This window comes from Rhipicephalus microplus, chromosome 9, assembly GCF_043290135.1.
Source record: "Rhipicephalus microplus isolate Deutch F79 chromosome 9, USDA_Rmic, whole genome shotgun sequence".
Taxonomy (NCBI): Eukaryota; Metazoa; Arthropoda; class Arachnida; order Ixodida; family Ixodidae; genus Rhipicephalus; species Rhipicephalus microplus.
In genome coordinates this window covers 89790001-89862089 of record NC_134708.1, presented here as the reverse complement: position 1 = coordinate 89862089, position 72089 = coordinate 89790001, and the positions used below count along the sequence as shown (strand labels likewise).

The window sequence follows — 72089 nt, the reverse complement described above, 5'->3', positions numbered from 1 at the left end:
GTTCTTGAGAGGAGAAAAGCCACCACGCAAGCAGCAACCTTGCATTGCGGGACGCTGTGGAAAGTGACGGTGAGGTACGAAATAAGTTTACCATTCCCGCAAGGGAGTGCACTTCCAAAACACGTAATTTAAAAAGTGCAACAAAATTACCGTCAGCATGCATGGAAGCACAAGAACAGAATACCATTCTATGTGTGAAATGTTCGCTAAACAACTTCCCAAATAACTCCTATATTCATAAGTAGTCGTACTTACTCAGGAGTTCACTTAATTATATTCGCACAGACTCATATTGGTCGTGAGTCTGAGTTTCAAGGAGTTTATTATGGTGAATTTGAGTTCGATTGAGCCTTGTTAAAGAAAATTTCGCTACTGTGTGTCGGAGAGTCCGGCTGTGGAAAATTTTGGCGAGTATGAGTCTGACTTTGTTCTAAGCGGAACATATCCTTAACGCTAAACAATTCTTCGCGCACGGCAGTTACATCACCTATCTATCTATCTATCTATCTATCTATCTATCTATCTATCTATCTATCTATCTATCTATCTATCGATCTATCTATCTATCTATCTATCTATCTATTTATTTATTTATCCACCCATCTAGGTCTGAATTCTCTCGTGACCACGCGTAAAGCATGGGGAAAACCAAAAGTAGTATAGTAGGGTAAGACAGTTTGACGAATATCACTCCCTGTTCAGTACATCAATACTGTAACAATTCCATCGAGTACACCACCAAATCCCTTACCGTCAGACGTCTGACACTAACGCGAAGATGGATAAGCGCCCGAGATATGCGGGCATGTGCCACGGTTGATTGTAACCCCAACGCGAGGGCGCGCACCAGGGCAAGAAGCAGGCGAGAGTCCCGTCAGCTGCTCGCCGAGTACAGGACGAGACGCCGAGTTGACGGGTGGCTTTATCACGATCACCTTTTCTCGCGGGGCGGGGATAGTCGTCCACCAGATAACACAATAAAGTATTTCCACATTTTATGGAATAGTGAGCACAGACAAACAAATAGTTAACGCGTGACGGTTAACAAAAAAGGGTAGCATATCCACGCGCTGAATGATGGAGAGTGGGGCGAAGCCTTCGTCTGTTCATTCGCTCTCGCATCCGTTCGTTCATGCGCCCGTCTGTGTGACCGTCCGTGCATCCATTCACCCGTCCGCACGTGCGTCTGTTCATGCGTCCGCACGGCCATGTGTTCGTCCGTCCCTGCATTCTTCCAGGCATCCACCTTTGCATCCGTCCATGCGTCAATCCGTCCATGCAGCCATCCGTGCGTCCGTCCATCCATCTTTCTGTGTGTCCGTTCATCCGTCTAGTGAACGCTCGAAGTACCACCTTATCGCATGTTTTCATCACATATTTCGCATATAGAAGCGCCGCCATCCACCGGATATTCTAAGGACTAAATGAGAGTTGGCACACATACACTATATTACGGCTTGCGCTTCGTGTCTACCTCCCACCTTTAACCACCTCGAGTTCGTGGTAAATACAAGTGCACTGTATTCATGGCACTGTGGCCCAACGCTCGCTAAACCTCTTTATAACCAAGGAGCATACGCTTAGCGAGTATAACGTAGCAAATCTTTCTTGTCAGATAGTGTTCAATGTACATGCCAGTGGCTGCTAATGGGGAATGAAAGACAGGAGAATTCGGCTTTTAGCTAACGCGCACGCTGCGAAGTTTTTATTGTTCAACAATGCACAGGAAAAACCTCCCACTGGCACCACCTAGCAGGTCAAAGCGTAAGACATGTCACGTACTACGATGAGGGACGAACGGGTGCCAGTTTAAGGAGCTTCGCCCCTTAAAAGTGAGATTGGCCACAGTGACCCAACAAACGCAAAGAATAATTGTCAGGGTCCCAGCAGGAATCCTACTCCGCAATTTCGGGGTTATATCAAGTATTCCACCACAGATCCACGCCAGCTTTCACAAATACTTTGGAAATTGAACCGAATGTTCGTGAAACGTCATTTGTGGTCACAGTTCTGGCTAGCTAGTTTTACAAATATTGCATATCTGCTCAAATAATACATCCATGCATGCTAACGGGAAATTTGTTGCACTTTTTAAATTACGTGTTTTGGAAGTGCATTCGCTCGCGGGAATGGTAAGTTTATTCCGTACCTCACCGTCACTTCCCACAGCGTCCCGCAATGCAAAGTTGCTGTTTGCGTGGTGGCTTTTCTACTCTCAAGAACCATTGTGTGCATTTATTGTACGCCATTTAAATGCAAAATCCAGCCTTCGTTCAGCTTTGCGTCATTATTTGCCATCGCTACAGCGTTTAGCGACGGCAGCGGGTGGCAGAGGACCCTAATGTTGGGCAAAACGTCTTTGTTTATGATCGAACATGTCGAGAGGTGTAAATCTATATCGCTATGTTACACAATTATCTATACACATCCTGTCCATTGTATGGGCCAATTGAACAATGAATCAATGCACTTTTACAAGTTACAACCTAAAGGTTACGATGCACATTGCGATGTTTTTACTTTTTAAATTACTTGCAACCCTCACTGCATCTACGTGATAATAAAATTAAGAAAACATCAAGATTGAACTTTCGGAAGAATCACGCAACTAATCGATGAAAACTCACAGACAGTGGGGCTGAGAAAGTATTTGATATGGTATAAAAAGTAAGTGTAATGCGATTGAAATGAAATGCTTGAAACAAAAAGATTATGAGCTTCCAGCAGGGACCGCACCTGCAACCTTAAAATAACGCGTCCGTTGCTCTACCGCTGAGCTACGGTGGCGCTCATTCCTCCGTCCAATTAACAAAGTGCATTTAAACATTGGAGCATCCATCAATGCTGCCAGTAGCTAATGCGACATGCATGGAATACTATTTTTGGCTTGTTGACATCTTAGCGCATGTTATGCTATTAGAAGCTTGCCGCTGAACAATAATACCTCGCATAATACTTTAAGGACAGTCTGCCAGAACGAGAATTTTGCTGTGATATAAAGAAAGCAGTGTGTGTTTAGGGGCTCGTTTCCACCAGCCGGTGAAATAACCTGTTGGAGGTGAGTTAACTATTCGCTAACTTTTTTTTCTCCTCCTATGTATTACAACTATTCCTGATAACATATCCTATACTTTTTGTTGGCATTGCTGTCTCTTAGTTTTCAGTACTTATAGGTTAAAAAAAACGAGCGCCTAAGTTAAGAGTTCTCTCGTTCAGCCTCCTAAATATTTGATCGTGTTATTTGATATAGTGTGTCTTCAGCACCACCATCATCAGAGTGCTGCCGAATATGTGTGGACGGCCAATCCCCTAAAATTTATTATCGATCTCAAACAGTATGATTATTTCTACAAAAACACCAAGCTTGCGCACTGCACCCAGGACGTAGACTTTTGAGTAGCAGCATTAACATGGCCCGTCGTAAACTGGCTTATTCTGCCTACTACGAATTCGGCAGCGATGTTGGCGCTCACCATAATTCATCATTGTTTCGCGTATACTTTTAAGGCTTCGGGTAAATAAAGGTACTAAAAATGCTCGTGCCAAGTTGTGCTCCTGCGTGCTTAATCAGAAGAAAAAAACTTGTTGTTCGGCTAGTTATATAACAAGTTAACAAAACATGTTAGCATAACAATATGCTAGTTCATATAACAATTCAAAAAAATATTTTCCGCGCAAACACAAGTCACCATCACGCACACCCATACCTATTTTTCAAAAACGCACTTTGCGTGTTTATTGCTTGCGTGTGTGTGTGTGTGCGTGTGTGTGTGTGTGTGTGTGTGTGTGTGTGTGTGTGTGAGTGTGTGTGTGTGTGTTTGCGCTAGAATTCTTTTTTGAAGTCAATCAGATGTGCAGCGCTGAACGTAATATACCGGGTCACTTGATAACCTTCTAAAATTTATCTGTCAATCGTGTAAATCAGACTACATTTTGTAATTTCAATGAAACTGCGATGTTAAGTTTCGGCAAACAATTGAAGGTAACAGAAAGGTAAATGATTGTATTGCTGTAATTAAACGATTATTTCTAATAAGTCACAACTATATTAAGCTACATTGAAATTGTGCAATTGTATTTGTATTAGGTTACTGTTTTTCTAATACGCGTAAAATTAGACGTACGCACAGATGCAACATGGCTTCAACACATCAGTTCTCACAAGTTGACGTGCCACCATCTGCAAAAGAGTAATCAATATTGAAAAGTGAGGTGAAATTCGTCAAGAGGAAGTTATTTTACAACGCGTGCATCGTTGCAAAACGTTTCCTATAATATTAGTGAGTTCTGAACAACGCTTCAATGTGTCAGTAGGGTTATGAATATTGTACCTTCCAACCAAAGGTTGGCAGATAAAATGCAAAAAGAATAAAAGCCCATTTGAAACATGCAAAAGCTTTCTAAGTGAAGAAAATTTGCTCTTGTTCATTAATAGAAGCCGGAACCAATAACTCTTTCTGGCAGTATCAGAATTTTTCTTGTTTTCCAGAAATTCATATATCTTTGATATTTTTGCTAAAAGCAGCTTGTGCTAATTTTTCCGGTGTTAAGTTTTCTGTGCTGCATTCATAAAACTTAGACAACATGTCAAGCATTATGCAGCTGAGTCATTGTAAAACAATTGATCAGTTGCACATATATGACATTCTGTGAGTGAAAGATTCCTATTCATCTACGTCGAAATGTTTTATAAAAGGCAGGAAAGTGGTATGAACTCGTTTAAAACAGAGTAAGCTGCAGATCGGACGAAGCTTCGCATTGGGAGTTTGCAAGCATCGCGAACCGTGAAAGAAAACGACATGTCTAGAGGGGCACTCACAGCCATACTTCTCTTCATTTTCTCTGACCTTATGATTCATACAGCTGGATTAGATATCAAGCAGGTCTGTTAATATTTGCGGGGCATTTGAATATATCTCTACTAGACCTCATACGGCTCGTTTGGATGTAAAACACGCAAGTAAACTTACCTGAGTGTTTCGAAGCCTTCTGAAATTTTGATGCGCGAAACGTTATAACCGATACTATAAGCATGCTCTTCAGTTGTTGTTTTTTACTAGTTATTGTCAGTGATAGGCTGAAACTTGTAGGCTTCGATAGCGAGAAATGATAGACACGAATTTGAATTCATGACACCATTCAGCTCATAGACGTTCACACTGGACCTAATATTACGTGTGCTTGATGATTCGTTCTGTCCGTGTTTTATCCATCTACCCATGATCAGACTTTTTAAAAATCTTACAGAAACACATTGCCGTGAAAAGTACCGCTTAACAATACCTATTTATTTTTGAAAAATGAATGAAGAAATAACTAAGAACAGTCACTTCATCCTGCACAGTTAACTAGTGTTTTTCATTCACTTCAAAAATAAAAATATCAGTGTACGTGGTCTAAATACTTCACATGTTTCACTCCATCACACTATTATGGCTGTCATTAGCTTTTGGAAAATTTGCACCTTCCTTAATCTTGTACGGCATGACAACGCAGAAAATGAAAATTTCCTCAGAATACACGTGGCTACTACTTTAATTTTGATGGATACGATTGGCTTTGAGCCTGTTTTTTATATCAATTTTGAAAATTGGTGGTGAAGGCTGCTCTTCTGCGGACTACAATTGCATACATCGAGTGTCGTCGTCCAGCGAGGCCTGTTTGCTTCCACTGAATTCTCGCAATACACATACTACATTCTTACAGCGCCACTTTATTAGAGCACTGGCTTACCGCATATGATTGCACCAACAGAGCCCTCTTACGAGGGAACGTTTGTCCATTAGAGTCATGCACAGTTCAATTGAGATCTGACCTCAAGCACGAGTGCAAATTTTCTAAAATATTAAAAAGGCATGACTGCAGTTAAAATGTGTGGTAGGTCTGTGTCAGCACACTGGCACTCAGTTTCTTGTGCCCTCCCCCCTAAAAAGATAGTAAATTTCATAAAAAATGGCGGGCGGAAGTAAATGAAACATTGCTTTGGCTTACGCAGTTGAGCCTGAGTGGGATTACCAAGAGAGACGGTTAATCCTGTTGATTACGTAGGTTTTCTGTGTCACTACATTACTCGAGGCATGCGGCTTGTTCTTGCTTCATAGCCTTGGCTCAGTTCTTCCTTCTTATTTCGTTTTGACAAATAAACCTAAATTAACCCTCTTGGACTGACTTTTGTTGATGCCGACGCATCCCACTAAGTTACTCCTATGTTGTCGCAGCGCGGTTTTACCAGTTCTTCCTTTCAGGTCATGCCTAATGTTGTGGTAAGCGGCGTCGCTAGCAGCGGGGGTCGCTAGGCAATAGTCCAGCTGGAGGTTCAGCCAACAGTCACAGCGAAACGGTGATAAAAAACGAACCTAGCTCTCTCTACAAAACCTATGTCCAATCTCCCTGAAAAGAACGATAATGGAATACGAATACAATATTAGAACTGACTGATGGGCTAGATGGTGCATGTCTTGAATAAACATTCAACATCGCGCCGAAAGAACAACCACGCACAGAAAGAAACAAATACATACACCACAGACACTCACTTACAGCTGTTTATACCTCGAGAAAACAGGATAATATAAACCCACTCTTCGTCGACACATGCGCAACATGATCAGCCCTTCACGCCCTTAATCACGCTATTGCACACATCCTCTCCTGACAACGTGTTTCTGACTAATACAGGTTCAGTGCCGTTTCGCTAACACACTTATCACCCCGTTTTCTCATGTGATATGCCTCCAAAACTTTCCGTGCTAACTCGTTTTTACTTCTTCCCAGAATCCTAATATGTGTGAAGTTTGGTGGGCACTCACAAGCTGTAACATAAGAGCTCAGATGCGCACCGTCCTTATTCTTTACTCTGAGACCATGTTCCCTCACTCGATCATTGACGCAGCATTCCGTGTGGCCAACATAGCTATTTCCGTGCAATAGGGAAATACATACGACGCACATGCAAGAAATTTGGACTAAAGGCTTGCTACCCAGCCAGTGGAAGTCGGCAACCGTAGTTCTAATACTAATGCCAGGTTAACCAGCCACAATAGAAAATCTAAGACACAAATCTCTAAACTCATGCTAATGATAACTGAGGAACACGTAGCTCAGACCCGACTTATGTGTTCTACATAAAACAATGACTTGAGGCCACTGAATATGGTTGTCTTCCGACTGAGCTCGGGCCCGCGGGACGTGTTGCTTCAAGTCAAACATAATATAATCAATTCCCGCTCCATAGATGCTAAAGTATTTCTTAGCCAGGACTTGACAAGAGCCTTCGATATTGTTACTCACCAAGCTATCCTGCACGGTCTTCCGGAAATCAGGATAGGAACGCTAACATAGCGTTAGATTAAGGAGTTCTTGTCAGACAAAACTGTCTGCTTGAAGTTTCAAAACATTGAATCACCCCCAATGTATTTATGTTTTAAGGGTACGCCACAGGGCTCAATTCTCGGTCTCTTCATATTCCATGTGGCGATGCAGGGCCTCCCTGATCCTTTGAGAAACATAAAGGGTGCGGAAATTCAGTATATAGGCGAACGACATCACTTTAAGGACTAAGAAGAGGAGTGATGCGAAGATTGAGGAATGCCTATAGGTGGCCGCGGATATTGTGGTGCCTAGTGGGGGTAATGTAAGCTGACGGCCAAAACACATGGCATATATCGCGTACCTGGAAATCAACGTTAAGCGAAGCATGCAGAGGGAAGGTGACCGTTTTGAAATTTTTTTATTGAGCAACACGTCTTGAAATGGCGCTAAATATACGCACAAAAATGTTTGCACGCACAGACGTATGTTGAAGATTTGCAGATGTTCATACAACCAGTTGTTTGCTCTTGCGCAATGATGTCAACTGGAACATGCGTATTAGCAACACCAAAAGCGGACATGAAGCACTGATGCTTGTGAGCGTACACTGCAAATCATTTCACACCCTTAAGGATGAATTTTTCAATAAATCACCCATCTTACACCTATTATTTCTGCCAAACTTATCCGCACGGGTGTAATTTCTGCAATTCCACCTTTTGTACACCCATTTGTCAGTTTTAGGTGTACTGTAAGTGTATATTCGCAAATTACACCCAAGGGTGTTTCCTTGAACGTTACACCTATCATATATGTATATAGTTTAGAGCATCAATAGACTCGCTTGCTGGATTTCGGGCCGACCGGTCGTGCGCTCGCGTGCTTGCGATCTCCGGCGTCAGCGTGGCTCTGGCCGACTGGGCTCGCCCTACGTCACCTCCTGCCGCCGACGACCTTCGACGACAGTGTAGCTCTGACCGACTGGACTTGCTCTACGCCTTTTACCGACGCCGAAAGCAGCTCTCGCAGGTGTGCCCCGTCCTCGGACTCCAGTGACCGTGCTCCCATCTTTCCTATCTCTTCTATCCCCTCAGTTTGTCCTCGCTCGCTCTGGCTTACCACCTCACGTCTCTTTCTCTCTTCTCCTTCTTCCGCTTTCCTACATCTTTACTCCTATCCTTTTTATCCTTCCTCACCCCCATCCCTCGTGAGCTACTGTGGCGGTGTCACTCATTGAAGCAGACAATAACGGGGCTCACTTTTTTTTTCTTTTCTCTTTTAAGAATCACTTCTAGAGCATCAATACATATCACATCTCAACGGATGCAATGAAACCGCATGTTAAAGTCTGGTGAAAAGATCGATGTTTCGGCATTCGTTTTCATTTCCTGTTTCATTCGCCAAAATATATAGTACTATGTATTATATTTCTTAAACCACCCCCTCTTTACATTATTCAGAAGATTCCTCACATGTTCAACGACTTAATTCATGGGTTAACTTTTTGGGATTCCTACTAAAAATATTTTGCTGCTGCTCATGTCCATGCTTCCCTAATTCTCACAGAGACATCCGTAAAAGAGATTATGTTGCACTTAAAAATAACATGAAATGATCACACACGGTTTTCGACAGGCTATCGTGCGCGCCTTCTCATTTGAAATCACACTAAGCTTTTCGTACCGGAGGTCCTGGTTTATTAAGCACGATAGTCTTTTTGGGGGACCTTCAACGCAAAAATTTTGGTCTGTCTCTCTGTCTGTCTGTCTGTCTTACTGTCTGTACATTTGTCTGTTTGTCCACTCTATACGGCATCTGGTACTTGAAATGGCCGACCTCATCGGCAGCGCCCACCAATGTTGCTCAAGATTGAGCGTTCATGCTTGTGCAATTGTCAAATAAAAAGGAATCATTGCGCATGTCAGCGGCACCATAACAACACGTATATATTCTGCATCTGCGTCTTTTACTAGAAAAAGCGTACATTAGTAATTTTAAGGGCCGTAGCGCTTTCACGCTGCGCTGACCATGCAATACTTGCACGGAACGGGAAGTGTTTCCAACGCTTTGCTAAGACGAGACGGTGGTGGCACCTACCGTCGCCTTGCGTTCTACACCTTATCACCTCTGAGATGGGTGCGCACACCCGTCTCCGAGCCTTGCGCTTTGTTTTTTAAGAAAACCGCCAGACGACGCTCATGTCTCACGTGCGACGTGACTTGATGCGCTCGTTCACCTCCGCTGCACGCTCGAGGCACTCAAACGCAGTGCCTCCAAAATACCACTCACCAACTTTCTTGCGCAGAACACCAAATAAATGTCCTGTTCACTCTCTCCACACGCAAGACTATCGTCTTTCGACGACATTTGCAGAAACATGCAGATACGGGGCCAATTTTTTACAATAGCGGTTTATATATTTCCTCACACTGAAGTATTTCGCATCTATACACAAGTCCCTGATTTATTCAGTGAGTTATATTTAGATCTATGAACATGGATCAGTTCAAATTGAATGTTTGTAGTATTTGCATTGCCATGGAACTAGGCATGTTTACAAATAACAGGCTAAGCTTACTCTGATGCAGCTGCTGTGCACGCATGCTGCGCCGCAGGACAAGCTTGGCGCACATCCGCTAAGCACGGGTGAACTCTTCCAATGGGTCGCACCACTCTGTGGGCACTTACTGCTCTTTTTTATTTCCTTTATATTCACGCTTGCCCGTCGTATAATATACACGTGAACGATCGTAAACAACACTAGCGCAATGTACCCGTGCCACAGACATAGAGAGTAGTCGACTAATTGCATCATTTTAATTGACAGTTGTTACTAACGCGTTACAATGCACTGATAATCGCACATTGGTATGCTCACACAAAATTTTAAGACTTGACATAAAAGCAAGCGTCCTTCATAGTTTGTCGGTAAAAAAAGCATAGCCCCCGGTTCTTGCTGAGTGGCAGAGCGTTATTTAAAAGAAGCTAATAGCAGAGCAGGGGTGTTGCTAGAACTTATGCCCGCAAGGGGATAGAAAAAGGAAAAAAAGGGGGCCTGACCCCTTTGTATGTACATTTTTGCCTGTGGTTGCATGCGTGCGGATCTGAATCGCAGGCTTTTTTTTGCGAAATAGGCCAAATCCTGACCCGAAGGTAGCTAAAATGACACTCAATTGGCTCATACATACGTTCACCTTTCCTTTAAAACAGTAAAATTAAAACATGATTTATAATTATTACTATTCTAGAAGAATGTTGATAGCCTATATATGCCAAGGCAGCGTTAGTTGAGCTTGTTTCGGTTCTAGATTTGCTCCATTTTGAATAAAAAAAAAGTTCCTCAAACGAACATGAAAAAGAGTGGGAGATGTGTCAAATATGGAACCAACCTTCTTGCCGCCCTTTCCTAACTTTTTATTTATATATATGTTCCGTAGGTAACAAATTTTGACTCTAAAATGTCAAAACAACGCCGCAATAACTCCTCACCCGGGAAAAGAAAAATGTACATTACGAAGGCTACGCATTTGCCGCCTGCAAACGTCAGTGGCAAAAAAAAAAGACTTTGAAGCTCTGCTAGCAAATAAATATGTTATCAAGCATGAAATATTACACTATATCTTGGAAGCTTGAGATAGCTTGGAAATTATATCATAAAACGGTTCTGCTATGAATTTCGGTTTCGGTTTTGAGGTCTCGGGGCAACTGCGCATCGCCATCGTCAACAGGCAGACTTTGAATTGGGTGGTAACATGTCGTGTGCGTGTTTGCTGCAGCTCCGTGGCTGCAGGCTGATGATTTATTATTTTACTATTCACTTGCTTTGTCCAGGATGCATACTTATACGGCTTGCACAGTTTAACTCGTGCTTACAGTAGATACAGTACGTGGCACTGCAATCTGTGGTGTATCGGCAAGTACAGAACAACTTCGTTGCGGCGGAGTGTGTGTCCTCTGTCAACGGCTTTCGTTGAAGCTTGTGCACGCTGCAAGCAGAGTGTTTCCGATCAAGCAATCAACGGAGTGTACGCTGGGAGTCACATGGAGAACGCTTTTGGATTTCGTGCTATTGCTGAAAAGGTAAGCTTTCGTGCATGCGAACAACGAAGTGCAGAAGTGCGTGCCTGGCTGCCTGCCAACTCCCGATTTGCCCGTGATACTCGTAATTGCAGGAAGCGACCGTCTCTTGGCGCCGGCAGCTTCGTGACCTTCGCTCGCTGTGTGCTTATTAGCTGAGCTGTGATGTCTGAACAGTCGCAGTGTTCGTGAACCTCGCTCTGGCGCATGGTTAAAGAAAACGGGGGGGATGTGTCGCGCGCAGATAGACCTTACGACATGCGGCAGCGGGTGAGAAAAAAAAGGGGTGGGGGGGTGAGCGAGCCGAGGTGGGCAAAATAAATGGCATAATAATATTAATAATAAACAAAGCAGATCAACGATAAAGGAGGCACCAGTTGTCAGTTAGCGATACTGCAGTGGACAAATGGGGCGCGTTTATTACGTGGGAGGAAAAAAAATCCAGATCTCAATTACTTAACATAGGGGTGCGTTTTTAATGCGAGTAAATACGCTATTTAAAGCAACAATTCAAAAATACTTAAACTTTGTATCAGTACCCCTTTGATGCTTTTGTAGACCCGTGTGCTCAGATTTGGGCGCACGTTAAAGAACCCCAGGTGGTCGAAATTTCCGGAGCTCTCCACTACGGCGTCTCTCATGATCATATGGTGGTTTTGGGACGTTAAACCCCCCAAATCAATCAATCAATCAATCAGTACCCCTTTGATGTCTGCGCTTTGCAGCGGCGTGACATGTGTTTTGTTAAATATCGTGCAGCTAACCGAAGAATTTATATGTACGTTGTTTGGTTAGTGATTTGCGCTTTTTATGCCTTGTTAGGTTTGTTTATATTTATACCAGTATATCGTAACTAATCAGGATATAGAAATATTGATCTGCTTTAATAAGGAATTGAACAGCCACACTCAATTGCACTCATCTTTTTGCATTTTTGCACCGTTGTAGTGCAGCACATAGAATATTGTAGAATAGAATATTTCTGTATATATTGGTGTAGGGTTTTGGTGCTGTGGTTACATATGAAAGCTCAGCCAAAGTGTACCAACAAACACCCACACAAAACTTTCAGTTAGACTGATACAGCACAGATGATAATAATGTAGGCATAGTTAGTCACTAAAGAACACGCTCGCGAAAAACAAAATGAGGATAGCGACACATGTGGCTGTAAATGAAAGCAGGCAGACCTAACAGCTCTTGTCTGTTTCATGCATTTTGTCTGTGCAGGTTTCATCCTTACGAATGTAAACACACTGATCCAACCAATAAGCCCTCCGTGCATATATTCATGTTAGCTACTTCTCCAATAAGTCTTGCATTTTTTTAATTATAGAAATTTAGAGTCCAACAGTTCAGAGCTCATTGAGCATATATTTAACTTGTGATACATTATCTGTTGCATGGCTGTTTTTATGAATTGAAAAAGTGCAACTGCGAATGAGCTGCTCATGCATGCACTCGAAGAATGAGATTAGCCTGTCTTATTTATTTTGGAGAGTAGTCAGTTTTACTCGTGGCCTAAAGTAATCATTTTGTTGACCAATAAGCAACCTGTGAAAGCGATATTGTAAAATTATCCAGTACACCAAATTTATGTAACTGGAGAAGAAATTTAGAGGTGAGCTTCCACAAATACAGTGCTGTGTTTCCAGCAGCAGTTGTCATTTTGTAAGTGCTGTTGATCCTTTCAGATTGGGGCTTGCTCGATGTTTTACACTAGTTTCACACAGTAGATTGTACATCTCTGATGTGTACATGTCTACACAACGATGTTTCAATGTAAATGATAAATATTGCTACTTTTTCTTCTGAATGGGTTTATATATTTTTTGTATCACTCATTGTAGTGGCCTATTGGTTACAGTATTCTAGCCAAGCAAGAAAACTTGGTATAAATGCTGAAATTTGAGCATCCCAGTATATTTCAAACTTCTCGGTAGGTGCATGATTCAAGAGAGAAGTACTTTTTCACCACCACCATGGTCTAGACTCAAACATGGCACTTGCATTCGTACAATAATATGCACAGATGCTTTTAAACGTGAAAGTGAATAGTGGTACAGCTGAAAGGGGGGAAGCTGCAGCTTTCTAATATATGACACATCATAATGAGGTTCTGATTGTTCCCAGTATTTTTTAAATGCTTAGTTGAATGTTGTGCATCTCCTAAATGCAGAATGTTGAAAGGAAAGCACACTACGTCTTCTACGATGGACTGGGTGCTGACGATGCAGTGCACTCTTCATCACAACCTGAAAGCAGTTGTTCCGGGCTCACGACCTCACTCAAAGGGTTGCAGCAGTGGTGGACGCTACTCATAGGTTGCACCAAATGTCTTGTACATTTTAGGAACATTCCTCTGATGGGAAAGGCTTCATCTCAAGCTATCTGTCCTATATACCTATTTATATTTCCAATATGAGTATCAGTTTGCCATCAGGTTAACAGCAGTGCGTGTAGAAAACTGTGTACAATGCATAGTTAGAGTTGTATGATCAGCTGGAGACGGCCTAGATGTCTCCAGCTTAAAAGGTTGATTCACTAATGGGTCAATCCACACCAAACATTCCAGCTATTTTAGCAACCATCTCAAGTGTATTCGAAAAAAAATGTGATGATTTACTGCATTGAAAACAGTGAAACAGTAAAATATTTTCGGAAGAAAAACATGTTCGATCACGTAGTTGCCTTCTGAACTTACCGGAATGTCGTTTCAGTGTGGTTTGCGGGACGGTAGTTTAAAAGTACTGCTCCTTGCTTCTATACCAAAATTTGTTTACATGTTAAGTACAAGTTCATGTGTAAAGTGTTTGAAGTGCAGTAATATTAGTGCAATTTCCCTGGCACATACGCCTCCAAGACTAACAAAGTGCTTGATACGGCTGGTTGGTGCTGTATGGTAGACAAAGAAAGTGCTTAACAGCGCAAACGACAAGAAGGGAAAGAAGAGACGAAAACAGAGCCCTGAACAAACAACCAAAGTTTATTGCAAACCAACTGCAATATATACAAAACAGAATCTGCGCATAACCACGCACCATAAGCAGAATCGCACATACATGCACCATACGGCCTACCTTATCGACAACCGGTCATATAAGTGGACCCCAGATAACTAACTTCACAGTAGTTAAGAAATTTGAGAGTACGCTAACACAGGAAGCACCAAGTTGTTGAATATAGAAAGCTTCACTAATCTCGTGCTCGCACCGATTTTTATATCCCTGGTGATCTAACACTTGTCAAGAATTAACTGACAACAAGACTTATTACAATGGTCTGCCAAGTGGCTGGGAAGGAAACCTTTTAGAGAGCTAGCGTGCTCCCTCAACCGATCATTCATGCATCGCCCTGTTTGGCCAACGTAACTATGCCCAAAAGTAAAAATTATCTTGTAGAGAATCGCTAAAACACATTCAACATAGCACGTAGCGTGTTTCTTAGTGCATGCTTCTTTCTTAGGTATTTCGCTGTTGACCCTGCGACATAGCCCAGCGAGTTTATCACGCGCGCAGAACACAACTCTTACACCTATTTTGCCAGTGACCTTCTTTAGCCCTTGGGAAACTTCGTGTACGTAGGGCATAAATCCTTGCTAGAATGAGGCTTGTTGAGTTAGCTGTTGCTTTGTCTCTTTTCAGGCACTCTTAGTGACGTTAGGAAAGTCTCGGCAATGGAAGTTGGCTCGGGATTAGAAAAGCCTGCTTGTTGAAGCCAGTGAACTTGGAGCTAAAAACTGAACTCTATCTGGCTGTGACAAGAGCCAGTTAGAATTGCCTTTAGGCAGGAAAAAGCGATTTTTCACTTGACTAGCTTAGAATGGGTGGACGTAAAAAGGAGGTTCTTTCTTGAGCATGACTTGTACCGCCAACATACATGATCAACAAAAAAAAAACATTTATAATTATAGCTTGTCGTAGCTTGTCATCAGAAATAAACTCCGACGTTATTTCTAGTTTCTTTATTTCACAACCGAAAACGTCAAATATCCCATTGGTGGTTCGCTGAGGGTCAGATTGATCAATGCAGTAAAACACTAAAAAGTCGTCAACGTAGCCCAACACTTTAACTGTACTCGTGTGATCAAAGTTAGCCATGAGACTTCTTTCATACCGCACGAGTAAAAAGTCACAAAGAACCGGTGCCAAACATGAGCCAATGCACACATCTGCACCGGTGAGATATTTGACATTTTTCGGCGTGAAATGAAGCAACTGGAATTAAAGTCGGAATGTAATTCATGACGACAAGTTATGATGCCTAGACTTGGAAATGCTCTTTTTGGTTGACTATGTATATTAGCGGTACGAACCTTGCTCAAGGAAAAGCCTTCTTTTTTTACGTCCACCAATTATAAGCTAGTCAAGCGAAGCATCGCTTTTTCCTGCCTAAAGGCAATTCTTACTGACTTTTGTCACCGCCAGATAGAGTGCAGTTTCTCATTCTAAGTTCACCGCCTTCAACAAGCAGACTTTTCAAATCCCCTCGTAACTTCTATTGCCAAAATTCTCCAAACGTCACTAAGATTGCCTGATAAGACACAAAGCAACAGCTAACTCAACAAGCCTCATTCTAGCAAGGCTGTAATTCCCTACGTACACGAACTTTCCCATAGGCTAAAGAAGGTCGCTGGAAAAATAGGTGTAAGAGTTGCGTTCTGCGTCGCACGCGACAAGCTCGCTGGCCTATGTCGCATGGTGAACAGCGAAGGACCTAAGAAAGAAGCATGCACTAAGAAACAAGCTATGTGCCATGTTGAATGTGTTTTAGCGATTCTCTACAAGATATTATTTACTTGTGGACATTGGCCAAACAGGGCGATGCATGAATGATCGGTTGAGGGAGCACGCTAACTCTCTAAAAGGTTTCCTTCCCAGCCACTTGGCAAAGCATTGTAATAAGTCTTGTTGTCAGCCAATTCTTGACAAGTGTTTGATCATGGGGGATATAAAAATCGGCGCGAGCACGAGATTAGTGAAGCTTTCTATATTCAACAACTTGGTGCTTCTTGTGTTAGCGCACCCTCAATTTTTCCTAACTGCTGTGTAGTTAGTTATCTGGGGTCCACTTATATGACCGGTTGTTGATAAGGTAGGCCGTATGGCGCATGTGTGTGCGATTCTGCTTATGGTGGGTGGTTATGCGCAGATTCTGTTTTCTATATATTGCAGTTGGTTTGCCATAAACTTTGGTTGTTTGTTCAGGGCTCTGCTCTCGTCTCTTCTTTTCCTTCTTGTCATTTGCGCTGTTAAGCACTTTCTTCGTCTACTATGCCTTCAAATACTTAGCCAAAATGTGTTATATTTGCATTTTTTCTATTGTAATACTACACTTTTTATGAATGTCTGTATAATGAATACTAACTACACGAAATGTATAACTTGAGGAAATAATATATGTTACCTCTTAAGCTGCCAAACATTACGAGAAAATATTACGAATTTCGTAGAATTGTCATTTTCGTTTATATTGAGACGCGATTTGCACTGTGGAGTGGTCCAAATAAATATGACCTTCAAATCTAAATTGAAAAGAAAAACGTATTTTCATATGCCAATTGTTATCATTACACTTTCTTGTTTTAAGGAAGAAAATACGTTCTGAACTTTCCCATTGATGAAAATAAAAAATTTCAAGGCGGCAGCTGTCGTATGACCAAATGGGAAGATAGGCACCAATGAGAATGCTAAAAAAGTATTTTCTTCCTTAAAACAAAAATGTAATGATGGTATTTGAAAAGAAGTGTTCATTTGCTTTCAATTTATATGTATAAAGGCAATTTTTAGTTGAGCCACCACATGGCGTAAATCACATCTCAATATGGACAAAAATTACGATTTTGTAGAATTTATTATATTTCCTCATAAAGTTTACCAACTTGAGAGGTCTCAAATATTTTTCTTTCTCAAAATATACCTTGCGTGAAGTAAGTATTCACTACTCAGATACTCACACAAACTCCTATATTGCAATAAAAAATTGCAAATTTAAGACATTTTGGATGAATTCTTAGAAATATATGTGCCAGTATAATTGCAATAATATTACTGAGCTTCAAACACCTCACACAAGAACCTTTACTCAATATGTAGACCAAGTTTGGTATAGAACGTACTTTTAAAATAATTTTTTTCACAAACAACACCGAAACGACATTCCGGAAAGTTTCGAAGGCAACCACGTGGTCAAACATTTTTTCTCTCCGAAATATCCTACTGTTTCACTGCTTTCAACACACTTAATCAGCACAATATTTTTCGAATGCATTTTAGATGGTCGTCAAAATGGATGGGCGTTTGGCATGGAATCACCCTAACAGCGTGTCATGAACACAGAAAAAGGTCCCATGCTTATTAAGCCCTTTATTTACCAAAAATACATTGTAAGTGCCTCCTCTGACGCACTGTATAATGCTGCTTTTTTCACAGTTCTAAGGCGGCTGCACGTGCTATTGTTGTTTACATGTGCAGCAGTGGCATTCATATCTAGTAGAACTCGCTGTTGGGATAGTTGGTGCATGTTTGCATTAAATATTAGTCAATTTTGCGCCAAAATGACGACCACACAAACAAAGAAAACACATAAATGGGATGGGCACTCATTTGCAATTGTTTATTTCTTGAGGAAATAGGCTGATATAAACCCACTTTTCATGAACGCTTGTGCAACCTACTCGGGCCGTCCCTTACCTAATCACGCTATAGGACACATGATTGCTAGATACCGTGCTTCAAGCTCATACATGATGAGTGAAGTTTTCCTAACGCAATCGATACCCCACTTCTTTTGTGAAAGCCCTTCAAAATTGCTCTTGGTGTGAATCCACATGAAGTGACATGCGCTCTTGAACGGGCACTGTCGTTGTTTTTTGCCGTAAGGGCGTGTTCCCTCGCTTGATCATTGACGCAGCGCCTCGTCATCTGGCTAACATGTCTCTTTCTGCACCATAGGGGTATTTTGTAAACCGCTTCTGTGGCAGACTTCGTGAATGGCCACGCATGCTTCTTTTTACAGCCTTTAAGCTGCTCAGCATGATTTTCGGCGATGCACCGGCGCAACTTTGCTAGTTTGTTAGGCGCACGAACACCATCAGTACTTCATGCTGACTCGCCACCTTTTTAAGGTTGTATGTATGAATGTATGTGTGGTATATTATGAATATATGATACAAACAGCTGCTAGTGAGCACCCGTCCTATCCGTGTGTTTTTTTTTAGCAGTCTTGGTTTCGTTGCGAAATTGACTATTCAATTCAGGCATTCATGTCTATTTACAGCACATGTTTAATGTCTGTAGCACAATATTACATGATATTTTCGTATTCATATTTGCATGTTCCAGAGAACAGCAGCCGCGCCAATTGTGTCAATTGTATACAATTTCCTAATTTTGCACAAAACCTTTAAGATATGCCCAACCAGCCTCAATTATTTCTCAGTATTGTTAATTTTATCAGGAAACACAAAATCCATTATTCAACATAAGTTTGCGCATCACCATGGAATTGATTGATGTGTGTAGTTTAATGTTCTAAAGCCACCACTTGATTATGAGACGCCTTAGGGGAGGGCTTCAGAAACTCCGGCCGCCTGGGGTTCTTGTGCACCCAAATCTAAGCAAATGGGCCTACAGTATTTTCACCTGCATGAAAAATGCAGCTGAGTACCTTAGCGACTAAACCAACGAGGCGGGGTCATCACCATCCAATCTAATACAGATGTGCCAACTGTAATTATAACTTTTATTTGACTATATTCTAATCTCACAGCAAAGGAAAAGAGTAGAACTGTTTAAAAGTTCTCCCCCCACTTTCTATGACGTCCATAACGCTTTTTAAGTTGCTTTTGCCAGAGTACGCTTTCGCTCTCCGGAAAAGTGCTTTTTGATTTGGAAGGGGCTACTAATACTCGCTGTCACAGGACACAAAATGTTTTTTTCCTATATTACTCTGCCATGCAGATGCCATTCAATAACGAGTACTAGTATGAGTGCTGGCCGTTTTTCAGAGGGATTTATGAGGTTTTTGCAGCCTTAAGCGACGATAACGAAAATCGTATACCACTTTTTGAGCTTCTCCCCTTGAGCTCCTCCTTTATGAATATCTGGAATTTCTGGTTCGCCTGTCAAACAGTTTGACAAGCTCACCAAATGCTACTGCGTGCTTTAGCACTATATTTTAGAACGTCCCTTCACTAAATGCTTCACCTTGACTTGAGAAAATTGATTCCACCGCAGTCTCTAGGCAGAGCAAGTCACTAAATATCAGGGATAATTTGCAGCGATTCTCGAGAAACGCAGCGCCGTTTTTAGACAAGCAATGGCGCTGGGTTCAGCTAGTTCAAGTGAAGGATGAGATTCGAGTCGAGGAGTGTTCGTAAACAGGGAGGTTAGCATTGTTTGCACTGTGGGGCACTTCAAGAGTGCTTTTATTGAAATAGCTGTGCTCTCGTGTATATTGAATAAATTAGCGGATGTCAAATAATTTCTACATATATTTTTCCTTTTGTGTGATTCAGTCTAATTTGTTGTACTACTGTAAATTTGGAGCCCCACCGCAGTGGTCTAGGGACTATGGTACTTGGCTGCTGACCCCCAGATCAAGGGATCGAATCATGGCTGCCGTGGCTGCACTTCCGATTGAGGCAGAAACGCTATAGGCCCGTGGGCTCAGATTTCGGTGCACGTTAAAGAACCCCAGGTGGTCATAATTTCCGGAGCTCTCCACTATGACGTTTCTTATAACCATATGGTGGTTTTGGGACGTTACACTGCACATATCAATCAATGCTGCAAATTTGGAATTTAAAGCTCAAAAATGCTGTGTTTGTTTTTCCTGAAACCTTCTCCAAATTTAAATTTTCACCCTGGAAAAGCAAGATATGATGCTCCAAAATATTGCTCCAGATGATAGCTTGGCTGCTCCACCTCTGCTAGCTGTAAGTGGTTACTCTTTCACCCTGCTTTTGTGTGTCCATTTTATGTTCTTTTATGTCGCATTCTTTCAGGGGGACATATTATGTGATGCACTTTGTATTTTACATCTTTAAATCAATTATTCTGCATGGTTAGTATCTAGTGACTGTTAAGCTATTGTAATTTTGCCTATTGTTTTCACTCCTGTATTATTGTTTCTCCAGTATTCTGAATGGCTGAACACACAAGGTTTATTGTAAAATGGAAATGCCATTTTAAGACTGTTTTGTTCCTACATTCATTAGAACACCACTAGCCTTGCATAATATGCATAAGCCATGCCACAGTACATGCCAATTTTGGCGTATCAATGTAGTAATCGTAGTGTGCATTGATATATTATTTCAGTATATTGGAGAAATAAGGCAAGGTGTAATGCACTACTCTTCCTGCTGTTTGTATGCTTCACTGCACTGTGCTTCTGTGCTACATTGAAGCGTGTTAAAATTAGTTCTTCATTTTGAAGTGCCAATAAAGGCTCTTTTGTTGTACTTTGATATCTTTGCATTGGTGGTTAGAGCTCCATGCCGTACCATTGACGTCTGTTTTTTGGTCTTCTTTTGTAGCAAATGGCATTCTGCTCTGCACAATTGAAAAAGGTGTTTGATTAAGATACAATTTGTCTCTAAAGCCTGTATGGGCTATGTGTCTAATGAAATAAAGCTTGATTTCATTTTGCAATATGCCATGACTTTGTGAACGTTGTGTTATGTGTGACAGCTCATTTTGAGTGATGCCTTCGCATTCAGCTAGGATTACGTGTTACATGTGAGAGCCTTATATGCCGCGCTTCATATATGTACCATAAAAGCTGTGCTTGGGCCAGGATTACTACACTGTGGTAGGAGCTACTACAATAGGACATCTGCACATGAAAGGTCTAGCTAAAGGGTAAGCTTTCACGTGCTTCCACAGGGGCCTACTGGAAAGGGGTAACACTCTAATTATGTTACTTTTCGCATGGGTGTTGGGGCATTATTCAGCATGAACACCCCCACACCCTTTTTGCTGTTTGAGGAAATTACACCCCAACACAACTTTTGTTTTTTAAGGGTGTTAGGGTGTCATAGCAATATTACACCCTTACGCCCTTAAGATTTACTTGGGTGTACATTCGCTTTTACACCCTCACTCCCTTAAGGCCACTTGGGTGTACATTTGCTTTTACACTCGAAAAAATGTTTTTGCCATAGGGTGTAAATTCGGAAATGCCACCCACGGTATAGGTGTAGTACTGCTTGATACACCCCTTTTGTGGGGTGTAGGGGTGTGAGTTATAGACACTATAAAACACCTATATGGGTGTAATTTGGTTTACAGTGTACTGGCCCTGCACACTGCTACATAAATCAGCTTCAGCGCAATTGCAAATATTCACAATGGACATTAACCTGACGTCACGGCTGTATCAAAGGAGTACATATGCATTGTTTATAAAATTGGGTAGACAGCACTGCAACCAATATTGACGTTTTATGAAGATCTGCGTCTATATAGAAAAGGAGCACCGAGGCCAGGTATAGCTAGATCTGTGGTAAAATGCTTCTTTGTCGAGCAGAATGCTTGCGTTCGATTCCAGCTGGAACCTTGACATTTATACTTTGCATTCCTCGGGTCGACGCTACCAATGTCGGATATTGCATGACGATCACGCGTTGATATTGCACAGGTGTGTTCTCTTTATTCCAGGGTAGATACCAAGTGTCAATCACTTGTGGCACATACCTGCATACTAGCGGCATTTACTCGCCCGTGGGTATTCGCATTGCCTGTCGGGAAGTGTTTGACGCCGTACGTGATGGAATTGTGACATTGTTATTGTCTTGATCAGCGCGTTCTACTCGTAAAACCACCTTACCCAGCCATGCTAATTTTGGTTCACGCGAAGTGAAGGGGGTGACCATTAGAGCACGCAAACGTAGACGGCTAAATAGATAGATAGATAGATAGATAGATAGATAGATAGATAGATAGATAGATAGATAGATAGATAGATAGATAGATAGATAGATAGATAGATACGCTCAAAGTCGCCCAAGTTCGCTAAAAAATGCTTCGCATTTGAAAAAACGACTTGCAGAATTTGCCACGCAAGACCTTGGATTATTTAGAAGGATTTCGCTGAAAGGACACGGCCTCAAAAAAAGATACGTGCTCAAACTAATTCAAGCATGCGTAATAAGCCGAGTGTGCTATTCCACGCCTTTCTCGGGCATCAGGTCTAGGGAGAAACACATTCAGTCATTCGACGGTGCATAAAGAGGGCCTTTAATATACCAATCAGCACCTCCGCAGAGAAGTTTTCGCCTATGGGAGTGCACAACACCTGGGACAAATGGCGGAGGCTCTTAGAAATTCGCAGCTAGATCGACTAAGCCGAAAAAACACAGGCAGAGCTGTCCTCGATTTGGTTGGCCTGCAAGCAGATAGAGACCCACAAGAAAAATAAAGCTTTTTGAAAGTCTGCCGAGAAAAATAATTACTTCCCTTCCTTTCTCGAAGCATGCACCTCAAATCCCATGAGAGAGGGGCGAAAAGAGAGCACAAACTGTAATCAAACGCATTGGATCAGTGAACTTAAAGTTGGCTGCGTACGGGGATGCGGAGAGTGGTAAATCGGGCTTGGTTGTCACTTTGGTATTTGACGGACAAGGTGTCCCCTTATCGGCTGCCAATTTAACCCCCCTATTCAAGAATGCCCCTTCACTCAACGCTCAAACTTCACTTGAGAAAGCCGATGGGAATGCGATCTCTAGGCAGGGTAAGTCACTGCATATCAGTGATAATTTGCTGCTATTCTTGAGGGGTGCAGCGTCCTTTTCAGCTGAGCAGCGGTGCAGTGCTCAACTGCGTCATTTTCTTCCTTTGATATTGTCGCGAACAAAACAAGACCGACAGTCAGGTGTTGACTTTAACCTCAGCAATAAAACGTTTTTTTCCTCTTCACAACCGAAAAAAACGAGTATGAGACACAACGCTCGTTCTTCAATGGTAACATGAGTATTTACCCCCTTCTCTCCCATGAATCATCGTCTTGAAGCTGTACATGAAGGCAAAAAAAGAAAAAAAAATGAGACGAAGATTACTAGACAAGCAAAATGAATGGCGTAACGCGAAGTAGCACAGTAAGATGTGCGTCCGGATTCAAATCAGAAAAATAGGAAAGAATGTAAGAAAAAGAAGTAAACAAAAAACTACGCAATCTCACCAATAAAGCTAGTCACTTCACTGTCGAGTCACAGCACGAAAAGTAGGGTTTGAGCCTTGAAACATGAATGACTTCAGTTTGCGAGAGGCGACGAGAACGTTTCGAAGTGCCTTCTGAGAGGACCTCGTAAAGAGCGTCGATGAGACGTCGTACGACCTTGTAATGGCCTAAGCAGTGATGAAGCAGCTCTTCTAAATAGCCACGCTGTAGAATAGAAGTAAAGACCCAGACTTTCTCACAAGGCTTGAAAATAACTCCATGGTGACGAAGATTGTAGCGGCGTACGTCTGCGGTTTGGTGACAGTGAATACGGCGACGAGCAAGTTGACGGGCTTCCTCTGCGCACTGCGTGAGCTTGGCGGCATCCGAGAGATACATTCCTAAGTTGTCGGGCAGGAGCATGGCGTCGACCACTGTTGTCACCTCGCGACCATGAACTAATCAAAAAAGTTTGAAACCAGTATTTTCTTGTGCAGCAGTATTACACACGAACGTTATGTAAGAAAGGGTATCATCCGAGTTCTTGTAGTCGATGTCCACATACATTGACAGAATGTTGGCAGTTGTGCTGTTAAGTCGATCAGTGAGCCCGTTTGCTTGCGGGTGGTAAGCTGTTGTTTTGCGATGTTTCGTGCCACTTAATCTCAAGACTTCCTGCATCATCTTCATAGTGAAAACTGTCCCCCGATCAATAACGACGATTGCTGGTGCACCGCGACGTAGGACAATGTTGTTACCAAAAATTGGGCGACGTCTGCTGCGGTAGCTTTTAGACGCGTTTCCATTTCGCACTAGCGTGTTAAGTAGCCAGTAGCGACCACAATCCAGTGATTCTCAGACAATGACTTGGGAAATAATCCCAAAAAGTCCATGCCGATCTAATAAAAAGGCACCTTCAGTAGCTCTATTGTGTTAGCAGTCCTGCTGGTAGTAAAGGTGGAATTTCACGTCGCTGACAGTCGCGACATGTGCAAACGTAGCGCTTGACTGTATTTGCGAGGCGTGGCCAGAAGTAGGAGTGACGAATTCGTTGCAGCGTGCGCGTATAGCCGAGGTGTCCGGACGATGCCTCTTCATGCCACGAACATGTTGCAACAAGCATGGCGCAACAAGCAGATACGTAGAATGTGTGGAAACAAAGTTATTTTCATAAAGCCCTTCATTTTGAAAACAAAAGGAGGATAGCGAGCGTGCGAAAAATTGAGGAGGGTGAGAGTTGCGTATTTCTAAGTTGTCCATCAGTGGGATGAGCTTCGAGTCGTCACGCTTTCGCTAATCCAAGATGCTTGCTGATACGGCAGAAAGAAAAATGTCATCGTCTTCAAGGTCAGTGTTCGTATTTTCGACTGGTGCATGTGACAGGTAGTCAGCGTCAGTGTGGTTCGGCCTAGATTTATTGACGATGGTGTCGTCAACTTCTTGTAGGCGAAGGTTTCATCGTACTAGGCGACCTGAGGGATCTTTCAGATTCGCAAGCGAACAAAGAGAATGGTGGTCGCTAACTACCCTGAATGGCCGGCAATGCAAGTATAGACAAAACATAGTTATGGCACAGACAACAGCGAGGCATTCTTTTTCGGTCGCAGAATAGTTCTTCTCCGCTGGGGATAAAGTTCTGCTCGCATAAGCGATCACGCGCTCTGCACCATTATGCCACTCAGCTAGTACCACTCCCAGTCCAACGTCGCTGGCGTCTTTGTGTACCTGCGTGTCGGCGCTTTCGTCCAAATAACCTTATACAATTGAAGCCTGCAGACGATTTTAAGGGTGTTCAACACATAGTGCGAATATAGACCCCAAACAGACGAAAGACCATCTTTTGTAAACTTGTTGAGGGGTTCAGCATTCATCTAAATGTTTCTCACAACGCACCTGTAGTACGCACAGAGCCCCAGAAGTCGGCGTAGGTCGCGCTTATTTGTGGGCTCGGAGAGGATGGCAACGGCACGGGTTTTCTCCATATCTGGGCGGCTGCCGGCATGGCTCACAACATGATCAAGGAACTTCAGTTCTTCGTATCCAAAATGGCGTTTCTCCGGTTTGAGAGAAAGCCCCGCTGTTTTGATTGCCTGTAGAACTGTCTGAAGGCACTGGACATGTTGTTCGAACGTTTCTGCAAAAGAACGACGTCGTCAAGGTAAACCAGACATGATTTTCATTTGAGCCCCGTGAGAACCGTATACATCATTTTTCGGAAGTAGCTGGCTCTGAGCACAGACCTCGAGACAAGACTTTAAGCTCGTACAAGCCATCGGTAGTAATAGAAGCCTTCTTTTCGTAGTCACGCTTGTCCACTATGATTTTCCCGTAGCCACTACGCAAAGATATGTAGAAAAAAAAACTTAGAATTGCGTATACGGTACAGTGAGTTATATATTCGGGGTAGAGAATAAACATCCTTTTTGGTGACCTTGTTAATTTACGGTAATTAACGCAAAAGCACAACGTACCATCCGACTCTTCTTTACTTACCCAAGTGGCGAAGCCCAGGGACAGGTCGATGGCTGGATGACGTCGTCATAAAGCATCTGTTAGACTTGGTCATGCATAGTGTCTTGTTCCTTTTGGGACATCCAATAGGCATGTTGTCGGATGGGTCTCTCGGCGGGTTCCGTAATGATACGATGCTGGGCAAATGGCGTCTGGTTAAGCGTCGACGTTGTAGTAAAGCAGTGTCGATATGAGCCAAGTATACGCAAAAGTCTTTCTCGCTGTGCCGAAGGTAGGCCCTCGTCCACGTCGAAAGTGCTCGCGAAGGCCTCGTCAAGGTGGTTGTTCGACGAAATGGAAGCTAACGTGGACGAACCTTCAGTATCGGGAAGTTCAAAGTATGCACTGGCAGTGTGTCTCGTAAGGTGGCGATATTCGTCGCTGAAGTTCATGATTGGACATGAGCATGTCTTTGCTAGGCTGGACGATTCCTCGGGCAACGCAAATTTGTGGCGAAGTAAGGAGACAAATCGGCCTCTGCAATTATTGTGTCAGACACGTCCTGGCCCAATTATACCTTAACAGAAAGACTGCTTCGAGGCCAGAGAGTTAAAGAATCAGAGAGCGCTCTCCCCGAGAATCGCGAACCAATAATTTCAGCCCTAAACAGATACTCAAACGACACAAGTAATTCACGGAGGTCAATGACTGCGCCGTATTCACGAAGAAAGTCCACTCCCAAGGTGATTGGCTGAGAGCACACTCGCTATACGAAGAAATACCCCGTAAATTTCGACGTGAGGATTCGAATACACACCGTGCACAAACCAGTAGGCATCGCCAGATGGCCACCTGCCGTGCGCACTTGGGTTTCTTGCCACGGTGTGGTAAGGTTCCTCAAATTGAGATGCCAGAGCGGAGCTCATCACGGAATTGTTGGCGCCAGTGTTGACGTATTTACACAGTGCAAGACTAGGAGTAGTTACGACGCAACTACAGAAGAACACACAAGGACAAAAAGAGCGCTGACTTCAACTGAAATTTACTAGTGAAAACGCTGGAAATATATACTCGTGACAGAATATCACCGCGCAATCGCACAACGTAATGCATCACAGCAAAACAATCACCATCTCTTTATATGGATACGACGCCACAGTTCAGCACAAATTCACGATATATTGTGTCTAAGCCAGAAACTCGATATTTTTTCTAGTTAGAGCAAGCTAAGGCATGCTGATACATGCAATAGGTTGTGTGATTGCGCGGCTCTGACTAAAAAAGAAATCGAGCTTCTGGTTTCGACACAATAGATTGCGAATTTGTGCTGAATTGTGGTGTCGTAACCATATAATAAGATGATGATTGCCTTGCTATGATGCAATAGGTTGTGTGACAGCGCGGTGATGTTCTGTCAAGGGTATATATTTGCAGCGTTTTTGCTAGTAAAAATTCAGTTGAAATCAGCGCTCCATCTGTCCTTGTCTCTTCTTCTGTAGTTGCGTCGTAACTACTCGTAGTCTTGCGCTGTGCAAATATGTTGATTCACAATCACCAACTAGCCCAAGCATCTCTCTTATCTAGTTGCGATGTCGACGAGGGCGTTGACAGAATGATTGTCGACGAATACGGCGATTTCGGCAGAAATGTACGAGCTTTATGCTGTCGGGGAACACTGAAAAACCGGAATTGTCGTCGTCACGTTGTTGCGTCACAGGAGGGTCTTCAAAAGTTTGCCTGACCGTGACTTCCCTCTCAGTAGTGCTGTTACAAGTTTCCCCTACGGGGACTTGGTGACCAGCTTCTGAAGGTTGTTGAAGTCGATGAGGGCACACTGGGCGACGTAAAGCGGTGAGCCGATGGTGATATTGATTGGTGATGCGGAACAGCCGAGGGAGTTCGCTGGTCTGTAATATAGGCTTCGATTTTGCGTGGGCGCTCACTATAGCGTGGCCATCGAGCCTCAAGGTGCAAACTGTGGAGACCTAGTTCGCGGTACTGACCGTTACGGTACACGTGACTTGCTTCGCCACAGTGATGGCGGAGCGGGCGGTTATCCGAGGTGCCCCAGCTGCTTGCCTTGCTAGCGCTCTGTCTTGAGGCCGGCAGATAGGAATGGTTGCTTAGAAACCTTGAGCTGAGAGGTGGGCTCAAAGCAGTGTTTAGGACGGGGTGCATAGCCTCGTACATTGTCTGCATAACGTGACCTGTAACCGGTGGCGCAAAGGATCACAATGCAGCCCCATATATGAGGACGTTGGCCTCAGTTATTGGTGGTGCGATTGGCGCCATTGGTGCGACTGAATGCAACTCTTCTTGTCTGATTACATCTGCGATATCGGGCACATGCGAACGGGATTCCACTGCCTGAAGCTGTAGGAATTCATGTTGCACGATACCTCAAATGAAGCCTGCGAAGGCCGGTCTTTTGCTGTCAGATCGAATAGAGCATGTGGTGGCCGGGATGTGGTGTTCGTTTTGTTACGACCGTTACTGCAGGGTACGTTCCATCGAAGTTCTCTCACGGATGAGCTTGTTGACTTTCTTTGGTGGATTGCTCACTAGTCCAGCAAAAAGGTGTTCTTTTACACCTCGCATCTAATGCCGTACCTTAGTTTCTTCCGGCTTGGCAGGGTCGGCACGCCTGAAGAGCCGAAGCATGTACTCGGCTAACATGAAAACGCGATCGTTCGGGCATTGGTTACTCCAAGATATTGCTTGTTAAGTCGTCTCCTTTCTTTCATCGTTGCGGTAGGCGTCACGGAATTTTCGGCTAAACTTTTGCTATGTTGCGAAGGAGCGCTCGTGGTTCTGGTACCACGTCTTCGCAGAGTCTTTCGAGTAGAAGAAGTAAATCCTGCGCAGCGCGTGAACATCGTCCCATTCGTCGATAGTGGCAACCCGATCAAAGTGGTCGAGCTGGTCATCAACATCTTTGAAAATATCTCCATGAAACGGTTTTGGTGTCTGTCGCACATGATAAACATGCGCGAGAAAAGAACTATGCGCATTGCTCCTTTGGACCACCTGGCTTGTCGTCGGAGCCGTCATCTTTCTGGGTGTCGATGCCAAGGAACCTAATATAGGAGGTAACCCATGCAGGTAGTGGCTACTTCTTGCTCTGGGAGATGTCGCTGTCACTAAGATGGCTGACACCGTCAAAGTACACGTACCCATGTACACGTACACGTACCCACGTCGTCACCAGTAATTTCGCGAACAAAACAAGACAGACAGGCAGCAGTTGACTAGAACCAGAGTACTTTGTTTGTTTGTTTGTTTGCTTGTTTGTTTGTTTGTTTTTGTTTTTGTTGTAGCCTCTGATTCATGGCTCATACCCACTTTGGGGGATTCGCCAAGAGAACATGTAGCCTCATATGGACAATTATTGCACTCTTTCTTACAACAAAAAAAGGAAAAAAAGTTGTAGAATGAAGACAGTATCTTAAAAAAAGAAAACAAAGGTTCAGAGAGTGAGAAAAAACTCAACAAGAAAATAGACACCCATAACTATACCTTGATTTTGGGAGCCGATCAGACAGCTGGTTTTGCCAAACCCGGTTATTTATTATAACACGAATTTATCCACATTTCGGAAATTTCTTCTCGACCCGCTATTTTTTGAGTATTTCTGGAGGTGGACTTCATGTTGCAAAACGTTTACAGTCTTGAATGAAATTACAAAGCACATCGAATGCATCTCTGTGGCGATTTCTTAAAACAGAGGCATCTAAAATTGGAACAATTTCTGTCGTTAAGTTTAAACCTAGCTTTGCAAAAGGAATAGCTAGAAGACTTTTTCTAAGTTCTGCATAGTTCTTACATGAGCCAAAATAATGTTCAATAGTTTCTGATGCTTCGTTGAATGAACAAAAGGGGGAAAGTGCCAAACGAGCTATGTGTAAATAAAAATTTTTTAGGGGAACATGGCACCGGAACCTGGAGATGAGATTTTCAAGTTTTTTTGACGCACTCCACGTGGCTTTCCTTGAGATTTTGAGGTGCTGATAACTTGGCCATTATGTGATATTTTCTAAACTAACTGCAAAAATAGCGAATTTTCTATATTAAACTCCTGATAAGTATTCTAAGTCGGAAAGCACCGAAATCACTAATCCATCAAGTGATGCTCGCGCCAAGGCTTCTGCCAATTCATCTATTTGTAATCCGCCGTGACCTGGAACCCACACTAGATTTAGGAGCTTTAAATGTGGCGGTGCTAATGTGTGGAATGCTGCTATGGCACGAGATTGTTCTGAGGTTATCAGAGCTGCACACACCGAAAGTGAGTCTGTTAGGATGATTGCACAGTTTCGATCGTAGGAATTTTCCGAAGAGCTAAAATAATAGTTACTAGCTCGGCTTGAAATATAGGAATAAAATCGGTAAGCCTCACTGAAAAGGACCAGCCGAGGAAATCAGACGCGATTCCTACGCCTGCCTTGTCATTGTTGACAGAAGCTTCTGTAGCTATTGCGTTCTTTGTTTCAGCACGTACCAAGTAATCTTTTATAGTAGTGGTGAAAATAGAAAAGATCACAACTTGGCTTGTGGGGGGTTGATTTCATCATACTCTAACGTAATATTGAGGGTTGAGGACTTAGTTTCGATTACCGTGCCAATGTCTACAATTATGCAATCCAGTTTTTTTTCACAAAAATTATCGGAGGTGTATGAAATCGAGGCCAATGTGCAAAAAGAAAAAGTCAGGGTCGCTGATAAATGCGCACTCTGATCTTCGCGCTGGTAAACTGTAGAACTTTAAGACGGTTTGTACCGTTAGGCTGCGGAATCGACAGAGGAGTGTTGGGGATCACGCTTCTTGATACATTACATTATTCGCCACGAACCTGGAATGTCCCAGGAATATTCGCAGGGCTTCTCGCTCGAACATTACTGGTGGTTCATTTTATACCCTACAAACCCCAAGAATATTACACACACGAATTCCAATAGTGGTCGCACATACATATTACATAACATTAAGATCGTGTCTCTGCACAGCCTGTATTTTCTGTTGCTTAGCCTGAGTAATCAACCGAACGCCCGTTGTGCCTTTGCTGTTAGATATTCTATGTGTGCGCTCCATTTCAGCTTTTTATTACAAATACTTCCTAAGTACTTGACAGAATCTAGTTGAGGAATAGGTTCTCGATTATATAATACAAAAATTGAAACTGAATCCGCTATGAAAAACACACAGAGCACTGTTTTACTGATTTTCATTAATTATAAAGTGGATTGCAACCAAATTTCTAGACTATTACTATATCTTTGCAATTTTTGTGTAGTGAGTAGAAGCCGGTCTCTGCAGTGAAGAACGCGATATCATCTGCATAAACGTAGACACTGACATCATGAACAACTGGAATAGAGCTCATCAGTATATTGAATGATGCTAAAGATAGGACGGACCCTTGGGGAACACCACGTTTCTGTTTGACCTTATGCGAACAACATCCATCCTTCGTGCAGTAAAATTCTCCTGATTTTAAAAATTCTGCTATGTAATCAACAATATAATGAGGAAACTTTAGCCTCTGCAAGGCATCCAGTAAAATAGAGTGCTCGACACTGTCATAGGCTTTAGCTACGTCAAGAGGTACTAATGCGGCATACTGTTTTCTTTCATGAGCAAGATGTATTCGAGTCTGTAGGTCTGCATGGGCACACCTGTGTGAGCGTTCACTGCTAAAACCAATTTGGTTTATCTTTATTATTACCTTTTTTGTCATCCAGAACTTTATTCGGCCATTCAGGACCCTCTCCATGTTTCACGAGGTTAGATATTAGAGAGATGGGTCTGATATTTTCTATGTTAAAACCTAATCCTTGCTTTTTAATTATTGGGATTACCTTAGCCATTTTGCAGTCATACGGTATCCAGGCGCTCTTTAAAGAGTAGTTTATAAGATTGAGTACGTTGACAGGGTATAGCTTGATTGAAGTTTTATTTATATGGACTATGATTCTATCTGGACCAGGAGCTGACGAGGGTAGATCTCGAATTACTTTTGATGCTTCGGACAGTGTTACGTTTTCAAAGTTAGTGCTTATGCTATACTTTTGCCAGTTGAAAGCAATAGTCGAGAAAATTCATAATTCTAGACCTCTGTCGATTCACTCTAAAGAGTTCTTGATTTCTTCGAATGACAGTTTTTCATAATCAGTATTTACTGCAGACGACAGGATGTTGTGAGATAGCATATATCAAAATAATGCTTTTTTATATTTCGGCTTCGGGAGAAAATCAAAATGTCTTTTAATACATTCTTCTTTAGCTTTGCCACTGTGCGTTTAAATACAGCGGCAAGAAATTTATAATGTGACTAGTTCTTAGGGGACTGATTATGTATTAGCTTCTTTAAAGCTGTCTGTCGTCGTCTGTGATCTCGTGAACAGTTGGAATTGCACCAGGAGCTACAGGGTACTCTCCTCGCCGAATGAACAGCAAATTGAGCGATTTTGTGTGCCCTTTTAATTACTACGCTTAATTTCATAGCTTTAGTGTCATCACTATCTTGAAAGGGAGAGGCTAAAGCAGCTTTTAGGTCGTGTTGAAATTTTGAATAATTTTTATAGATTCGGGCATTAAAGCATGGTGGTTTAACGGGGCAAGCAATCGCAAACCCTAAAGGAAAGTGGGTACAGTTAGAGGCACAATCAAGGGCTGTCCACGATGTACTAGCAATAGCCGAGCTTACAAAGCGTAAATCTAAAGCAGAGAGTGAATGACCTCGAATAAATGTTGGAATTCTAGCGTTGAGGCACAATGGTTTGTTGTCTGCTGACCAGTCCCACAACCGTTGTCCACTTTGATTCGTTCTGAAACCCCAGCATGCATGGTGAGCATTCAAGTCGCCAACTAGGATTATTTTCTTTACAGCCTGAATTGGCAGTCATATCTATCAATCTCGTCTCTTGAACGCCTTCCGGAAAGTAGACATTTAGTAGTAAGAAAGGCAAGTATCCAGGCACGGTAATATCTAACGCGAAAATTTTGCATTCAGAAGACATACATTTGTATGAGAGTTTAACTTTTAAACTAATTTTATTGTTTATAATGAACGCTAAACTTCCGCCTTTGGATGGATGGTGTAGGCGAAAAGTTAGGTAGTTGGGTAGGTGAAACAAGTGATGTGTGGAAACCCGAGTTTTTTGTAATGCAATGTTAGCTGGATCGAATTTGGAAGACAGGTATGACAGATCTGTTATGGCTGAGTGGAGAGATCGGCAATTCTAATGTATAATTTTAACAGACCCCTTGATTTTGTTAGAATGGTTTAAGCAACTACCTTATCTAAAATACTTTTTTTAGAAAATCGGTTTTCGAAAGATTGTCCTTCTGGTATTTTTTGCTTTTGACATGGTTCGGCGAGCCAGGTTTTTTTTTTTCAATACAGGAGATAGAACGCTTTAGGCATTTGATATTTATGTCCATATCTTGTGTATCCTGAGAAGCTTCCTGTTCACCCTGGCTTTGCCTCTGAACGCTTTCCCCAGAGGGCTCTGCAGACTGTGCATCCGACGGAGTTATCTCAGATTCTGCCTCACTTGTCGGGTGTGTAGACTCAGGATTTTCTGAAGCCCTAATTATATCTATTAGCGCCCCATAGACTTGTTCGATTTGGTTATCTATAATATGCGACAGTGACTCACACACGATGGTAGCAAGGCGTTGCATAGCTTTATCCACAGCCTTCTCGATCATGTCAGAAATTATAGGGAAAATGATACTTCTATTGCTATGTAATAGCGGATAGCTACACCTGCGTACCCTTCATTTTCTGGTCTGAATTTTAGCAATGGCATCCTTTCGGCAGCATCGTATTCTGTCTACAAATTCACTAATTGGGATTTCACGTGCCTTGGCTGAGAAATTCGGGTTATCAGCACAGTGTGCTTCATGGCAAAGACAGCATTTTTTTTGTTACTTTTATAGTCGTTTGAGTTGTGCGTCTCGCCACAAATTATGCACCTAGGTACTGACCTGCATCCTTTCACTGAGTGCCCATAACGCCCACATTAATTACACTGTAGGGGACGAGGTGATAGTGGCTCAACTCTGTATACTAAAGGCCACGCTTTGATTTTGGTTGGGCGATTCAACCGGGAGAATGTAGCAATAACGGACTCCGTTGGAAATTAGTTCTTGTCCACAACTCGATTACATATATGGACCGCTATCCAACCTGCTTCTGAAAACATATCTAATATCACAGTTGAAGTCAAGTTGACATCGACACCCTGAACGAGGCCTTTGGGTAGGTGAGGTGGAACGAATGCGCTCACCGGGTTGGTAGCGAATACCGAGCATTTCAGTAGGTCTCGAACACAGAGCTGCAGGGTCAGACGAGAAGAAGAGAACGCCACCCCTGCCGTACTGTCTTAAATGTGTGATGCTTTGGTAGTGAGTTGTAGCGGCTCTCAGCTCCGCCTGAATCATTTTTTAGATTCTTCATCCATATGATACCATTGTTGCTTGGGTATAATGCCACAGGCACGGATGAGATGCCATTCCGTAGAAACAAGCCTACTGGTAGTTCCTACGGAGGAAGAGAATCAGACAAGAGGAACGCCCCTGGTCCACGTGAGGAAAACGGAATCTGCCTGGTCTAACTATCAAAACACACTCGCTAATCAAGTAGGACACCGTATAAACGCCTATGAAAAATGATTTAAAATATAAAAAAATCAATCAACACTACTATATCCAAAGCAAAACCCTCAGAGCAGGCAAACGTCAGTGCTACTGTCTGTCTGTCGGACGAGGCCCCGCTGCCTTCTTCTTCACACCTAAAAACGAGTATGAGCCACAGTGCTCATTCTTTAAGGTTGACATGCCTCAATATTGTTACGATATTTTGGCTGACTGAAACAGAGCATAGTGGAACATATTTAGGAAAGGTGTCTCAGACTGAGAGTGACAGTGAGCTGAGTTGTCGCTGCGGACTGACTACTGTTATTTTCCAAGTAACATTTCGTTAGAGGTGCGGGGTACGAGCTAGAAGGCATAGATGGCCACTGTCTGTGGCAGTAACGAGCGATGTGTCCCGCGCGATTACGGTGGAAGCAGATTGACTTATCATCAGCTGATCGCCATGCAGATGGGTTTCTGATTCAAATGGTGTACGGACGGCGACGTCTCTTGTCCATAGAAGCTATAGAGAGATCAGTATTATCTAGGGTGGGTGCAGTGGACAGGATACCCAGGTTAGCGAATTGCTGGCGAACAACAGCCTGTATCAAAGAGACAGCTGGCGTTGAGGCGTCGGGCAACGTCGGTTTACTGGCAGCCGGGTAAGCGGCCTCGAGTTCCCGACGGACGATGCGCGTTCCGTCTTCGGTTGTAGACAGATGACGAAGAGTAGCTTCGCAAGACGACGTTGCCACGTTGTTGGATAGGTGCTGGAACTGCTGCAAAATGCGTCGACTCTTCGCCTGCTCGAGATGGCGGCACTCTTTGATCACGGCGTCGATGGTCGTTACGTTCGTTAATACAAGCAGGCTGAATGCATCGTCGGCGATTCTTTTTAAAATGTGCGAAATCTTGTCGCCTCAGTCATGTTGGGTTCGGCCCTTTGACACAACGCTAAGACGTCTTGAATATAAGTCAAGTAGGGCTCGGCGGACATCTGTGTACGTACGGCCAATTGCTTTCGGGCATCAAGCTGTTGACCAAGCAGGCTGCCAAAGAGGTCGCGGAGCTGTTGTTTAAACATTTCTCCGCTTGTGATTTTGTGCTCATGGGTCTCAAACCAAATGCGAGGGGTCTTGTGAAGATAGAAAATGACATTCGCAAGCATACCGGTTGGGTCCCAGCTATATTGCTTGCTGACGAGCTCGTACATACTAAGCCACTTGTCAATATTCGCGTTGTCCTCTCCATTGAAGGTACCGGGATCACGGGGTTTCGTTAGGGTGATGTACCTGGTCGCTGTCGTTGCCAAGGTAGGAGACGAAACCGTATCCTCACCCGGAGCCGTGGTAGCAGACTTAAGGAGGTGTCCACTGCGTAGCTTCGTTGTCAAAAGAGCACCCAGCATTACAATACTTGGACATATTCTTGACGCTTACGGCGTACAGCCTGATCCAGAAAAAGTTCGAGCTGTGAAGGAATTTCCTGTGCCAATAACCGCCAAAGATGTAGGCAGCTTTGTGAGGCTCTGCTTCTATTTTCGCGGCTCATCAAGAATTTCGCGGAAATCGCTCGGCCCCTAACAGATTTACTCAAAGCGTATGAGACGTTTGCCTGGGGTCCCTCGCAAGCAGCAGCATTCTTCGACCTGACCACTTTGCTCATTTTCTCTCTTGTTCTGGCTCACTTCGACCCTACGGTACCGACCGAATTCCGCACCGATGCCAGCGGTTACGGAATAGGCGGTGTGTTGGCTCAGCGAAAACCTGGGCATCATCGCGTGACAGCTTATGCCAGCAGGCTGCTGTCCTCCTCGGAGCGTAATTATTTCATCACAGGGTGCGAATGTCTAGCGCTGGAGTGGGCAGTCGCAAATTTTTGTCCTTACTTATACGGCCGATCATTTATAGTTCTCATCGACCACCACGCTCTTTGCTGGCTCGCCTCCCTCAAAGATCCCACAGGTCGTCTTGGCCGCTGGGCACTCCGCCTCCAAGAGTATTCTTACACCATAGTGTATAAATCAGAAAAACTGCACAAAGATGTGGATTGTCTGTCACGCTACCCTGTGGCCGACTGCGATCCTACGAGCACTGATTCCGTGGCTTGCGTCCTTTCCATCTCCCAGCTGCTTCATCTCGGGGACGAGCAGCGTCGCGATCCGCATATCAGCCGCCTAATACAACAGCTCGAATCTTCACCGCAAAACACTTCTGTTCACCTGTTTACCTTAAAGCACAACGCTTTATATAGGCGTAATTTATCGCCCAATGGTCACGACCCACTTGTGGTCATACCAAAGCACCTGCGCTCCACAGTCCTACGCGAGCTCCATGACGCGCCAACCACGGGTCACTTTGCGTCTTTCGCACATATCACCGTGAAAGCCACCGCTTCTACTGGCCTGGCTCCTCACGCTATGTACGTCGTTATGTCAACGCTTGCAAAATTTGCCAGCATCGCGAAAATTCGTCGGAACCCCCTTTCGGATATCTTCAGCCCATCGATATCCCATCGGAGCCATTCTTGCGTGTTGGTTTGAATCTTCTCGGTCCCTTCCAAACATCCACCTCTGGAAACAAGTGGGTCGCGGTTGCTACAGATCACGCGACCCGCTATGCAGTTACGCGAGCTATGCCAACAAGCCGCGCTACAGACGTCGCTGATTTTCTACTAGGCGATCTCATTTTAGTGCATGGAGCCCCTCGTTAACTACTGACAGACCGAGGCCGTACGTACGTTCCATTCGAAAGTGGTTGACGATATTCTGCGTTCCTGCTCCACTCAACATAAGCTCACGACATCGTACCATCCCCAGACAAACGGGCTTAGAGAACATTTAAACCACACCCTGACAGACACGATATCGAAATACGTCTCGACTGACCATCGTGATTGGGACCTAGCACTACGCTACGTGACGTTCGCAAACAATTTCTTCCAGCATGACACTGCTGGGTACTCACCATTTTACCTTCTGTTTGGACGCGAACCAACGTTGCCGTTGGATATTTTTCTGCCAGGCACTGCGTAGTCTACTTCTGAATATGCACGTGACGCTATTACCTGAGCTGACAATGCTCGTCAGTTTGCCCGCAGCAGAATAATAGCGTCTCAAGACTCGCAGAAACATCGTTACGACGAGCGGCATCACGACAAAAACTTTCCGACAGGTTCCCTCGTTCTTCTTTGGTCCCCTACGCGACATGCAGGTCTCTCAGAGAAGCTTCTCTCTCTTTTCGCGGGCCCGTACCACGTGCTTAGGCGAGTGACCGACACTATACATATGAAATTGTCCCTGATAATCCATCAACCTCTTCTGCTATGGTGTCCCTGGACATCATCCACGTATGAAGGCTCAGGCGTTACCTCACTTCTCCTGCTGTAGCCCTGTAAACTCACCGGGTCGGCGCTTTTGCTGCCGAGGTTTGTGATACGTGTATTAGGCTGACTGAAGCAGGGCATAGTGGGACATACCCAAGAAAGGTGCCTCAGACTGAGAGTGAAGAAGTGGACGTGGTCGGTGAGCTGCGTTGTGGCTGCGGACTGACTACTGTTATTTTCCACGTAACAATATGAATGGATTATATCAGTGACCCCGACGCTTGGAGTAGGGTCACCACATGGAAGTGTTTTGACATTGAATAAATTGCAATTTTTCTAATATAAACGCGCCGAATGAAATGAACGCCCAGACAGGACGCGTTGAAAAAACTGATCACGGATGTCATAGTCATGATGTCTTCCTTCATTATACCAATAATGCTGTGTGGAGACATGTGCAGATATAAAAGATGGTTTTCATACACCTACAAAGTATGCGACCTCACCACAATCGACAACCTGCGCAGCATCTGTTGTCACAGATCCAGAGGTCAGGGGTTCGAACTCCAATTGACAGATTTTTCTTTGTCTTCTTATCTAGCGAATTTTTGAACGTCACTTCCGTGACGGACATACGTCGGTGAAGTATTGGTGAATCTCGCTATCAAATTGTTTTTGCTTAACAAGTTCTTTCTCTCTCATAATGTGTTAATTAGTGTCATGCTTCTGAGATTCGTCATCAGAGAGTGCATCCCGTTTTTGGCAAGATGGCACGACCCCAAGAACTGTAAACCTAATATAGTCAGTTATCAGCCGATTTCATTTCACCGCATGACTACAAAAATATTTCAGCTTGATCTTCAAACAAAATATACTAAATAATTATGTGACTGTGATTGAAATAAACATGCAATTCTCACCGGTCGATAAATCATTACAAATCTTCCTCATATGGTGATGCTGGTCTCCGTACCCTTTTTTGCGACAATACAGGAACTGCAATGTGGGCAGCAATCGCTGCTAAATAATAAATGTATACAAACTGATGTTCACTCAGCATGTGTGAGTCTTCTGCAGAGCTATTTCAATGATAGGCCAAGAATTGTTATCATAAAATGCAAAAAATTTTCTTCTCCTTTAAAACATTGCGTTAGATGTAGAAAGACGTATATATGGAATAAAGGAAGGCAACTGCAAACATCACGACAATTAAGAGCAGTTTTGTGAGGTTTCACATTCTCCTAATGTAATAATTGTCATGAGTGTTCATAATGCTTATGATTTTATCCGGACTGTTTTCATTTTTCAGACTTAGGACCGAGACTTCTTGGTACAGAAACATTGCTCTACATGGCTAAAAATGCATCCTGTGGTGTTGTGATGATCTATTCAACAGGGAGTATGCTCCATAGTTCACTTTTCCTTTCCTACATAGGATCATTTCAATATATTGCAAAACACTCTATGGCTACCTACATCACTATGGCTTGCTAGGGCGAAGAATTCCATTGTTAAGTTCAGTGCAAATTCATAACGCAAACGCTAATATTTGTAAACAAAATTGAAATTGTCACTGCCGTGAAATGAGTGTCAGGGTTGAAGCATCGGCTAGTTGGTTCATGCTCACAATAAAAAAACAGAGCGAAACTCACTCGGGCACACAAGATAAAAAAGGCATGACAACAGAGGTGACTTAGAGCTGATTTCAATTTTCTCACACGTGGGCACATGCATATATCGACGCTAAAAATACTTAAAAATGCAAATAAAGTGAAAATTTCATACGCTTGCCAATAGTGGCTACATTTTGCTAGATTGGAAATTTAGATAGTGGTGAGAAAAAGTATGAATGGCGTTATCGCGAATAATTAGCTCATTGTGTAGTCAAAGAATTGGTGACAGTTTTTTTGTATTTTCTCGGTTCTGGACTTGTCGGTAGACGATGAACTTTACGCACAATTCTGCACATGCGGCATTTTTCTTATTTCAGTCACTCGCACGCACAAGGTAAAAAGGCACGACAACAGAGCTGACTTAGAACTGATTTTCAATTTTTCACATGTGGGCACACGTATATATCGACGCTAAAAATACTAAAAAAACTCAAATAAGGCGATGTGTTGATACGCTTGCCACTAGTGGCTATTTTTGCTGGATTGGAAATTTCGATAGTGGTGACAAAAAGTATGAATGACGCCATTGCGAATTCGAAGTGATTAGTTCATTGTCTTGCCAAACAATTGGCGACAGTTTTTTGCATTATCTCGGTTCTGCACTTGTCAGTAGAAGACGAACTTTACGTGTGTTACATCGCTGGCGCACACACAGTGCGTGAACGACAGGCGAGACCAGCGCTGGGGACTGAAACGTTTATTCGTCGTGAACACAGTATTTAAAGCGTAGGAAGGAAGAGGGAGTTGGGAAGGAAGAAAGAGCGGGGAAAGACATGACGCTCAGTTGTTGGCACGTCACGCGCCTGGCTTAGGCGGTGGTAGATAACATAGCAAGCTGATTACAACATTTCTCCTCCCTTAGAATTGAAAACACTGTACAGGTTTTCTTTCCCGGGTAGAGCGTCGCAAAACTTGTGGGGATTTCTGCGCATTCTGGATAGGCGGCGGCGGTGGCGCAGGTGCCACCTGGTCTGCAGGCTGCTCGTTCAACTTGCCTTCGTTGCCGGTCGGTGTGGCCGCCGCTGCAGCCGGAGGGCTCCCCTCGTCATGGTGTCGCTGAGCGCCGCTCCGGGCAGATGCCGGGCTTGGCCTGGAACGCACTTGGTCTATGTGACGTCGAACCACCCCAGCGGGCGTTTGTATGGTGACCATGCGTGACCCTGTAGTGGACTGAACTTTCCCTGGTGTCCATTTCTCCCCCTGGCCGTAGTTACGGGCGTACACGGCTGTGTCGGGCGGCAGTGTCCAATCATCCGTCTCTTGGGTTGACCCTGGGAAAGGTGGGAAACATGAGTCCAAGTGAGAGCGGATCAAGTAGCCGAATAGAAGTTCGGAAGGCGATTTTTCATCGTGGCACGGCGTTCTCCTGTAGTTAAAAAGAATTTTCATCAATTTCTCTTCTAATGTGCCTTCGCTTATCTTCTTTAAAGCTTCCTTGATCGTCCGAACAGCTCGTTCAGCGAGCCTGTTAGTTTGGGGGTGATACACAGCCGTACGGAGGTGTGTGATGTTATTGTTCTTCAAAAAAGTGGCGAGTTCTTCACTAGTGAACTGCGTGCCATTGTCCGTAACTATTGTGCGTGGAACACCAAATCTGGCAAAAATGCTGCGAAAGCTGGCAATAGTAGACGGCGTGCTTGCCTGCCTCATGGGCACGGCTTCAATCCACTTGCAGCATTCACGACTACCAGTATCATGTGGCCAGCGATTGGCCCGGCGAAATCAGCGTGCAGCCTGGACAATTTTTCCATAACTGCTGGCCAACTCACTGGTTGAGCAGAGGGTGGCATAGGAAAGTTTTGCACGCAGTTGTGGCACGACGCTGAGAGGTGTTCTATCTCTCGGTCTAGTCCCGGCCACCAGAATGCCGATTTGGCGACAGCCTTCATTACCGATGACCCTTGATGCGTCTCATGCAGCATATGTAGCACCCGTTCTCGTGCCTTAGTGGGAACAACAACTCGATGACCCCAGTAACCCATGAGCTACGAATAGCTCTAACCGGCGGTCCGAGAATGGCACCAACTCTCTGTCCTTTACATGTTTCGGCCAGCCTTGCTTGGTGTACTCCATGACCCTCGTTAGTAAGAGGTCTCGCGCAGTTAGAGCTTGGAGTTCTTCGACAGACACATAACCATGATCGAAGCTTGCTAGAGCGGGAACATACTCTGGGGGTTCGCTTCTTGACGGTGGAACTGGAGTCTGCAGTGGTAGCCGGCTGAGGGTGTCGGCATTTAGTAGCAGCTTACCGGGCTAATACTGAAGCTTGTAGCGAAATCCACCAAGGTAGAGAGCCCAGCGCTGTATTCGTGCTGCGGCCAACGCTGGCGTCGGCTTCTCCGCTTTCAGCAGGCCCAGTAGCGGCTTAGAATCTGTGACAAAGGTAAAATCTCTGTTAAGGAGATAGTCGCGAAATTTCGACATCCCGAAAACAAGGGCCAAGGCCTCACGTTCTAGCTGGGAGTAATTCCGCTCAGCAGTGGTCAGCGTTCGCGAACGGAAGCCTATGGGCCGGTTCTCTTTTCCATTCCTATGAAACAACACGGCACTAATGCCATGCGGCGAAGCGTCGCACTCCAGCTTTAATGGCTTTTGGGGTCGGTGTGAACAAGCAGCCTTGCCGCAAGTAGGCACTGCTATGCATTTGAAAAGGCTGTTTGTTGAGCTGCTCCCCAGACCCAACGCGCATTTTTGCCAAGCAACTGGTACAAAGGTGCAAGCAAAGATGACATATTCCGCAGGAACTTGGAGCAATACGACAGCATGCCCAGAAATGAGCGTAGTTCTGCACATTTGTCGGGCTAGGAGCCTGGGCGATCGCATCCACATGTTTCTCAGTGGGGTTTAGGCTGTTTTTGTCGATTTGGTGCCCTAAGTACGAGACTGAAGGCCGACTCAATTTGCATTTGTCTAGCCGGAGTTTTACACCGTGCTGACGCAAACGCTGCAGTACCGTTCGCAGGGTCTCGCTGCTTCCCTGTCGCTCCGCAATCAACACATCATCGAGATAAGCTTGCACGCCTGGCAGCCCCTACAGGACTGTTTTGATTTTTCGCTGGAAGATGGCTGGGGCAGACGCTATGCCAAAAGGCAGCCTCTTGAAGCAAAATATCCCTCGATGTGTGTTAATGTTAATTACGCATAGCTTCTGCGATTCTTCGTCAAGCGGTACTTGATTATACGCGTCACGTAAGTAGAGAGTGCTGAAGTACTCTCCAACGTCTAGGCATGCAAACATATCGTCAATCACCAGAAATGGATACTGCTCCAGTTTGCATACAAGATTTAACGTCATCTTGAAATCGACGCTACTTCGAACTGTTCCATCTTTTTTTAAGACGGGCACAATGGGCATAGCCCACTCCGCATGCGCTACCGGTGATAACACCCCAATTGCTACGAGTCTGTCAAGTTCTTGAGAAACCTTATCAAGGAGCGTGAAAGGAATGGATCGTGCCTTACAGAACTTGGGTGTAGATCCTTCCTTGAGTAGAAGGTGCACAGGGGGACCGCTGATGCAGCCGAGTTCCGCGCTGAAAATGTCTTGAAACTTGTTGACGATGTCGTCCATGGCCGAGAGACTCGTTGGCGATCCAGCTTCCGCAGTCAAGTTAAGGACAGGTGACCCTGCATTGCTCAAATGAAAGATTAGGACCGGGACAATTTAATACTACCAAGGAGCTGTCTACTACGGCACCCTTGTAGGCTACCTTCATGTCCAATTGTCCCAGAACGGGGAGCTTGCCAAGGCAAAATGAAAGCTTGACAGATGAAGATTTCAATGTCGGCCATCTCTCCCGGTTCTTTTCATAAATTTCGCGTGGCACAACGCAGACGGGCGACCCCGTGTCTGTCAGCATTGGCATGTCAACGCCGCACCACGTGAATGTCCTGTGGATTGGGGGTTCTAACTGCCACTTCCGGGATGAAGTCAAAGTCCAGAGGTGCATAGCTTCGTCTACGTTCCCCTCCGCGCGGTCTTCCGCCACCGCCAGTGCTCGTCCCCGCATGCCGTGCGTCTGCCCGGTTTCTCGTTTCTTCGGCGCGTCGCTCGAACACATTTTCGCAAGATGGCCCGGCCTACCACAGCAATAGCACCTTCTCCTGGCCCAGCCGCAAGCGTGGCTGTCATGCTTCTTACTTCCGCAGCGTCCGCATTTTAGCGCAGGCTCGTTCGTCAACACGCTTTGCGCGCCAACCTTCAGTACGGTAGTTGCATCACCCGATATCTTATTTGCGTCATCTTCTACCGTTTCGGCTGATAGTGCTATCGCTTCGGCCTCTTCCAAGGTCAAGTTTGGCCTTGCCAGTAGCTGTTTTTGCAAGGGTTTTGATCTGACGCCACTGACTATACGGTCGCGGAGCATTCGTTCCAGCATGCTGCCGAAATTGCAGTTGTCTGGAATGCGTCGGAGGTCGACAAGGAAATGTTTCAAAGGCTCACTCTCGTGCCGACATCGACTGAAGAACCGGAAGCTTTCCGTTATCTCGTGGCGCTTCGCGTCAAAATATTCATCCAGCGCTGCAACGACTTCTTCGTAGGTTAGGCTGTTCGGTTTTTTCGGAGCAACTCGTCCCATCAGAATCTGCACAGTCCTCGTGTTTAACGCTGCTACGAGCAACGCCCTTTTTCTCGCTGTGTCGGTAACCCCCGTTACCTCGAAATGAGCCTCTGCCTTGATGACGTACGCTTTCCAGTTGTCCCTCTCGCCATCATACTCGGGATGTTGGTGGAGGGCCATGGCTGTCGTCGTCACTGCGGCAGGTTCTTGAAATGCCGTACCGTGGTTTTTCTCGCCGTGTTCTTTTTCGTCATGGGTTTCAATCCCATCTTCGTCGTTACTGTTACATCGCTGGCGCACACACATTGCGTGAACGACAGGCGAGACCAGCGCTGGGGACTGAAGCGTTTATTCGTCGTGAACACAGTATTTAAAGCATAGGAAAGGAGAGGGAGTTGGGAAGGAAGAAAGAGCAAAAAAAGACATGACGCTCAGTAGTTGGCACGTCACGCGCCTTGCTCAGGCGGTGGTAGATAACATAGCAAGCCGATTACAACAACGTGCCATTCTGTACATACGTCATTTTTGTTATTTAACTAAAAGTCCGGACATACTAGGGTGTCTGCCAGCAACCTCTCAGCAAAATGTAAGTGAGCAGGCTTCTGAACATGCAGCGAGGTGGGTTTGTTGTAGACTGAGGTCTTGAGGTGTGTTAAGCCTATTTCAAGCTTGACATCTGCACTGGCAAAATGACCATTAGGCCGCTTGTTCTGACCATGACTCCAACTTTTCTGAATAGCTTGCCGACTTCGTCGCTGCTTCAGTATCCTCAGTTTGGCATGCAGACTTCAATTTCAAAGCTTGCGGGCACACCGAGAAGCTGGCATCTGTGGACAACCCTCAAAAAATTTACAGAAGCGAATGTTTAGTATGAGCTTGACTGCTCACGAAGCGTGGTGCGCGCAATAAGAACGTTACGGAGTGTTTTTGGAAAAGTCAGTTCCTCGTTCCAGCGTCTACATCCCGGAAGACAACACATGCGATTCCTCTCTTGTAGCCGCTGCTTCGCTCTATATTCATGTCACAGAACGAGCGCACAAAAAAGCGCGCCGCCAACTCCTCGTGACGAAACCCCGGAGTGATGCCGCGAGGTCAACGATAAAAGAAAAAGAAAAAAAAGCTCCCCGGGCATGCTCCCTCTCCCCGCGGAAGCGTGGCTTCGCCGACGAACCTCCTCACCCCACAACGGCGGCCAAGCAAGCACTCGATCTTTTTAGATGGAAAGGGGCGTGGTCATACCGAGTTGAGTCATCCGTCGCGGAAGGCATTCGAACTGTCTCGCCCTCCCCCCAGCCTTCGCTGCGTATCGCGCCGACGAAATGACGAGAACCTTCTGGAATCTCGCGCGGAAGGTATTTAATCGAGCAGCCGAGACGAGAGATCAGGAGAAGACAGAAGTTAGCGCCAGAGCGCGTAGGGTATCCCGCCGTGTAGTCGGCGAAGGTTTTGTCCGTAAAGACAAAGCAGGAGAAGTGAGGTTTCCTGGAAGAGAAACTTCGGAGGAGAAGACGGAACTTAGCGCCAGAGCGCGTAGGGTATCCCGCCGTGTAGTCGGCGAAGGTTTTTTTCCGTAGGGACAAAGCAGGAGAAGACGTGAGGTTTCCTGGAAGAGAAACTTCGAAAGAGAAGACGGAAGTTAGCGCCAGAGCGCGTAGGGTATCCCGCCGTGTAGTCGGCGAAGGTTTTGTCCGTAGGGACAAGGCAGGAGAAGTGAGGTTTCCTGGAAAAGAAACTTCGAAGAAGACGGAAGTTAGCGCCAGAGCGCGTAGGGATTCCGCCGTGTAGTCGGCGAAGGTTTTGTCCGTAGCGACAAAGCAGGAGAAGAAGAAGAGGATTTCCACCTGAGGTGTGAAGGCTCGAGCTACAGGCAAGAGCGTGTGTTTACCGCTATCGAGCGAAGACGCGTGGCAACAGCTGCGTGTGTGAAGCCGACGTGTTTCCGGCGAAGAAGTTGGAAGCTTGGAAAGTGGCCATTTGAAGACGCGAGGTTTCCTGGAAGAGAAACTTCGGCGAGGTTTCCTGGAAGAGAAACTTCGAGGGCAGCGGAACGACAACAACGCTGGACTTTGAGTGAGTGATTCTCGGAAGAGTATCATCCAGACTTTTGTTCCAAGAACTTCAGACTGAATAGGTTTTCTATCTCTTTAGTCTTTAAGTGTCTTGGTTGTTCAATGCATGCGACTGCATTGTAGTGCGTATTGTTGTCTGTGTCCGTTGTTCGAGTGTGGCTGATTGTACTGTGTAGTACGTTGTTTGGTTGGTGACATATTGTATGCAACTATTGTTAAGTGTGCATTCTGGTGTATTGTTTTCGATCTGCCATTATTGAGAATATAATTTTGTTTGTTTATCAACTCTCGGCTCCGACTTGTTCTTTGGGCCACAGCCGGCGTCCGCTGGCGCGCCAAAAAGGACCACTTCTAAATTGTCCACGCTTTCGTGGTGCGGTTCGGGGGGCCGATACTTCGGTTCTTGGAATTAGCCAGGCGATCGCCTCCCAAATTAACGGGACCTGTGTGACAATTCACTACAACTGATACTATTTCGACACAAAATTTTCGCGTGAGGTGCTTGCATTCAAATTGAACGCAAAACTTTAATACATTTTTTTCCGGTGAAAGTGGAGCCCTCAGTCCAGGGCCCCTGTGGCCTTTGCTATCGCAGAATCTCTGTCGATGAGCATAAGCTGTTCTTCAGGCTTATAGCACGACAGCGCAGCCTCTCACTGCTCCGGTCTTTGTGTACACTTTCTTGGCACTGCCTGTGCCCGATAATATACGCCAAGTCTACTAAGCAGAAAAGACCCCGCACTTTACCACGTGACATGAGCCTGCTAGCATTCAGACACACTCCTGGTGCATGCCCTTTCTCAACACTGACCGTTGGAGCCATCAGGATTCGGATACTTCCGATCTGAAATGCCGAAGCAGGAAGAGCCTTTGGTCATGTAACCTTGACTAACCTGTAACTTTGCAATTGGATGAAGCATGATCTTTCATAGTTCACCTTAGGTACGAAATGTGGTCTTGGCGTACAGTGAAAGGCGTCTACGAACTCCATTTTTAGAGGAAAGTTCTTCGCCAAAGTACGCTTGGCTGTTCGGGGTTTTCCAGCATTTACAAATAGCGTTTCTTCCTTGAGGCCAGAAAAATAGTATGGGATAACGTACTTAGGAGTATGCATGAACGGTGAAGAGGTACGTGGCGCGTGAGCAATATGATATCTATGGTACATTGTTTAGTCAGGTACTTTTCACCGTTCTCGGTGAGTGTGCACACTACTAAGAATTGCTAAATAAGATTCTCTCTATCCGTTCACTTTTATGCTTTGAAGCATCAAATTTGTGCACGCAGATGAACTATTGTGAATGGGCAGTTGCACCCGGTACTACATTAGTTCACACCCAAAGGTGCGATAATCATTAACGATTGGCTTCTTCAGGACTTCCTACGAGCTAGTTTTAATAAACATTTTCATGGGTTCATATGGATCTAAAACTGTCTACAAACAACTTTGATGCTTTTAACTAAAGAATAACCGCATTTTAGGCTTTCGAATGAGCGCATTGAAATAAAGGGATATTATGAGCGTTCCACTCATAACGACTGGTAACTTTTTCGCCACCAATCGAGCCTCACGGCTAGTCATAGAACGAGACACTCCAACCTATCTCATGGGGAACTTGGTGACACGGCTGGCAATGAATATTGTCCGAATAATTTTGGGGTTATAAACTGTTTTGCATATACAGGGTGATACATAAATTGCGATATTTATTAGTATAGTTATGCGACACTTATCTAGAGTGGCAACGTTTGTTTGCTGAGTTTGAAGAGAATTGGTGACTTTTGCTCGTCGTTTGGTGGCATTGACTCGACGGTCAAAGACAACGCTGCCTGGAGCCGTTATTTCTTTTCCGCGTCCCTTAATGCGGAGCGCCACAATCACGCACTATGCATGTCACCTACGGTTCAAGTAATCAATTTCTTTTTCGTGAAAGGGTTAAAGAAGAGATGTTTTAACCATTTCTTGTATCAGTTAGTCCTATCAGTTAGTTGATATCTTCTATTTCTGCTGCTTCAATTGTTCTTGATTATTGTTCCTTTGTTTCTTGCTAGTACTTTTTTGGAAAACAATCACTTGCATCCACAATCCCTGCAACAGGGGCCTAGATGGCACCTCATAGATACATATATGCTGCAGTGATGCTCCTTAAGTCATTCAGTAGAATGTTTTTTTTTGCTCTGTATACTTTTTTCCAGACGACAATAAATGAATCGACACCTTCAATACAATTCACAAATCAATTTGGATGTTTTATGGGGCACGACTGTGGCTGCCTTCGTTTAGTTTTTTCATTACGTTTTTCTCCTTTCTTTCATAGATGGAGTGACTTATTACAAACTTCGCGTTCGAAATGCTTACATTGACACCGTTCCTGATCGACACTGCGGAAGCCACTTTCGTCGTGTAGCTGGAAGTGGCATATTTACCTACCGTCCAGACTGTAAGAATATGACAGTACCACGCAAGTGAATGCTTCATAGGAGCTAGGCGTCAACTTATTGTCTGTAATCGCTTACAACGTAGCAATAAACTCATATTTTCTTATCAATCGGCTACGCTTACTAAATAGTCATTAAGGTAATTTTTATTTTGATTCTTAAGTGGAATGTACAAATGTTTCAGGATGAAAATACACAGGTAAAAGGATGCCACTTTCGGCTCAATCGTGTCACAGAACGTCTAGGTAAATTTTACATATATCATGTTTCCCTCTTAAAAGTGGCCCCGCAGGGTCGTCTGTGAAAGCAAGCGTTTGGTGTGGGATGACACCATGAACCCGAGCTAACGGGGGTTTCGACCCCTCTAACGCCTAGCTGTGCGTGGTTGAGCCGTGTACGGCTGAAAGAGGATTCTGGTGGTTCCGCCGACGCGAGGTGATTGGACCTTTCAGGCCCCCAGGCAGAGGCAACACACCTCTTTGGCCCCGGCTTCACGTAAACGGCACCCTTGGGTTGACCCACCCAGGGGAAATCGGCAGTCGCCTTTTCCTATCTCTCTCTGCACCTAGATCTTTGTGTTTATCTCTCGCTTTTCATTTGCCCTGTCTTTTACTCTATTGCATTTATTTCCAAACTTCTTGGCGACTATGATTAACCCTGTGCGCATAGCTTACCTTGGTCTGGGAGCATTGGGTTAGAGTAGCGTTGTACGGCTGGCGTCTGCAGGTTTCAGCACCCGTAAACTTGAAGCGTCCCCATGTTTGGCAGCGTGGTGGGTGGACGCCAACGCTTCTGAAGGAAATTAAACAGGCATGCATGAAGCTTTTCCTCTGTACAGTGATCATACCACCTTAAACCGCGTACGCACCAAGGACATTGGTTTTTTTTCAACTATTCGAAAGAAAACTTCCCCAATTTTCATGTCAAACATAGTGAGAAAAGATGCAAGCAAGCCAGAACTGTATCCTCCTTTGTAGTAGACAGGTGTCTTACAGAAACTTTTTGGGCAGGATACAAAGTTGCCAAAATGGCCAGCGGAGACATTCTCTTCGGAGTTCGAGAAAAAAAAACCATTTGAAAACAACAAAGGAAACAACCCATTCTTTCAATTTTTGGTGACACTTTGATCACTGTAACACCACACAGAGCAATGAATACAACTCGTGGAGTGATGTCTGACGCTGATTTGCTTGGTCTGACCAAAGCGAAACTTCTGGAGGGGTGGAAGAGTAAGAATGTAACCAACGTACAAAGAATCACCATCAGAAGAGACAACTAGGAAATTCCAACAAAACACCTAATACTCACGTTCTCTACAAGTAATCTGCCAGAAACTATTCAAACTTAGTACACAAAGACTTCGACCAGGCCATACATACCTAACCCACATCGTTTTTTCAAATGCCAGAGGTATGGCAACGGCTCGCAAAGCTGTCGTGGTCACAAAATTTGTGCAAAATTTTGAGTGTCAGGCCACTATTCCGACAACTGCAAAGAAGCGTCACACGTTGAATTCAAACTAAGCATAATTCCGTTTATATATTACCAGTTTTGTATTGTGCGTCACAGCAAGGAAGTGATATCAGGAAGTCATAGAATTTATTTCTCTCAAATAAAGCGTTGTGTATAACGTGGCGACATTTATGAGGGGCATTAATAGTCGCAAAACTGCGTCAAATGAAATGAAGTCCTCGTGCGTAAGAAGTACGTAGAGCATAAGCTCCAGATGGGAAACCAGAGAAGAGATACAGACAAGCGCTTTACTAAGTTATATTACTCATGCATGTTGTCTCAGAAAAGCTCGCGCCATCAGTACAATAACACGCGAGACCTTTAAGTGCGCTATAGGTAGTAATATTATAACTTAAGTTCAAACTACGCATACTTTCGTTTAGTATAATAGCCGTTATGTGTGCGCGTCACAGCAAGAAGGAAGTAATTGAAGGAATTCAAAAAATAAGAGAGACAAGATTTTGTTTTTACGTATTAATATTTAAAACAGGGTGGGAAAACTAACCCTCGTATTCTAGAACGTCCCTTCACTCAACGCTTCACTTTCACCTGAGAAAGCCGATGAGAGCGCCGTCTCTAGGCAAGGCAAGTCATTGCATATCCGGGATAATCTGCTGCGATTTTTGAGTAGCGCAGCATCATTTTCAGCCGAGCAGCGGTGCAGTGCTCAACTCTGTGAAGTGAAGGGTGAAAGTCGAGTCGAGGAGCATTTCTGAATATGTGGGTCAGACACAAGAAGAAAATCGCAACACCGCAAACGTCTTCTCCTGTCCGCGATTTCACTCGCTGTCTTATGTGAATGCACAAACTTTTACCGGACTGATCATACGCGCAGTTCTACGTACAAAATAATATGGTGGTGACCAGTCGCCCGAGTCTTGAAAGCGTCTCTGAGCACATCTCCCTACGTCTGCGGACAGGAGGAGGCCTCTTTGAGCACCGATGAAAACTGCCCTTCTAAAGCATTTTTTTTTGCAGAACAAGATAAGGCAAAGAACATGGTGGCGGTAGGCAAGCCATTATCAGCCACATCAAAACAAACCTTGATTTGGGAATTCCTTGCACATAAGGCTCGATATTGCATTGCTTTCGGATTCATTTAAAATCTGGTCACTAGTCGTTGTAAATGCGGAAGCAAAATGTGTAATCACTCAATGATGCTTAGAAAGCAATACATAAGTCAACGCAGTCCAGAAAGCCCGTCAATGCTGCTCGTGCAGCGGATGAGAATGTCAGTTTGAAATTTCGCAAAGCGTTCTACTTCGATTATTGTGTAGCTGACTTTGTCAGGTACGCAATCAAGAATGCAATATTAAGTAGGTTGCTGTAAATAGTGTGTCTTGGAATGTGCCAAAAAAGCCCGAAAGTGAAGGAAATACCTTATTCTCTCGTTGTCTTCGTAATTTGTTTGGTTGTAGCTGTGCACAAGACGACCAAGGAAATGAAATATGACATTGAAGATAAACTTGAGTTTAGTATTGGTAAGATCTTACTATGCGAGCCTCGGGTGCGTCAAACTACATTTCATAGCAAACTACTTCTGAACAACAGAGAGTTTCTCCTCTAACGGTGATGAAATCTGCAGCTACGTAGAACCAAAATAGCTGACATGCTTGAGATTCTAAACGTCAAGTTGGCTTTCTGTCCCAAAGATGTCGGCTTTCCGCAGCAAAGGATACTTCTCGGTGGGAATTTCGGAGAACGGGTGGTGTGATCACAAGGGCGCCGCTAGGAGCGAGTAATATCTACCACCTGCCATCACGTGTATAACATATGACCACTGGTTGCTGATATACCGGCTGACACGCAGGTTGCGGCATCGAATCCCGGCTGCGTCGGCTGCAATTTCGGTTGAAGCGTAAATACTGTAGGCTGGTGTGCTCAGATTTGAGTGCACGCGAGAAAACCCAAGGTGGTCGAAATATCCGGAGTACTTCACTACGGCTTTTCTCATAATCAAAGGTGGTTTGCGGACGTTAAACTCCAAATATACCATGACTTGGTATAGCGACCCGTCATGCAAAATTGCCTTTCACTTGTCTGCCACATTGGGTACCGAGACAAAATGAAGATATCTGGCGCTAACACGCGCAAAAGCATCAGCTTACACCCAAGTACCACAGACGTTCAGATGAATTTAACAGTGAGCTCACGCAAAGGGAATGAATGAATGCTGGTTAATTAAAACAAAACTTTGGCATCGAGTTCGTGTTACGCAACTCAGAGATTAGCGCATACAAACAGCGCGAGGACACACAGAAGATAGAGACGAAACACTTCTATGTTTGTGCGGAACTGCATTCTTCTGAACCTCAACTGAGGTTGCACACTGTGCATTTGCAGATATATCTACTGCTGTGACTATTTGCCCGGCCTTTCTGACCACTTTTTACATTTAGCTAAAAGCAGGCATCTCATTAAACCATGCAACAGGCCTGAAAAGAGTTTCCTCGTTTAACAATCATTGAAGTATACTCCCTCCCAAGTACTGACCAAGCCCAATGCTGCTTAGCATCGGTTTCGTTCCTAGCTCCAGTTTCGTTCCTAATATATATGAAAGACATAAATAACTACGCAGACGTTAAACTCAGACTGCCCCGCCGTGGTGGTCTAGTGGCTAAGGTACTCGGCTGCTGACCCGCAGGTCTCGGGTTCGAATCCCAGCTGTGGCGGCTGCATTTCTGATGGAGGCGGAAATGTACGCCCGTGTACTCAGATTTCGGTGTGCGTTAAAGAACCCCAGGTGGTCAAAATTTCCGGAGCCCTCCACTACGGCGTCTCTCATAATCATATGGTGGTTTTGAGACGTTCAAGGCCACATATCAATATCAGTTTTCAGTTAAGCTCAGACTCTTTGCAGACGACTGTATGCACTACAATAAAATATGTCACCACAATGATCAGGTGAAGTTACTTCATTCACTAAACAAAATACCTCAGTGGTGCGCTGATTGGCAAATGACTATAAACATTGACAAAACTGTATTTATGTCCATTAACAAGGAGGTGTCTAAGTTTAATTTTCAATACCATAATAATAACGTGCAACTACGAAGAGTTAACCAGTACAAATACCTTGGTATCACAGTTTCGTCTGATCTTAGTTGGCAGAGCACGTGCGTCAAGTGTCCAAAAAAGCGATGAGCAAACTATTTTTTAATAAACGGGCCCTGTCATTCGCCACACATGAAACGAAGCTTCTTGCTTACGTCACATTTGCCCACCGAGTCTTAGAATCTGCTAATATTGTGTGGTTCCCTCACACTGCGAATAATATCGCTATACCGGAAAGAGTTCAGCGGAAAGCAGTGCGCTTTATCTTCAACAGACCCGGGCGCAACGACTCACCTACTGCTCTATTACACCGTGTTGGTCTAGCCACCCTTGACAGTCGTGCAAAGTTTTTCCGTCACCGATTTCTTTATCTACTTTTACGCAGAACCCTCTGCATAAACCCAGATATTTACTTGAACTTTCGAGACACCAGACCGACGAGGCGAAGGCATACATGGGAATTCAAAGAATACTCATTTAGTATTAATACTTTTTTCTTATTCGTTATTCCCGCACGTATTTTGAGAATGGAACACACTGAATCCAGTCATTAAACAGCAGCTAATATGAGAGAATTTTATGAAACTAATTGAAGGTATTGATCTATTCTAACCTAGTTAGCATGTACAGTGATCACCTGTTTTTCTTCACGCACTCCTTCCTGCTTCCAAATGTCATACCAAAGCACTTTCCTGCATATATTTATTGTTTTATACGGTTGCTTAATTATATTACTCTATCTGTGTTTTCTTCTTTCTATGCTTCGTTTCTTCTCGACTCCTGTTTTTTTGTCGGTGTATCATTGGTGTAATTTGTACTTGGTTATGGTTCGAATAAATATGTATGATTGTTCTATGCCATACTGCTGTGTTCAGTGAATATGTGTTCTTTATTATTCTGATTTTTCTTGTTTCAAACGTCGAAAGTTGTGACAGTGATCCTCATTCCTGTAATAATCCCCTAGGGTGATTGACAATATTCTGTAAATAAAGTAAAAATAAAATATAAATGCACGTACGTAGGGCTTGTAAGACTGTATAGCCAGCACTGCAACCAGAATTTACATGTCACGAACATCATAATCCACTTGAAGAGCCCTTTTGAGACATGGTTGTATATTTCTCTACCAGGCAAAATGCAATGGTTACATTCCTGCTGGGACCTTGTTTACACGGTGCATTAGGTGGGTCATGGGAGGGCATGGGAGACAGATAGTTAGGTGGGCCGATGAGATGAAAATATTTGCGGGTATAACGCGGCAATGGAAAGCACAAACGGGGTTAATCAGCGGATCATGGGAGAGGCTTTTGCCCTGCAATGGGCGTAGTCAGGCTGATGATGATAGTGATTATTGTGTGAGTCAACGATGTCGAGGCCAGCTATTAGAGAAGAAGCTATTTCGGACCAACTTAGTTGGCGTACATCACGCCCTGCTAAACCCAAAGAGAAAGGGAACACGCACAGACACACAAAAAAAAAAAACCTTAGCACGTGTGAAAACTGCTTTGTTTATCAACTACACGACAGTTCAATACGTGCTTATACCGATGCCGCACGTCTGTCCATGCGTCTGCCTACGCACGCGTACATTCATCTGTCAATTCATCCTCTCATGCATATGTCCACCTGTTTGTCCATCCAAGATTACAGCCACGCTGTTTGTGCGTCCACGCATTCATCAGTCCATGCATCTGCCCGCCTTGTTTACTAGTCGCTGAATTCAACGTAGGTATTATGGTAGCAAACCACTTCATCTAAATTCGACTTCCTGCCTCTTCTTTTTATTTAGTTCTCTTATGAATCTTCGTGCCCACGGCTTCACCCACTCGTCGTCATTTATTTCGTGAATATACAGTGTTTTTTATTAACCCTCTCGAAATAAAACTGCCATCGTCTGTTCGCGCCATTCTTTGGTCAATATAAACTATCACCTTCAGTTTATTGCGCCTCACTACAGTTGATCTTAACCAGACGTGATCGCTGTATCGTAAGAGTAAATATCAAATCTCGATGACATGGATCAGCCATTATTATTCTGCCAATTGATATCACGAACACTACGGTCTACTTGGAAAGCATATGTGAGATTCGTCGTGGCTCTGAAGTAGAATATTTTGTTGCCAGGCAGAGTTATGGGATTCAACTTTCGCTGGGACACTGACAATTTTTCTTGACATTCCTCGAGTCAACTAAGTCAATGTCGGCTTTTGTTAACGCTAACGCGGTGAAACTACTCCTGCGAATCGTGCGTAGACATAAAGTGTCCGTCACCACTGGCGCACACCTGCACACCAGTGGCACATACCCACTCGCGAGTATGCGCCACCTTCTGGCGGAAAGTGAAGACGTACGTGACGGGATGGAAGGAGTATTCATATATTGACGACTGAGTCATATTTTATACGAAGTGTTTCTTAGCGCACTTCGACAAATTTGAGCGTATGCATTTACCTATATATTTAGTCGCTTACATTTGGGTGCTGTTGTCGTCACCCCCTTAACTTAGCGTGAAACAAAATTGGCATGGGAGGGTGAGATGCTCTGCCGATTATGATGCGCTGATCAAGATATGAATTATGTTACAATCCTATCGCGTACACCGTCGAACACTTTCCTCCAGAGAGTGGCACATACCCATGGGCGGGTATGTGCTGCTGGTATGCGGAAATATGCTGAAGGTGATTAACGCTTAGTATCTACCGAAGAACGACGAGAATACACAAGGGCACTTTTAAAGTGCGAGCGTTAAGAAATACCTGGCATTGGTAGCGTCGACCAGACGCACAAGACCCAAAGAATAAATGTCAGGGTCGCAGCCGTAATCGAACCCAGGCATTCCGCGTGGCAATGGAGCATTTTACCACAGAGCTACGTGAGCTCTCGGAACTACTTTTCAAATAGACGTGAATCTTGAAGAACTGTAGTAGTGGTTGCAGTGCTGCCCACATAATTTTATAAACATTACGTATGTACTCATTTGATACAGTCGTCACATCGGGGTAACGTCAATATAGTTATTTGCCATGAGCTTAAGTTGATTTACGTAGCAGTGTCCAGGGCCAGCACTCTCGTGAGCATCAGTGCTTCATAATAGCTTCAAGTTTTGCTAATGCACATTTTCTAGTTTTCATTGTTGCGCAAGTCCAAACAACTGGTTGATTGATTAATTGATATGCGGAGTTTAACGTTACAAAACCCCCCTACAATTATGAGAGACGCTGTGTTGGAGGGCTCTGGAAATTTCGATCACCTGGGGCTCTTTACGCGCACCCAATTCTGAGCACACGAGCCTTCAACAATTTCTCCTCCATCGAAAATGCAGCCGCCACAACCGGGATTCAATCCCGTGACCTGCGGATCAGCAGCCGAGTACCTTAGCCACTAGACCACAAGGTTGTATAAATATCTGCAACTTTTTAACTCTGTGCATGCAACATATGCGTACATATATTTAGCGTCATTTCATGACGTGTCGCTCAACAAAAACAATGGCAACATGGGCACTTTCTCTTTGCATGCTCCTCATAACGTCGATTCCAAGGTACATGGGAGATGCCGAATTTTTTTCGTCAAACCATTTGGCCTCTTCATACTAATTTTGGTTAGCGCAAGGCTGATCACGAGAGCATTCAGACGTTGGTGGTAAGGTTGATAGATAGATAGATAGATAGATAGATAAAGAGATAGATAGATAGATAGATAGATAGATAGATATATAGATATATAGATAGATATATAGATAGATAGATAGATAGATAGATAGATAGATAGATAGATAGATAGATAGATAGATAGATAGATAGATAGATAGATAGATAGATAGATAGATAGATAGATAGATAGATAGATGCTAAAAGTACCTGCCGGACGCAAAGAAATGCGTTTCATTTAAACACGCTAAAATTGACTGCTTTTTTTCTACCCAACATCTTCTTTGGTGCTATGGCGACTACGTGCTCGCGAATGTTTGTGGCTCGAACAAAACATTTGAGTTCCTACGCGAATAAGTTGCAAACTTTGGTTTCAGCCTAGTTATAAGCTCGGATTCTTAGGCTATGAGACCGAGTGGCGAATTTTCGTAAGCAATGATCACTTAGGAATGCCAGCCTACAAGATAAAAGACATCTTCCTAGGCACTAGTGACCATTTTGAAGCAAGTACTATGATTTGTAGATCTTTCATAATAAGGTAGGTCTATAACGTTGACGTGTTGCCGAACCTCCTAACTCATATTGCACTCATTTATTATATTATTTCTCGTAGGGACATCGAAAATTCTTTAGCTTGCGCAATGAATAAAGAGAAATGAGATCTGATAAATATAAAAGAACACAGTCATCAAATAACTAAAAGTGTGCTCTACCAATAAGGGCTCCTTCGTATAACAATCAACCTTAATAAATATTTGAGCACATTTCCGCTTATTGAGGTCCATTGCACTCCTACTGACGTGTTAAGAAAGTTTGCCAAGTTTTAATGAAAAAAATTTATTAGCAAAAAAGTTGCGACCATTTGCGTAAGAAAAAAAAATGTCAGAAATGAGTGTTCCGAGAATGTTGACCGAGAAGTATCGAAACTGGTGCACTGCTTACGCAAAGTGATGGCAACCGCTAAAACTCTCTAAATCTGGGGCCAGACCAATTGTGCACCTTACGTTTGTGTGCTTTTACTTCAGCCCCAACTTTTGTTCGCAGCATGAGTGGCTTGTTTTGCAGCATGAGTGTCATAACAGGCATTCCGTGTAGCAGTGCTGATCATTTGTGATTTAGGGATTTGCCCTGTAGAATCCTAGATCCACTAGAATATGTGTATCAATAACAAATATGCTGCTGTTATCGTTGCTGAAATGACGCACAGCGTCTAATAAAGCAACCTTAATGGTTTACTGGCTCACATGCCTATCCTTGAATTTCAACAACAAATGTGCCCCGTTACGTGTTTGCAGGTGAGAAGTTTAAGCCTTTTGTGAAGAAAGATGGTGTGTTGAACACGCATTTAGGTTGTCAGCAGTTGTTTGCATTTGATATAATCGCTAAATAACCAACAAAATACTAGAGATCGAGTTAACGTTATTTTTAACAAAAGACTAGCGGTTTTGTTGGTTATTGGTGGTGTCAAATTTTTGCTTGCTTATTTGAAAAAAAACTCATAGACAGGAAACTTGGGTCTCGAATTGGTGCGGACTAAGTTGCTCATTTACCATGAACAAAGCAAAAGAGGCCATCTTCAGAAAAGGATCACTTTTTCGACTTGGCCTTAAACCTTACACCACGGGATGTGTGTCAATCACTGATTTCAAAGCTTCGTGTGAGCTAGTTTCCTTTGAAATCTTCCCCCTTGTTCGGCGATAATGCTGGTGTCACCCCCATAGGTCAATAAACTGAACCATGAACCGACAGAGTCCTAGTCTGAGGGGGTAATGTTTTGATAAGCTTGAATACGGGTGAGTCCAGTGGGGAGAAACCTTATTCAGTCAGCGTTTTAGTGATTGCAGTGGAGAAAGAAAGCAAAATATGCTTTTTGGGAGCCTGCATGAGCTTCGACTTATTGACCGGGCTAAGGCCTCACCTATCAAAAAGGGAGAGTTTTTAGTTTCTTTCAAGTGGCACTATTCACTTAGTAGTAATATCGCAATCTTTAGTCACATTTGCCAAAACGTTCAAGGTTTCAAAAACAGACGACACTACAGGGTGAAGTTGGTATGATAACAAGGGCTGTGTGAAAATAGAAAAAAAACAATTGAAGTCACAGATTTGAGTAATGTAATTGAATGAAACACCTATGCGAAGTTTCTGGCGGGACACTGATGGCTGCGGGTGAAGCATGTATATGTTCCTAACAACCATCTGCAGTGAATGGTGAAATAAGCGCTTATAAAGTAAAGTTGACTTGGAAATACGTACAATTTTTTAGCGACTCCATCTTAATAACAGTGCAAGAGTGGTCAAACGCCATGAAGAACAAGCTTTGAACTCGTTTGAAGATGCTTGAAAAACGAAGTGAGGAAAATGATAAAAACACTCAGCCTTTCTCTTACAGATTTATACAGTGCATGAATGACATGACAAGGTGTATTGCTGTAATACCATTTCTTGATTGTATGTTGAAAATTCAAAGCAGGAGGCTTGCAGTAGAGTATTGGTAGTCGAATGGCGCAAAGGCATGCTAAGAATAGATTACAAAGTTCTTAGGTCGTTTTACATTTGAAGCTCGTTCAGCTTTTAAAGCTCAGCTGGCAAATGGAGTGCTCATAGCTCCCACTATTGATTATTGCTTTTTTGTCAGAAAAAATAAACTAGGGTAGCTTTGGCTTGCTTCACAACATAGAGCCCTGGCACTCAATATTTAAAGAAATAATGTAAAAACCGGCTCCTTGTAGAAAAACGAACGCGCCTGTTACATATCCAAGTAAGCAGAATTGCACGCCAGAGTTTGAAGCATGGATAACTATGGGAGGCATGTGTGTCCATAATAATTGTGTCACCACAAATTCACGCCCCGCCACGGTGGTCTAGAGGCTAAGGTACTCGGGTGCTGACGCGCAATTTGCGGGATCAAATGCCGGCTGTGGCGGTCGCATTACCGATGGAGGCGGAAATGGTGTAGGCCCGTGTACTAAGATTTGGGGGCACGTCAAAATTGGTCGAAAGTTCCAAAAGTTGGGTGCAACAGGTGGTCAAAAGTTCCCGAGCCCTCCACAACGGCATCTCTCATAATCATATGGTGGTTTAGGGACGTTAAATCCCACAATTAAATCAATCATCAACCTCAAATTCACGTTGTCACCCCAATGCACGTTGTCATGTCATTCATTCCAATCAATAAAACAAAACATGAGATTTATATGACGTCGTGTAGCCGTGGTAATTTTGGCTACAAGGAATACACAGAGATAGCGATACACGCCGAACACAATTTTGGCATGTACTGGACAACGTGGGCCAAGTCTCTAATGGTACAAGTTTGCTGACGGTAGGAAAAGTTCAATTGCGTTTCATATCATCATTTGTGGCCAGGTTAGCTGTGTTGCGTTAAAATACTAGTTGTTGGCATCTATTTGCTAGTATGGGTTGGCTCTCAACAACTACCTCACATATTCTCAACTGGTGCCTCCTATTCTTTAGTATACTCTAATGCTTTTACATCTATGATAGACATAAACTGGAGTTAGCTGACTAATAGAGTTGCTTCGAGCATGCGTTACTTTATTGCAGCTAAAGCTTTTATGAGATCACAACACGGGTCACGCGCGCCGCAATCGTTGTTCGCCGCCGCCGCTGGGGTCTGTAACCACTATCGCTCTAACTAGGAATAAAAGTCAAATAGGAACACCAAGAACATAATAAGATTCCAACACAGATACACTGCGTACCAGCCTAGTATTCCCCCACAGCCTAGTATTCCACGCCGGTGCTTCAGACACGTTCGCAAACTTTCTTTAGGCACACTTGATGTCGGGAAAATATTGCTTTATTATGAGCAATAAAGCATTTTAGAACAGCAAAACAACTACCAGGCGTAAAGCAATGCGAATAGCGTAATGAGTAGGCCTTCCAACGCTCCAACCTATTACAAAAGCTTGTTCGTTGTCACATAATAATTGTAGCACATACCCACTTCAAGTATAATTCGTCATCGTCATGAGCCACTGCATGAACAATTGGCAGATAATCCTTGCAACTTTTAAGCAGAAACCGAACTTTTCAGAAGAATGACGAAAAATAGTGCTGTGAAAGCGACCCTACTACCAAGGAATAATAATTATTAATGATGTAGTGTGTACCCAGCAAGTGTAGTTGCAGCAGTTACGCAAAGATTGATATGAAAAGGCACTGAAAGGCTGAAATTCTAGCTTTTTCTGTGACTGTGCTGCACTTTGTGTGAAGGGCTGGCGTTTTATTGAGCAAAACATTAAGAAATTACGCATAAGATTTGTACTAATGTTGTGTCCATATAGTACTAGTGTTCTATATATGCTAAGCAGTAACAAGTCTATTGTTTTGTTACAATGCGAACAGCAAAATGGGTATTAACAACGCAGTTACGACGCGGTATGTTGATATATATGTAGCGCTTGTGCCAGTGAGAATGGTGGTCCTGTACACTCCTGGAAAAATGAGCATCAGTGGATGGCGTGTTACTGCAATTTTCGATAACCCGACGTGATAGATGTATGGTACAAGTATGTAGGTACTGCTTATAAGATTGTATTGCCAGCACTGCAACAAGAATTAACGTGTCACGAAGATTAAAGTCTACTTGAAAAGCCATTCCGAGACCTAGCATGGCTTTTTAGTAGAAAACTTTATTTCCACTGAAAAATCAGAGGTTATTTTTCTGCTGGGACCTTATTTATTCCATGAAATGAGTGGTTAAACGTTTCTGATGCCAGCTTTCAGGAGAAAAGCCCCTTAGGACCAACTTAGTTGGCGTTCATCACACCGTGCAAAACCCAAAGACAAACTGAAGACATGTCTATAACCAGCTTTAAGTGTAATTCACTACACGAGAGCCCATTACGTAATCACCCGCGCTCTCCGGCTGTCCATCCGTCCAAGCTCTTGTCTGTCCATTCATCCGCTCAGGCGTCCATCCGTCTGTGGGTTCATCCTTCCATGAGTCAGTCCGTCCACCCGTGCGTTCCAGCGTCTTTGCGTCTGCCTGTGGCTAATAATAATCGGCGACTTGAACTTGCACACTATGGACTTCAGGACCTACTGCTTCGCCCACTCGTAGTCATTGTCTTTGTGCAAATGGGCTGGATTTTCATACCCCCCATCGATTTAAGAGAACCAGTCTCTGTACGTGCTGTTCCTCGTTTGATACAAAGTTTTTATCATCTTCAGTGTAGTAAGCCTAACTACAGTTGATTTTACCTAGGCATCATCGTTGTGTCGTATGAGTAAAAATGTAGTGTTTATAAGTTTGGATACTCATCACAACTTCGTCAATTGATGCTTCGCGAACATTACGGTATATTTTAAAAGCAAATGCGAGAGCTGGCGTGGCTATGGGCTTGAATACTAGGTTGCCAGGATGACTTCTACAGCTTGATTCCTGCCGGCAACCTGACACTTGTTCTTTCATTGCTCGAGTCAATGTAGTCTATGTCAACTTCTTGTTGACACTAACGTAGTAAAAAAATTCAGCAGATCCTATGTACCTGAACATTTACGCAATGCGAAGCATGCGTAGGGACGGTGACCATGTTGCAATTTTGTAATTGCATGACACGTCATGAAATGACGCTAAATATATGTTCAAATGTTGCACGCACCGACATATGTTGAAAAGTTGCAACTGTAGATATAACCAGCAGTTTGAACTTGCGCATCTATGCCACCTGAAACATGCGTATTACCAACACCTGAAGCAGATATGAAGCGCTCTTGCTCGTGAGGGTGCTGGTCCTGGGCACTGCTACATAAATTACCTTAAGTGCAGCGTTTTACTCCGACAGTTCAAGGCAGCCATCGTGTGCAAACCAGACTTAACCTAGCTCCAGGCCATCCAAGCCGTCAACCTCGGTCTTCACGCCACCTTCAAGCCGGACATCCATGCTATGCCAGCAGAGCTAGTCTATGGGGGAACCACTCCGTCTTCGGGAAACAATTCTCACAGCTCTACTACACAGCACTATGATGTCAGACCACACCGACTTCATCGCCCAACTCTGATGTACCATCGCCGCCTTACGCCCGTCAATGGCTGCTCATCACAGCAAGCCGACATCTTTTGCGTTCAAGAAGCCACTGAACTTTGCAGCTACCCTACAGCAGGCCTTACCTATTCGTTCATCGCAATGATAAGAACTTCATTTAGCGACTGAATGGGAACGATGTCCAAGCCTCATTGACCGACTCAAGCCCACATACATCGCTAAAAACGAAAATGCGCAGTGCCGCCTCTTCTACAAGCATCATTCGAAAGGCGTCGTCTTCACAGCCCACTCCTTTCACAACATTCTCTGGACGCCTGGTACGCCTCCCAAAATTCTACATACCCTGAAGGCTCTGCAGTTAGCAGGGGGGGGGGGGGGAGGAAGGATGTTGCAACCACTTCGCACAAACCTGTGCAGCGTCCGTCTCATCGCTGGTTAGCAGTGCGTGACGCATCCATTTGCTGCAACACGCTTCTCATTAGGAACAGCGCCTCCGCAGTTTCTCCGTAGGCTTCTCCGTAGTTTCTCCGTAGCCACCAAGGGGGCAGTATAGGCTCAGTCACCCAGCTCAATTCCATGCCAATATCAATCTAAATCGGTCGTGAAAGTCGGAACGCAAAGTGGTATCAAACCCATTGCGAGAGATATCAACAACCAAGTGACGGTTGATGCGCGACTAGGTGAGGGGGGTACAAAGAGCGAAAACAAAAAAATAATCAAATCAATAGTTTTATTTCATTTGTTACAATAAAATTGTAAATCACTTTATTATAGCTTTGGTCTTTGGTATAAAATTGAGTGTCCTTTTTTCTTTCGTTTGGTTTCAGAAACAGCGGGCATATGCCAGCAGTCTAGTAACGTGGGCCGACGGATTTGGGGGCGTATCCAGGTAGTATGCCATCAGAGCTTGTGTAGGCGTGTTCTTAGGTTCAGGGCATTACCAGGTCAACGAAGCATTGCTCACTTTTTTGTGAGTGAGTGAGTGAAACAACTTTATTGACGATACGGCATAAAGGGGAAAGGGGTAGGGGGATTAAAGCGAGACACTAGCGTGCTCGGACGTCCCGGAGCAGCAACCTACTCGCGTCAAACTCGTGGGGGCGCCGCTTTCGGCCGCTAGCATTCCAGGATGCTAAGCACGTGCTGGACCACGTCTCTTTGGTTGCCTGGCTCTCGGCTGATGATTTTGCTGCCTATGGCAGTTGGCATTACTTCTTGGTTACCCGGCGGTGGTGCACAGTCCCAAAGGAGGTGTCTCTGGGTGGCTCGCGCCTTCTTGCAGTGTTGGCATACAACAGTGGTGTAAACCTCCGGGCAAACGTGCTTTGCCCAGACGGGGGTCCATATTGTCGTGATAGTTTCGTGCATACCTACAGAAGATCACTTATTTTTATGTGCGTTTCATAGCGCAACTAGCTCGCAGAAAGTGCAGATGGTCGCTCCTGTGACTGCCGACTGCTTTCATTAGAGCACGGCCCGCATTCCTTTGCCTTTGGTGACTGCAAACCCGACAGGCTAGTAACAAGGCATTGTAATCTACCGCTACCAAAGCTATATTTTCAAAACTCCCGTCTCAGTGTAGTAGTTTACAACAATAGGATAACGTGAGTTTTCTAACTATTATGATATTTTTCTCCTGAACAAATGTCTCACAAATGCCTCGTCGAAGTTTTTTGCGCATATTGCAAGTAAGTCATTTCGCTAGTAAATAAACTTTGCTTCCTCATTTTTTGTTATTTTTGTTTCTTTTATTTCTTACAAGCAATTAGCAAGACACAATTAGGGAGCAATGGAATTGCGTAACTAAAAGGCACGTAGCAGGCCAGTAAATAAGAGAAATTTAACTTTCGCGCCCTGTAGGGTAAATGCACGAGTTTGCTAAATCTTGTGGTAGTGACGTCATATTTTATTTTTTTATTTTCCTATTGTCCCCTCCTCACGTAGATGACGACGGTGGCAACGAGCCGCCAATAATGGATTCATGGGCTTCTATGGAAGTTACGCTAACACTTTAAATGTACTCTGTTCGTGCTTCCTTCTTTAATCGTTCGAGCGCAGTGGCGGCGTCTTCACCCCACTGCTGCTACTACGGTAATAAACGATCGTTACGTTTTGTGCTAGTATGCGTCCTTCTATCAACACGGCACCCCATAACTGCATAGGACTGTGATTTTTTTACGGATGCGTGCTTGTTGGTTGTTTTAAAGTCGGCTAGAGATAAACTTCTTCAGACTGCACGCTCACAGTTTTCCAAAGGGGATATCAAAGGGACAAAAAAGAATCTATGACGCATGTTAAGGAATGATGTATATGGCAGTATAGTGGCGTTTGCGAATTAAAGTATTCACACCTTTCTATGATAATAAAATCAGATCAAGTATGCGGTGTATCAGTCGTCGGAGCTAAAGTGGAAATTGTCCAGCGTAGTTCATGATCCCTAACTGAAAAACGGTGATACTGTCAATAGCATCGTGTTGATATAATTCAGATCTGCAATTCTATGCTAGACAGTCATCTTTTTCTTGTGCTGTTCATCAAATACTCCGTGTGTTGGCAAGTCACATTTGCGAACAAAACACCTAAGAGTTCAGCAGAAGTCTGTAATGGGAACACAAAAATTACCTACTTCTTTGGGTGACCAAACATCTTCTGAATGTAATAGACAGTGGTCTAACAAACAAGGTTTGATGCACCTCCCACTTCAGTAGCCCTCTGTTAGTTGTTTGGTACGTCCACATGGGCTGAAAGTGATTGACAAACTGAAATAATATTTCAAAATATTATATTTCATGAGGGCACGTAAACCTGTTAGATTTGATGTCATGTACATGTAGTACAATTCTGCAGTTTCAATCAAAACAAATGAGTCATGAAAACGCGTGTTTCTGTGATTACCAAAGTCCAAGCCCATGTCTGAATTTATCGATACACGTACATTATTTATCACAGCCATTAGAGCTTCCAAACACAACACACGCACTGCTGCATGCAACTGGCAATAATTATTATGAGTATCTAAATGCAAACTGATCATATTTTTTTCATTATTGACTCCTCATTACACGCAAACTTTTCATGGTTTTCAATAGGACTTCTGCTAGTGAAAGCAGGCTGCACAGTTCCACAATGACGGACTTGTTACTTAACATTAGTTATGTTGCAACTTCCTCTTCATCCGGCTAGCAGACTCTGTGATTCTCCAGTACCATCACTCACGAGCTTCCCCTCACTAGAGAGCACGAATCCATCTCTTCTTTATTTTTATGTTTTAGTAAAGAGCGTTCATCTCGGACATGTCATCTTTTGTCTTGCATGACAGCCTCATACTTGGTAGATCTTGAAATTCACCTCAGTTGACATTGAAGAATATAGCTATAAATGATTATACTGAAAACTGTCTGATGGCGTAGTTATTTTATGCTATAAATCGTGCGCTAAACGCATTCCATTTATTGTGAAGCCCCACGAAGTACAAAATACAAGCACGGAGTGATGCCCATTTGTAGAGTTCCAACAGTTCCACTTACCGAGCCTGCGGTTTCGTCAGTATTTTATGAGAGCACATGAAGACAACCCACGGCAAGCAGAATCGTATTGCATTAACTGACTCAGTATACGACATGCGAGCCACGTTTAACTGCACTTTATCGACTGCCTGCTTTTTACTGCAGTAGCTACACGTCGTCTGCCGAAAAGTTCGTAATAAGGTTACTGCTGCAAAAATGTCGCACCAAATGCACCGCAGAAAAGCGGTTGGAGGAGCAATCAAGCCTTTGGCGAGGCGAAACGGTGCCGTCACGTTTTGCCTGGATGAATACCCAGGCGCATGTATTCTAAGCGTTTTATCGATTTTAAATGCAATATTGCAATTATTTCTTACCTAGTCTTACTGTTCATACATCTTAATTGCCACAACGACAGTTTTTGCATGTCTTAACTATCTCAGTACGATGCACCAGCTGCAGTGAAACCGGCAAGTTTCCCAAGCTTCATGTTCTCCTATAGCTTTCATAACCCCAGATGTTTACCACTGAATAGTACCCTGATTTCTACAAACGTAGGCATTTTCTATCAACATTTAAATGTTGAAATGCACAGCGCGGGTTTTCTCCCCTCCTACTTGTGTCCGAGATTGGTTTCTTATTTCACCGCTGCTCCTTTCAGAGTACGTGACAGGCTACAGTTCGATTGAATAACTAGGGTAAAATCATTATTTCTAATCTTTCTGCTGATGTACATAAACGCAGTTTTTGTTTATTTTGATCTTCTACTTTTGGCACCACATACATATTACCGCACAATTTCGTTAGGACGCACCACGTGTGGAAGAAGACGATGAAGTTTGGACTGAGCCACTTGATGGCCTAGCTCAACGAGCAGAACGAAGCAAGGTTGCCTTGAGCGTGACAAGATTGGTGGTGCTTCTGGGTACGACAACTCACGACTCAACCCATGCCCAGGAGACCACAGAGAATCCGAAACACAAGCCCGCTGCCCGTGAACACGATAGTCCACAGAGCAAGCCGCCGCCGTCAATGCCTACCACGAGAGACACTGAAAAAGCTTATCGGCAGAGTGACTATGACTTCACCTGAAGGCTCGATGGAAACGCTTACGTCCTCTACGCTGATTTATTGCACTATCCAGAACCAACTGATGCCTAGTCTTTGTCACGTAGAACTGTTTGAGGATGTGTACAAATAACTGAGCGAGTTTGAACATGTTGCAGTGATCAGCTACTGGGACAAGCGCGCCGAACTCTGCAACGTCTACGCCTGCTCAAAGGGCGATGCCCAAACGTGGTTTGAAAACTGAGGTGCTCTCTCGACACCCTGGCGCGGCTTCTAGCATCGCCTCTTGGAGACTTACAGGAGCCTCGACCACCCCAAACGTTCTGAACGTGCATTGCACTCACTCATCCAGCTGCCTATTGAGATTGTCAGCATGTTTGTGGAAGCAATGACGTGGCTTTTCAACCTAGTGGATTCGTCAATGCCACAAGAAAAAAACAATTGCGGTATCTGATATGTGAGGCGTCAAGGAGCAGCTTTTTGCTTCTCTAGTGTGGAGTCCTTCAAAGGGCATAGCCGGATTTTCTCACTGAAAGATAAGGTACGATTTGGCAGGTACTTCTTGAGTGGTCTGCCTTATTCAACCGGCAAGTGTGCGCTGCATCATCTCCAGAATTCTTCGCCACCTCCAGGCGCCGCAGAGTTCAATGAACTTGCGAAACTGTACGTTCTGTTGCGTGAGGAAATGGTGAAACTATTCGGAGCGAAACAGACGGAGGTAAGCTTCATCATCAGTTATATCAAGAACGATGCCCGCAGGTGCTGCACAACCGTCGCTCTTAATGGGTGGCTGCGAATGCGGAACCACCTCCTGTGTCCACTGATGTTGGGTACCATACATATGCCGAAGCCTTGTGCACTTCCGTACTGGTCTCTAGCCCTGCAGCCGTGATCCAAACGAAGTCATCCATTGAAATTCAATCAGCACACGCTGGTTCGGACATCAATGGTCGCCGTTATCCTATGCGGAAGTCCAATCTTTTTCGTACGCCGGACAGAAAACCCCTTTTCTACTATTGCGTTGAAGCCGGTCACATCTACCGGGAATGCTCATACCTGAAACTTGAAATGTGTGGTTTGTTTATAGATTAGCCTCGTCTCCAAGTTGGTCAGAGGCAAAGAAAAAAATCACAGCATATCGACGGAGTAAATGAAGAGTGGGTCGAAGCGTCCATCATCCCTTCCATGCTTCCGTCTGTCCGCTCGTTTTTTGCTTTTCATCCGTCCGTCTCATCCATCCGTCTGTCTGCTTGTATGTCTGTCCATCCATCCGCGCGTTTTTCCGTTCACGCGTTCATCTAGTGAGCACTCCAAGCACCACTATCTCCCACCTCACTACCCCTGTGGCACATACCCGCTCTACAGCGGGTATGTGCCACCAGTGTCTACATACATACATACATACATACATACATACATACATACATACAGAAGAGGAGGAGGAGGAGCGACAGCCCCATTCCACGAGCAGCTTCGCCCCTAAAAATCGGGACTACCTCGCGCAGCAACGTCTACTTTTCTCACACCGTCAATCGTGGTCACCATCTTCACGGTGACCCGCAGCCATTGGGCCACGTTTCACTGCAATGGCACGGGGACGCTTCCCAAGCCCTTGGCCGGAAATCAGAAGGAGGGTGGCGGGGCCGCTGGGACTCAAAGTGCGGAAGACCTTCCATCTGTCACGCAGTTTATTTACGTACAGACCTACTGGAAAGCCGAGGAACGCCAGAAGAACGAAGAACGCCAACAGGCCGAAAATACAAAACAAATGCAAGCTCGGGTCGCGCGTGCACCAACGCTGTGGCTTGCCGTTTGAAGCTGCTTCGTCTTCGTTCACATAGTTTCCTACATTGGCCCCCGGTGAATAGCGTAGCCAACCTGGCGACTTGAGGCGTAGTCACTATAGCGGGGTCGTAATACGGCTTCAGGCGACTCACATGCACAATTTCTCGGCCACGACGGCGTAAGTCATGAGACTGTGTCAAAGGCTCCATCTCATAATTGACGGGTGACGTACGGGCGAGAATACGTTAGGGCCCGTGGTATCGTGCCAGTAATTTCGACAAAAGGCCAGGAGTGCTCGATGGAATCCAGAGCCCAACGAGAGCACCAGTCGTGAAAGTAGAGAGATGTCGGTCGGTGTCAAGCCGTAGCTTCTGGTGGCCATGGTCCTTGGTTGTCAGAGAACGGGCCAATCGTCTGCAATCTTCTGCGTACCTGGCAACATCAGAAATTGCAGTGTAATGAAAGGAGTCGGGCGTGTTTAGGTGGATAGTGTCCAGCGTGCACGATGGTTCGCGTCCGTACAACAGAAAGAAAGTGTAGAACCCTGTTGTCACGTGCGTAGCGGTGTTATGCGCATACCTGACGAATGGAAGGACAGTGTCCCAATTAGTCTGGTCTGAAGCTGTGTACATCGTCAAAATATCACCGAGAGTGCGATTAAATAGTTCTGTGAGGCCATTCGTCTGCGGGTGATATGCTGTTGTCATGCGATGAACCATGTTGCACTGAGCGAGCAATGCTTGAATGGAGTCAGACATGAAAACACGCCCCCAGTCGCTCAAAAGTTCACGGGGAGCACCATGGCGAGAACAAAGTTGCGCAAGATGAAAACGCAACTTCTCTCGCGGTTGCTGCGGGTAGTGCTGCCGTCTCCGCGTAACGCTTCAGGTGGTCCACGCCGACAATTATCCACCTATTTCCAGAAGACGACGTGGGAAGTGGTCCGTATAAGTCGATACCGATGCGGTCAAACGGACGCGCTGGACAAGGCAGAGGCTGAAGTGTACCGGCAGGGCGTTGAGGTGAGACTTTACGTCGGTGGCATGCAGTGCAAGCACGTACGTACTTTGCGGACAAATGTTTACATGCCGCGCCAGTAGTACCGCTGACGTAGACGGTTGTACGTTTTGAGAGCGCCAGCGTGAGCGCTTTGCGGGTCGTTGTGGAAAGCAGTACAGATTTCCGAGCGCATGTGGTTGGGTATCACTAACAGCTACTTCCGACCTTCAGACGAGTAATTCCGCCGATAGAGTAGGTCGTCTCGAATAGCGAAATGTGTGACTTGACGACGGACAGTTCTTGAGATCAAATTAGCAAACGGATCAGTCAGAAAGGCGAGGAGTTCGGAAATCCACACATCTTTGCGTTGTTCTGATGCCATGTCTGTGAAGTCGATTGGTGTTATGACAGCTGAAGAAGGTGACGAAGAGGCTGGGTCAGCCGGTAGCGGCGAGTGGGATAGCGCATCAGCGTCGGAGAGCTTGCGGCCGGATTGGTATACAACACGAATTTCGTATTCCTGTAGGCGAAGCGCCCAACGACTAAGGTGCCCCGACGGGTCTTTGAGCGATGATAGCCAGCATAGAGCGTGGTGGTCCGTGACGACTTCGAAAGGGCGTCCATAAAGTTATGGGCGGAACTTCGTCAAAGCCCAGACAATTGCGAGGCACTCTTTCTCCGTTACGGAATAATTACACTCGGCTTTCTTGAGGGTACTACTCGCGTAAGCGACCACGTATTCTTGGTACCCTGGTTTTTGTTGAGCCAATACAGCACCAAGACCGACACCACCGGCGTCGGTGTGGACCTCCGTAGGCGCATCAGGGTCAAAATGACGTAGTATTGGAGGTGATAATAACCACCGAAGCGCGGTGAAGGATTCGTCGCACTCTTTTGACCAAGCAGAAATGCCTTTGGAAGTTGTCAACAGGTTGGTAAGAGGCGCGATGATGGAAGAGAAGTTGCGCACAAATCGACGAAAGTATGAGCACAGGCCGATAAAACTTCGAAGCGTCTTGATGGAATTGGGCTTCGGATAGTCAGCCACGGCGCGGAGTTTCGCCGGATCCGGGAGAACACCCTCTTTGCAGACGACGTGACCCAGTATAGTGAGCTGACGTGCGGCAAAATGGCACTTCTTGATGTTCGGTTGAAGGCCAGCAGAGGTGAGACACGTGAGAATAGCACGAAGACGAACAAGGTGAGTCGAAAAGTCGCGAGAAAAAACGGCGATATCGTCTAGGTAGCAAAGGCACGTGTTTTTTTTTATTTTATTTATTTATACAATACTGCAGACCCTATTTGGGCCCAAGCAGGAGGGCAAATACATGAATATAAATATACACATACACACGCACATATATACATATATATATATATATATATATATATATATATATATATACGCATATGCATATATCCATGAACAGCAATCACAAACAAATGAAAGGAGAAAGTCACCACTAAACAAGATGTACACTGAAGAAATACGAAAAACATAATCAATGAAAACAAGGTCAGAAAGAGATAACAGAAGTAAGAACACATTGCATGCGCATAAACATTTGCCTATACCCCCGCAAGACACTTGAAACACAAAAAAAGAATTGAAATACTAAAAAGGAGCACTAAAAATAAGAAATGAAAGATTAATCAACGTGACAATGGCGAACATCAAGTAGATATATGTTCAATCGAGTCTGTGCTTATTAGTTGTGATAAATGCACATTATTCCAATCGTTTATAGTGCGCGGAAAGAAAGAATATTTGAAAAGGTTAGTTCTGGTCTTATATGGTGTTAAA

The 72089-nt window shown here is 44.3% G+C and overlaps 1 long non-coding RNA gene and 1 pseudogene across 1 annotated transcript; one reads left to right on the top strand and one right to left on the bottom strand.

Annotated features, from left to right (window-relative positions):
• Positions 1 to 21155: 21155 nt before the first annotated feature.
• LOC142771390 (uncharacterized) lies at positions 21156 to 48813 on the top strand. The gene is made up of 3 exons (XR_012885893.1): positions 21156 to 21254; positions 39273 to 39362; positions 48583 to 48813. It is a non-coding gene; the product is annotated as an uncharacterized LOC142771390 (long non-coding RNA).
• Positions 40318 to 44524, bottom strand: LOC142771389 (uncharacterized; annotated as a pseudogene).
• Positions 48814 to 72089: the final 23276 nt, after the last annotated feature.